We start from the raw sequence: 72,089 nt of genomic DNA, 5'->3' as shown, positions 1-72,089 counted from the left end.
ACAGACCCAGTCCCTCCTCAGGTATAGTTTCTAAACTAAAACCTTCCTCCTGTCCCACAGACCCAGTCCCTCCTCAGGTATAGTTTCTAAACTAAAACCTTCCTCCTGTCTCACAGACCCAGTCCCTCCTCAGGTATAGTTTCTAAACTAAAACCTCCTGTCTCACAGACCCAGTCCCTCCTCAGGTATAGTTTCTAAACTAAAACCTTCCTCCTGTCTCACAGACCCAGTCCCTCCTCAGGTATAGTTTCTAAACTAAAACCTTCCTCCTGTCTCACAGATCCAGTCCCTCCTCAGGTATAGTTTCTAAACTAAAACCTTCCTCCTGTCTCACAGACCCAGTCCCTCCTCAGGTATAGTTTCTAAACTAAAACCTTCCTCCTGTCTCACAGATCCAGTCCCTCCTCAGGTATAGTTTCTAAACTAAAACCTCCTGTCTCACAGACCCAGTCCCTCCTCGCTCTTTTAGTGCCCTCCTTTTGTAAGAAAGCTGTTGTAGAGCTTTTGATTAAAAAACCTGGCCTTGACCCTGCAGTTTTAGCAAACTACCTTCCAATCTCTAAATTACCTTTAGTGTCTAAAATTTTAGAGAAATGTGTTTTTGCACAGTTGCAACCTGTTTTAGATGCAAATGGCACCTTAGACCCGTTTCAGTCAGGTTACAAAGCTTTGCACAGTCCTGAATCTGCACTTTTAAAGGTTTTTAATGACCTGTTTTTAATGACTGATTCTGGAGGCTCTGCCATTTTAGTGCTTCTAGACCTCACGGCTGCTTTTGACACAGTCGACCACACGACTCTTTTAAACTGCCTAAGAGATTGCGTGGGTGTACCAGGGGGACCGCGTTGGAGTGGTTTAAGTCCTACCTGTCGGGGAGGTCCTTCTCCGTCAGGCTGGGGGACTCCACCTCTTCTTCTGCCCCGCTTCACTGTGGAGTCCCCCAGGGATCTATCCTGGGACCCATTCTTTTTGCTTTGTATCTCCTCCCACTTGGAGAGATTTTTAAAAAGCATGGCATGTCTTACCATTTTTATGCAGATGACTGCCAAATTTACATGCCCATTGCCAAGAATGAGCACAGCCCCCTGACACCCCTGCTCCACTGTCTAGGTGACATTAAGGCTTGGTTGGCCCAGAATCTTTTAAAACTGAATGAAAAACTGAAATGATGGTATTTGGATCAGCCCTCACGGACTTGGGATCACTCAAATTATTTGCATCCCAAAGTCACCAGCCTTGGCGTCACCATAGACAGAGATTTTAGATTTGATAAACAGATCAATGGCGTTTTAAAATCGGGCTTTTATCATCTTCGACTTTTATCTAAGGTTAAGCCGTTTTTATCTTTTAATCTTTTTGAGCAAGTCGTGCATGTTTTTATTTCTTCTCGTCTGTACTACTGCAACACACTTTATTCTGGCGTTAGCCACAAAGCACTTTATTCTGGCGTTAGCCACAACGCACTTTATTCTGGCGTTAGCCACAACGCACTTTATTCGGGCGTTAGCCACAAAGCACTTTATTCTGGCGTTAGCCACAACGCACTTTATTCTGGCGTTAGCCACAACGCACTTTATTCGGGCGTTAGCCACAAAGCACTTTATTCTGGCGTTAGCCACAACGCACTTTATTCTGGCGTTAGCCACAACGCACTTTATTCGGGCGTTAGCCACAAAGCACTTTATTCTGGCGTTAGCCACAACGCACTTTATTCGGGCGTTAGCCACAAAGCACTTTATTCTGGCGTTAGCCACAAAGCACTTTATTCTGGCGTTTGCCACAAAGCACTTTATTCTGGCGTTAGCCACAAAGCACTTTATTCTGGCGTTTGCCACAAAGCACTTTATTCTGGCGTTAGCCACATAGCACTTTATTCTGGCGTTAGCCTCAAAGCACTTTATTCTGGCGTTAGCCACAAAGCACTTTATTCTGGCGTTAGCCACAAAGCACTTTATTCTGGCGTTAGCCACAAAGCACTTTATTCTGGCGTTAGCCACAACGCACTTTATTCGGGCGTTAGCCACAAAGCACTTTATTCTGGCGTTAGCCACAAAGCACTTTATTCTGGCGTTAGCCACAAAGCACTTTATTCTGGCGTTAGCCACAAAGCACTTTCCCGCTTGACGTTAGTCCAGAACGCTGCGGCACGACTGTTAACAGGGACCAAAAAACCAGAACACATCACCCCTATCCTTGCATCGTTGCACTGGCTCCCTGTTCATTTTAGAATTGATTTTAAAATGTTGTTGTTTGTTTTTAAAGCTTTGAATGGACTGGCCCCTCAGTACATTACAGATCTCATCCAAATGTACCAACCCCCCCCCCCCCCCCCCCGCGCTCTGAGGTCTGAGGGCTCCAGCTCGTGGGTCCAAAGACCAAGTGTAAAACCAGAGGGGACAGAGCGTTCTCTCTTGTCGGCCTTAAGCTGTGGAACGCTCTGCCCCCCCACGTCCCAACAGCCCCCCCCTTTGGACTGTTTTAAATCACGTCTTAAAACCCACTTTTATTCTCAGGCTTTTAACGCCGCGTGAGTCGTGTGGTCCCCTGTGTCCTTTATTTATTTTATTGTTCTTATTTATTTTATTGCTTTTTAAGCTTTTTTATATTTCTATTTATTCTTTTAAATTGTTTTATTGTTCTTTGTAGTTTTTTAATGTGTTTGTAGTTTTTAATCTGTTTTTATTTTTATTTATGGTTTTATACTTATTTAGTGTTGGAGCTACTTTGCATTGTTTTAGTTTTATTGTTTTAATGTGCAGTCTCATGTGCAGCACTTTGGAAACGCTGTTTTTTAAATGTGCTATATAAATAAAGTGGATTGGATTGGATTGAACTTACGTGAGGGTTAGGGTTAGGGGTTAGGGTTAGGGGTTAGGGGTCATCTCTTTCTGGCTTCCAAAAGCTTATGGGATTTTTAGCTTAAACAAGCTAAAAGTCCAAATGTAAATGCACCGTAGTTTATTTGAAGCTCCAAAAATAAAAAGTTTAGAAGAATAAAATGTTTACACAAACAATAAATGTGCCTATAAATAAGAATTATATACAAACATGTCTATAATTTGGCTATGTTTTGGCTGCGTTTCAGCAGCGGTCTTCACCAGCGGACCAGTCAACGACCTTTAAAATAAATAACAAACAAAGTTTAAGTCCAAGGAAGTCACGGATTAAACTGAACCAACGGTAAAATAAACTGGAGGAGGCAGAAAACAAGCAGAATTAACAAAAATGTAACAAAACAAACAAAATGAAGAAGAGGACAACCAGGATGAGGCGAAATATGTGAACAAATAAACGCAATATGGTTTAAAAGAAAAACTGATTGCAGAGATGTACATTGACTAAAAAACAAAGTGAAATGATCAAAAATGAAATGTAAAAGACATAAAACAATCCAACTCAAGTCAAAAAAAGAAACTGAAACGAACAAAACAGACAAAAAATGAACCAAAAGACAAAAAAACTCAATCAAATTCAAAACAACAACAAGACAGAATATCCTCTTAGAAGTGATTACTGTACAAAATAAGATTAGCACATTCAACATGATTCATAGAAAGATTAAAAAACAACCAAGTTGAAGAAGTTCATCACACCACAAAAAGACCAGACCACAGAAAAACCAAAGAGGAGAACAAACTGGATCAAACAAGGTCCCAAACATTCCCAACATGTCAGTAAAGCTGGTTAAAACCACAAAAACATCAGAAACTGACCACAAAGAGACACAAATCCAAAAATATGAGGCAGAAAACAACCAAAATCAGACTCGAAAATAAGGTAAAACATTCAAAATGAGGAATAAGAATAGAGGCACAAAAATATAACTCTCAATACGAAGTCCAACCCAACACAAAAATACCACAGAATAACCAAAGACACGGTTAAACCATGTACCATTAGTCACAATATGCAATATAAGCAGATTAACAAGCAAAAAACAACAGAAACTGACTCAAGAATTACACAATACCAGGTTGAACATCGAGTAATAATTAAATCAATCGAAATGAGGCAAAGAGACACAAGTGATCAAGATGAGAAATAAACCAAGTAGAAAACTATGACGATGCTGGGCAGGGTGGTCGATATCAGAAGAGAAGTGAACCAAACCAACGCAAATAAATCTGAAAACAACATCACAGAGACTTAAACACACACAAAAAGGATGAAACACAGATTCAACATGAAGAGTGAAAACACATGGCCGAGGCATTAAAACCTGTCTTCTAGAGGAAACTTTCACATGTGGTTCAGAATGTGTGTGTGTGTGTGTGTGTGTGTGTGTGTGTGTGTGTGTGTGTGTGTGTGTGTGTGTGTGTGTGTGTGTGTGTGTGTGTGTGTGTGTGTGTGTGTGTGTGTGTGTGTGTGTGTGTGTGTGTGTGTGTGTGTGTGCGCATACAGGAGATGATTCAGCAGATCCTTCAGCTTGACGTGGGCCGCTTCACCACAACACACACTCGTTACTGATAGCAGTAACACACTCAAATAAACATGATACACCTCCGCATGAACACACACACACACACTCACACACACACACACACACACACACACACACACACACACACACACACACACACACACACACACACACACACACACACACACACACACACACACACAGCAACTCATCATGTTCCTGCAGCTGCTTCCTGCTCAGACTGACTGAAGTAGGTTTTATATGTGTTTAATACGATCAATGTCTCCTTCAGTTCATGAAGCAGTAAAACCAAGAGAGACACAACTCCCGTCTACCGGGGTGGATACTGGAAAAACCTGACAACTGCATCAACATAGTTTTTGCCAGAAATTGTTGTTTTAGGTTTCCATCCAAAACTCTACCTGTACCTGTACCTGTACCTGTACCTGTACCTGTACCTGTACCTGACTCCCCTGACTCTAAACTTCACTCCATGTACTTGTTTATGCCCTCTGTAGTTTCACATCTGCACCGTAAACTGAGCACCTGTAGACTCTGAAATAGTTCCTATGATCCTCTCATGAGGTTATAATATAACATTAGATGCCTTTTGGTTCCTGCAGGCCTCCTATAGCTTCGCTCCAAGGCCTCAGAATGTCACTGTTACAGATAGTTAAATTGGAGAGAGAACAAGTATAAATACTTATCAATCATTGATTGAATCATCAAAATCAACATTGTAACAGCAAAGAATCTTCTATTCGTTAATGAATAGCCTGAATGGTGAATAGCCTGAATGGTGAATAGCCTGAATGGTAGAATCAAACGTGTGTCAACATTTTGTAAGTGAAAAATTAGATCGATCATAGGTCCATAGATATTCTGCAGGTATAATTCCTCAGCATCTTGGAAATAACATTCCTCCAAATTCCTCCTCTCTACTTCAGCCTTTGAACGCATCACGATGAGTCAGATAATTACAAACCAATCAGAGGCCGCCTTTCAAAAGATTTAGACCACATGGTTTCAATTGACTCCTTACTGAGGTAATACAAAACTGGTCATCAGTTGCAAGTTGTTTACTTGAGCTGATAATTTGCTATAGTTTGGTGAAAAAACATTATTTTAGACTAAATGAGTCCCTGTCAATTAGTGATGGCCATTATTCACATATTTTAAAGGCTTTGGGCAACACCTACCCTATCTTTTTATTGTGTGTTTTATTTATTTTTTTATTCCTTTCCGAAACTTGACAAAACTCAACATTTGGTTCAGCTGGTATGTCTGCCCTGGTTTCCAGTGACGGAGCCCGAAGGAGCTGACGGTGAAGGTTTGATGGAAGCTCAGCTGTGGCTGTGATCCTGCAGCGCCAAACCATAGATATAAACCACTATCCACGGGAGAGAGCTTTCTCTCAGCTTTAAAATGAGTTACTACTTGTTGCTACGTGGATGAGCAAGCAAGCTACTGTAGGGATTTACTACCTCATATGGATCACTATTTATGTTGTGGTTGGCTATCGATAATGATTAATAATTATCAAAGATAGTTATTAATCATGTTAATGAAATTTAATCTGATGTGTATCAGAACCTCGAAGCTCCACTGTCTTAACAGGAAATGATAGTCAATTCAGTTATATCAGTCTCATAAGATATACTAAACAGTTAATCAGGAATTTGAATTAATAGTTAAATTAATTACAATTACTAGAATTAACAGTAAAGCTTGAAGGATTTTGGAGTTCTTGACACAGAAGAGGTCGACATTTCATTCTCCTTTGTGCTCATTAATAAAACAACAAGTATGATTCCAAACATTATATTTATTTACAATGAAAACAAATAAAACACAGATTCTAACTACCTATATACAGCTTGGTGTGTGTGTGTGTGTGTGTGTGGAGAGAAAAGAGAGAGAGAGAGAGTTGGAGGGAGTGTGTGTGTGAGACGTGTGATGGAACTACAAAACAAGATGGCGGATCACAAGAAACTACATTCCAAATGGAGGTTATCAGAGAACAGGAAGTCTGTCCTGGGTCTCCACCATGTGCTGATAGCAAAAGAACAATAGAAGCTAGCCGTAGCATCTGCTTCCTGTGTGTCTCTGCTAAAGGACCATTTCTAGAATGAGTTTATATGAATGCGATTTGTCTTGTAAAACGTCAGGAGTCGTCAGATGGTGTTCAGTTACTGTGTGATGTTGTCTTTGATGTGATATGTGTAGGATTGTGAGTTAACTAGTTAAAGCAGATTAGCATGCAGAACCTGTGTCTGTGGCAGAGCTAACGTTGGTTTACAGGTTGATCACTGCTCCTGATATCATTATCAATAGAACTCAATCACTGTAATAGAATCAACACATCTTCATAAAGTTAAACAGTTCTATCATAGCATCAGGTTTAACTAATCTCAGGTAAAGCCCAGTTGTTGTTACCACTTCCTTGAAGGAGTTCAGTTGTTGTCCTGCTGGAGGGAAGCTGGTGTCTTCTCCTGTAGTTAGCACCTCCTGCTAACTGTGGTTGCTGGTTCTGCAGGCTGAGGAGAAGAAGATGAAGTTGATGTTTCAGGAGTCCTTCTTTGCAGCTCCTGGTTGTTCCTTTTGTCCAGACTGAGGAGCTGGTCGCTCAGGTCTGTGATGGTTTTCCTGCTGGTTGAGGAAAACACAAAGAAGTTCTGTGAGGTGTCGTTTCCCTGGTCCGTCCTGGAGGAACTGGTTGGTTTCCCTGGAGAGCAGACTCTGGGTGCTGGTCTCTGGATCAGGGGAAGGTCTGACCCTCGTGGTTGGGTCAGCAGAGGAGTTGAGGAGTGGAGGCCTCTGGTTGCAAGAGCGTCTGGTGTTAGCTGTGTGCTAACGCTGGGTGAGTTGAGCTGCTGGGAGCTGGACCCACCTACTCAGGGTCCAGTCTAGCAAGAGAGCGATGGAGGCTGGCTGAAGCCTTTTGTTGAACGTGGGAATTCAGAGGTGTCAAAGCCTGAGAGCTTCAACCAATCAGTGACTGGCTGATTGCATGGGGGAAGATTCTTGTGAGCAGAAGGGGGGGGGGGGAAGGTCCTGTGGAAGCCCTCCACCCCCACTGGGTGTGATGGTCAATCACATTCCTGGGTCAGAATTCATGTCATGACTGCGTCTCATGACAAATTAATATTGTCTCTCCCCAGAAATGAACAAACTTTCTGTGGTCCTGCGAGATCCCAACACTACGAATGTTTTTCTGGATTTTCTAGCCTGAGATCGATATGTTTAGCACAAGTGGGAGACCTCTCCTCGGTGGCGGTGCTAAAGGCATGTCGCGTCAACAAGCGCTGGTAGGATGTGTGGCATCTAGTGTTTATATCTATGGACCAAACCACAACACAGCCAGAGCATGAGCACGAAGCTAACCAAGCTACCCACGCTAATCAATGAGCCCGGACCAGAGCCAGTTGATCAGGAAGTGTTTCCTGCAGGTGGGAGTTTAACCGCAGTGCCGTGTACTCATTCATACCTGCTCAGCATCAGTTTAAGCATTAACGTTTAGCCTCTTGGGTTCCAGCTCACCAGCTTCAACCTCACTTCTCCCACAATGTAGCACAGACTTTATAACCATAATTTATCCACATCTTACAGGTTACATATTCAGACCCGGGGAATCTTTAGAACTGGGAAAAACTTTAATGATGCTATAAGTTTGAACAAAAAATTCCTTCAAATGGTGATATATTAACCGAGAGCAACACTCGGTAGAGCACAAACCTTTGCTAACGCCACAATTGTTTGCAGAACTGAATTAGCATCGCTAGCATGTTATCTGTTAGCACATGTCGATGTTAACCTGGTGGGTCAGCTAGCAACATCGCTGTGTGAAACACTGAGCAGGGAGCGTCTCCATGGCAACAGACACTGATCTCCTTGATCTCCTCCGTGAGGTGCCTCTCTCATCTGCTTTGTAGGGCAAATTTTTTTCTCCATTTTTGGAGAGCCAGTAACATCCCAAAATGGAATCAACTGGTCCTTGGATGATGACAAATTATCCCCGAAACTTTTATACAATTCGGGTGAGGAGTTTTTGCCAAAAGTTGGTAAAATAATAATAATAATAAAACAAACCAATAAATAAATAAATACACGCAGACAAAAACATAATCTTCTCAGCCAACGTCCGTTGGCGAAGGTAAAAAGACAACACTGATAACTCAGAGAGACAAAGTGGACATCGACGTCAACACTTATCCTCATATGACAAAGAAATTCCCTCAATAAAATTTCCAGATAAGAAACTGAGACAGCGTCATGAAAATGGAGTCATGACATAACGTGTTGGTCATAATGTGATATAAGCAGAAAAACACAACAGTTTCAGGTATTCCTCTTTTTCAATATGGCTGCCAACATGGGACCACCAACTTCTGAGTTTCCCCAATTTCTTTTTTCTTTGTCTATTAGATAATATATAAATAATTATGGACAATGGATGCACTGATCTGGAAGACCTCGGTTCTCTCCTGTGATTGGTCAGACTTGGGACTTGGACAGGTTTATTGTTAAATGTTCATTTTAATGTTCCTTTTTTTTAAAGATTGAAAACACTGTAATTTCCGGACTATGGAGCGCACCTGAATATAAGCCACACCCACCAAATAAAAAAAAAGAATGGTCGTAGTTACGTGATGCACCTGAAGGCACAGCCTATGAATCTGCTGTTTGAAGCTCGATAACCAGTAAAAATCCATAAATTGGTCGTGTCGTTGTTTGTTCAAGCATGTGAAAACATCCGCAAAATTGTTCACATAACTCAGACACAGAACACAGAACTGTTCTCTGATTGGGGAATTCCTTCTTGTAGCCGACAGGTTTGATTAAAACTAAAGAAACATCGACACTTGTTTGGTTTTTGCCTGGAATCCTCATATCTCTTGGTTTTGGGTTATTTTCCTGGACGTACTTCTGCTCTACTGAGTCGGTGGCGCTCCGTCCTCGCTCACTAGACCCATGGAGGTTGAGGTCGTACAGGAGCCGCACAGCAGGGAATTCCACGGATATGAGCAGATTTTCTGCTCCGCGACCGTGAGCACCACCACCGTGGAAACACCTCCTGTTGGATTTCAGACCGCAAACATTTTACGAGTCCACAAAGTTTCTCCCCATTTCATGGCTGCTGGAGGAGCTCAAAGGGCCTTCCACGTTGTGACATCACGAGTTGAGGGGAAGCCACAAGGTCTCACTCGCAGGAACCACATGGCTGCTCAGGCCTCACTTCAAGGTTTCCATGTTGGGAAGCTATTTCTTTCTTTCTTTCTTTCTTTCTTTTTTGAGGGTTTAATAAAATACTTCAGCTCAAGGTTAGATAAGCAGCTTTCTCCTGCTGGGAGAAGTCTGAGCACAGGGTCTTTTAAAAACACAAGCGGTTACTGCAGCAAACCATCCAAGAAAGTCTAATAGACCAAACGACTGCATCAAACCAAGAACTGACGTTTCACTAAAAAAAAAGCACAGAAAATTCACTTAACGCTGCAAAAACATGTCCAACCTTTGAACTGACGATTAAACTAATTGAGTTTTGCTTTTCTTAAAAATTAAACTGTAACTTATACTTACTTTATGAACGTTAATGCCTGATAATTAAGAATTAAGTGTTTAGGACTTTTAGCTGAGTTTTTTAAGCTCAGTTCATTTTAGCTGATTTGACCTATTTAGGAATTACCATATATTCTGGACAATAAGTGACATCTGCAAAAACAAATCATCACAAAGAGGAAAAACAAACATAAATCAGATTTATTCTCCATGTCCAGACATCAGTGATTTTAATCCTGGTCCAGCAGCTGCTGTTCCAGAACCTTCTGTGGATTTGTTCCTCAACTCTGGGCGTCGTCCTTTTAATGCACAATGAGCCTTGAGAGGTTTACTATTGCAGCATTCTGGTGTTATACAGTGAAATCTACTGGTCCAACATGATATTTACCTGTATATTTTTATACATGTCACTTTTCATTGATATAACTCACATTGCAAGCCAAACTACTGAAAACGTTGTGATTTATAGCCTGGGAAATATGTTAAAAATGCTATTTAAATTCCCTAAGCAGTTGGAAAACAACTACCGTATTTCTCAGACTATAAGAGGCATCCATTAAAATGCAGCATGAGGAAGAAAATAACAAATATAAGTAACACTGATCTTTCTATGTCCAGATGTAAATGTTAAAAATCTCATTTGGCAGCTTTTGTTCCAGAACCTTCATTGAATTTGTTCCTGAGCTTTTAGCCCATGATTAGCCTTCTTAGTTTTCGTCATCACAGTACCAGTTTCTCTGCTTTTCTCCAGTCCCTTCAAGTTTCTTTCACACTAAACTCTCTAAGTTTTGTATTTGTTCTTTGAATTCTTCTGTGGACAGTTTTTCTTGCTCTGTCAATCAAATACAGAAATAGTTAAGGCTTTACTGTGGTATTGTAGCAGCTTTCTGTTGTCATATACTGACATCTAGTGGTCCAACATGGTAAGTAATCATATGTCTTAATATAGATGAGGTGCTTCTTAAAATCGTAATACCTCCAACAAAGTTGACTTATTGTCCAGAAAATACGTTAGCTATGCGGAGGCAGCAGTCTGAGCAGAGTTGCCCAGACTTCCCTCACCCCAGACACTTCCTCCAGCTCTTCCGGTGGCACCCCAAGGCGTTCCCAGGCCATAGAGAGACATAGTCCCTCCAGCGTGTCCTGGGTCTGCCCCGAGGCCTCCTACCGGAGGGACATGCCCGGAACACCTCCCTGGGGAGGCGTCCGGGGGGCATCCGAAATAGATGCCCGAGCCACCTCAGCTGGCTCCTCTCGATGTGGAGGAGCAGCGGCTCTACTCCGAGCTCCTCCCTGGTGGCTGAGCTCCTCACCCTATCTCTAAGGGTGACTGAGCTCCTCACCCTATCTCTAAGGTTGACTGAGCTCCTCACCCTATCTCTAAGGGTGACTGAGCTCCTCACCCTATCTCTAAGGGTACACCCAGCTACCCTACGGAGGAAGCTCATTTCAGCCGCTTGTATCCGGGATCTCGTTCTTTCGGTCATGACCCATAGTTCATGACCATAGGTGAGGGTAGGAACGAAGATCGACCGGTAAATCGAGAGCTTCGCTTTTTGGCTCAGCTCCTTCTTCACCACGACGAACCGATACAACGTCCGCATAACTGCAGACGCTGCACCGAGGGGCAAGCCACCTTTTTCCAGTCGAGAACCATGGCCTCGGATTTAGAGGTGCTGATCTTCATCCCAGCTGCTTCACACTCGGCTGTGAACCGTGTCAGTGCACGCTGAAGGTCCAGGCTTGATGGGGCCAACAGAACCACATCATCCGCAAATAGCAGAGATGAGATCCTGTGGTCCCCAAACTGGACCCCCTCCGGCCCCCGGCTGTGCCTAGAGATTCTGTCCATATAGGTAATGAACAGAACCGGTGATAAAGGACACCCCTGCCGGAGGCCAACGGGCACTGGGAACAGGTCCGACTTACTGCCGGCAATGCGAACCAGACTCCTGCTCCGGGAATACAAAGACCTGTATTCACACATGTGGACTGGTTGGGCGAACTCCCACGAACCCTCAAGCACCTGGTGGAGGGTATAGAGCTGGTCCAGTGTTCCACCATCAGGAGAACCTGGTGGAGGGTATAGAGCTGATCCAGTGTTCCACGACCAGGACGAAAACCGCATTGTTCCTCTTGGATCCGAGGTTCGACTAACGGCCGGACCCTCCTCTCCAGTACCCTGGAATAGACTTTCCCGGGGAGGCTGAGGAGGGTGATCCCTCCGTAGTTGGAACACACCCTCCGATCCCCCTTCTTGAAGAGAGGGACCACCACCCCGGTCTGCCAGTCCAGAGGTACTGTCCCCGCCCGCCACGCGATGTTGCAGAGACGTGTCAGCCACGACAGTCCCTGCACATCCAGAGACTTAAGGAACTCTGGGCGAATCTCATCCACTCCTGGTGCCTTGCCACCGAGGAGCTTCACAACAACCTCGGTGACTTCAGCTTGGGTAATGGACAAGTCCACCTCTGAGAACCCAGCCTCTGCTTCCTCAACGGAAGACGTGGTGGTGGGATTGAGGAGGTCCTCGAAGTGTTCCTTCCACTGCCCAACGATATCCCCAGTTGAGGTCAACAGCTCCCCACTTCCACTGTAAACAGTGTTGGTGGAGAACTGCTTCCCCCGCCTAAGGCGCCGGACGGTTTGCCAGAATTTCCTCAAGGCCGACCGAAAGTCCTCGTCCATGTCCTCTCCGAACTCCTCCCAGACCCGAGTTTTTGCCTCCACCACAGCCCGGGCTGCAGCTCGCTTGGCCTGCCGGTACCTGTCGATTGCCTCGGGAGTCCTATGAGCTAACAGTGCCCGGTAGGACTCCTTCTTCAGCTTGACGGCATCCCTTACTTCCGGTTGCCACCACCGGGTTCGGGGATTGCCGCGACAACAGGCGCCAGAGACCCTGCGGCCACAGCTCCGAGCAGCAGCTTCGACAATGGAAGTGGAGAACATGGTCCACTCGGACTCAATGTCTCCAACCTCCCTCGGGATCTGTGAGAAGCTCTCCCGGAGGTGGGAGTTGAAAACTGTGTGGACGGAGGGCTCGGCCAGATGTTCCCAGCAGACCTGCATAACATGTTTGGGCCTGCCGAGTCTATCCGGCCTCCTCCCAGTCCAGCGCATCCAACTCACCACCAGGTGGTGATCAGTTGACAGCTCTGCCCCTCTCTTTACCCGAGTGTCCAAGACACGCGGCCAGAGATCAGATGACACGACCACAAAGTCTATCATTGACCTCCGGCCTGACCTCCAATAACAGAACACCGCTCGGGTTCAGATCGGGGAGGCCGTTCCTCCCAATCACCCCCTTCCAAGTCTCGCTGTCATTGCCCACGTGGGCGTTGAAGTCCCCCAGGAGAACAATGGAGTCCCCAGTTGGAGCACTATCCAGCACCCCTCCCAGGGACTCCATTAAGGTTGGGTACTCTGAGCTGCTGTTCGGTGCATAGGCCGAGACAACAGTCAGAGACCTGTCCCCTACTCGAAGGCGTAGGGATGCGACCCTCTCGTTCACCGGGGTGAACTCCAACACATGGCGGCTGAGCTGTGGGGCAATAAGCAAGCCCACGCCAGCCCGCCGCCTTACACCGCGGGCAACTCCAGAAAAGTGGAGTATCCAGCCCCTGTCGAGGAGCTGGGTTCCAGAGTCCAAACTGTGAGTGGAGGTGAGCCCGACTATATCTAGACGGTATCTCTCAGCCTCCCTCACAAGCTCGGGCTCCTTCCCCCCCAGCGAGGTCACATTCCATGTCCCAAAAGCCAGAGTCTGTGTCCGGGGATCGGGTCGTCGAGGCCCCTGCCGTCGACTGCCACCCAATCCACACTGCACCCGACCCCTACGGCAGCCTCTGTAGGTGGTGGGCCCACAGGAGGATGAGGAGGAGGGTTAGGATGGAACCCCGGGGTGGACGTTCAGAAAAACATAATCTGAGGTTTTCCTGGGAGTTTAAACAAAGCCAGGTTGCCTCAGTTGTCCTGCGGTTGAGCGCTGTTTAAATAAAGTTTGAGTGAAAGTCCCGGAGTGCAGAGAAAAAAGGTATGTGAGGCGGAGATTAGTGGGATTAGGAGCTCAAAGCAGATGTTTGGACACACACCTGCAGTCAGCTCAGGTCATTTTTTCTTTGTCTTGGACTCCGACTCTGTCTCCTTGAAAATGGGGGGGGGGGGGACACACTTTTTGAAAACACTTCTACTGCACACTTGGAGCTTTCATCATTGAAATTCAGCCACAATCAAACTTTGTTGACTGTCAATAAAAATATCTGTGTACTTTCATTGTTTATAGAGGGTTGTATGTGTGTGTGTGGGTTTTATTGCAAAAACAACCAACAGCACCCACTAGAGGCCTGCCATGCTAACTACATATTTATCAGCATTTCTGATGTTTCTGTGTAAACGGATAACGTTTTGAAAACATTGAAATGTGAAACCTCTGAAAGAAAAATAGAAAAACGATGCATTTTCACTTGTAAAGTTGTAAACAGGGCCTCAGTTATGTGCAAGTTAGAGTAATTTAGTAATTATTGACCGTTTCTTTAAAAAGTAGCAGCGTTACCCAACTTGTTCTCCTAAAAAAAAGTTGCGTTGTTCTCACAGAGGAAGATAAATCGGAGTGTGAGTGTGTGTGCATCAGTGTGTGTGGAGGTTATGTAAAGCTCTCCAAACTCTTCACAGAGATAAAAAGTCAAACGTTAACACACACAAACACTCGCATCAGTCCTCAGGAGAGAGGATGATGCACGAGGAGAGTTAAAGGAAGGACGACGAGGAAAAAAAACAAAAAAAAAATACACATGACAACAGAAAAGGGCTTCAAAAACTTTGAGAAATCTGAAGAAATGCAAACAGCTCTGGCTTCATCCATCAGCGGAGATGAAGAAAGAAAGAAACAAAAGAAGGAAAGATCTGCTGGAGATGAAAGGATTGCAGGACACTTGAGAAGAAAGATAACAAAATCTGGGAGATATTTCAAGAGTAAGATCGAAGGATTTAAAAAGGAAAGAACTTGTAAGATGAGAAGAAAAGAAAATAGATGAGAGATTAAGAAAGACTGGAAGAAAGTTCAGATGTCAGATTGAAAGACTGAAAAATCAAATGTTGGAAAGATTGAAGGGAAGAGAAGAAGAAAGATCAGAAGATGGCAATACAAATTGAAAAAAGATGAAAAGATCAGAAGATTAAAACAATCAGAAAGTCTGAAAGATTGAAAGAGAAATAGAGAGATTGGTGAAAAGTTTGAAGGAAAATAGGAAGAATGGAGGAAAGATGAGAAGAATCATTGAAAGACTGAGAAAGATGGAAATGTAGAAGAAAGAAAGATTGAAAGAGATTTTGTCTATTTGTGGTTGTGTGTCAAGAAGAGAAAAAGAACAGAGATGGAGAGAATAATACTGGATAGATGGAGAAGGAGAAAGGGAAGAATAGAAGGACAAGAACACCTGTGAAGGAAAGAAAGAATATAGAACAGCTGAGAACAGCTGACGTGACTGAGTGGAGGAGGTGAAGATGGAGGAGGTGAAGATGGATATGTGTTTCAGAATCAGGTGGAGTCAACCAACAGTCACTGTGATGAAGCAAATACCAGGAAGAATATGAGGAGGTGAAAGTGGAAGGGAGAGGAGTGGAGAAGGGTGGATGAAGTGAATGTGAAAGTGTAGGAGGTGAAGGTGGAAGAGCGGGAGGTTGAAAAAGTGAAGATGGAGGAGGTGAAGGAAGAGTTGGAGGCAAAGGTTGTGGAGGAGGAGGAGGAGGAGGAGGAGGAAAGATAAAAGTGGCATTCGTCAAAGAGGAGGTGGAGGAGGAGGAGGTGAAAATGGAGGAAGCAATGATTGAGGAGATGGAGGAGGAGGTGAAGGTACAGGAGGAGGAGTAGGGGCTAAGGGTGGAGGAGATGGTGGGAGATAAGAAGTTGTTGAAGATGTTGACATCGATGTCCACTTCCCAGGTTTTCAGGTAAAAATGTTTCAGATGAAAAATGTTCTCAGTTTGATGCACAAACACAGAAAATCCTACATAATCAACTATTGTTTTAAAATGTTATGTATATATATATATATTAACAAAAATGTATAGAAACATTTTTAAAACAGTTTTTGATTTTGTAGGATTTTTTGTAGGATTTTTCCTCAAACTGAGAAAGTTTTCATCTGATACATTTTACCTGAAAACCTGGGAAGACATTTATTCTCCAAATAACCATATCAGTTTGTTTTGATTTAATGATAACTGATCTGGCCTTCAGGCCACACCCCCTGCCAGTCTGGCTCCGCCCCCAGGCACTGCCTCTTAAGCCCTCATGCTCATGCCTGTTCTGTTCCAGTTGTGTTGCTTCCCGCCTCCACCCCTCCTCCTCCTGGTTTCGTCTCTACGCCGGCATCAACGCCCTGAATCCCGACACTGGAAAAATATAAGCCCTTCTCTCAACAAGAAAATAAACTTATTTCACATTCCTTTTACGTTGAAATAATAATAACTATTACTAGTCCTTGTTTGTGAGTCTTTTCAGATTGAAATGTCTGGTTGTTGGCTTATTTGTGTCTTCAGATTTGTTTGTCTCTTTGTGTCTCATGGTCATTTTGTGTCTCTTTGTAGTTTGCATGTTGTGATCGTTGTATGTTTCTCTGTAGTTGTTTTATGTTTCTTTGTTTTCTGTCTCTTTGTAGTTGTTTTTGGTATTTTGTACCTTTTGTGTCTCTCTGGAGTTGTTTTGTGTTTCTTTGGAGTTGTTTTTTAAATTACTTATGGTTGTTTTGTGTCCCTCTGGAGTTGTTTATGTCTTTGAGTTGTTGTTTGCATCATGTGATCATTTTATGTTTCTCTGTAGTTCTTTTGTGTCTCTTTATGGTTTTTTTCTGCCTCTTTGAAGTTGTTTTTGTTTTTTTTTGGTAACTTTTGTGTCTCTTTGTATTTGTTTTGCATCCATTGTATTTATTGTGTTTTTGAACTTGTTCTGTGTTTCTTCGTATTTGTTTTTTTTCCTCTTTAAAGTTGTTTTTTGTCTCTTCTTAGCAGTTCTGTGTATATTTGTATTTTGTGTCTGCACCTTTTCGTCTTTTACTGGTTTGGGGTAATTATTTAATGATCTTCTCAGCATGCTTATTACTTTTTGCTTTATGTTCTGTGTATTTGCACAAAGTGAAAGTTTTCCTTCGTTCGCCTCGTTAATCCGTGACATATCGTTTCCTGGCGCACAGACGTCGCTGCCGATGCCGTTTAACGGGAACCTGAGTGAATCTTTCCTCGAACTTCCACCGCCTCGTTTTCAGGAGCAAAAAGGAGGCGTCAGTGTTTCCTCGCAGCGTGTGAACGTCCAGCTGTGGAGCCACATCATCATCCTCCTCCTCTTCCTCGCGGTAGTTTGTCTTTCCCTCCTCCACCCCCCACCGTCCCTCCTGCTCCTTGTCATGTTTGGACAGACTGCATATGGCGGTTTGGCCCTGAATCGGCCACTTTCCCAACCTCTGCGTTGTTGTTGAGAACTGCTTCAGCTGCGAGAGGAAGAGCACGCTCATGCTCATGACTATGATGATGACGATGATGATGACGATGATGATGCAGTGCAGCAAACTAATAAAAAAAACCAGACACAAGTTCTGCAGAGTCACGGTGGGCGTGAAGCAGCGTGAGTCTGCTGACCAGAACATCGAGGTGGGGACCTCAGTGAGAAAAGATGGAAACTTAACTGGCTGCTGAGAAGAGGAAGAGGACGAGCTGATGAAGATCTGAGCTGCTCCTCATTACGTCAGACTGAGACCTCACTTACACGGACCCTGAACAATCTTTATTGCCCCCGTTGGTGCTAAAAACTTTCTTGTCTTCATTGACATCAGTGCAAGAACAAAAAAGCATCCACAGGACACTATGGAAGTACTTATGCCAGGCCCATAGATGGCGCTGTAACACTGCCATAGGAACACTGTATTGGAGAAGAAGACATAGCGCATGCAAAGCGGAGAAATCCAACATCTGGCCTTAATAAAACTCCTGCTTCCAAAAAAGAGAAGCAGGTGTAACAACCGTGGGGTCAGGTCGATTCAGTGACAACATTTTTGAGAAAAATATCTGATTAATAACGAACTCATGTAAACTTATTGCCATTTGCAATGCTATTGCATTTACTACAATAAAAGTAAATATTGTAAGCTTTCTTATAAGCTCTATAATGTAGAAAATAAAACAAACAGAATATATAGCGGTGACTTTTAAAAGGTTACAGATTTAATGAGTTTACAAAATTAATATAAATTGGAAATACTGTGTTTACACTGTTGGCATATGTAGAGAATTTGAATTAAGTTATATTAATTTAATCTATACCACAGTAAAATTAAACCTATGCTATGCTGATCATGAAATATTTAAAATAAATTTATATCAAAATGTACTTTTATTTTTCCATTTATATTGCAGGTTTTGCGACCCTTCGTGGTCACATTACGATAAAGCTCCAATTAGCTGGTGTGCAAATGTTTTTTTTTCTGTTTAAAGTGGTAAAAAAAAACACAAGTAAATGTCTATATTTTATCTTTAGTTGCACTAGTTTACTTTCAGGCGCAGTGAACGTCTGTGTGAAGAGCTTAGTGAAGTCAGCAGGGGTGAAACCGTCACTGTTGTTCAGAGACAATAAGGAAGGTATCATCTGCAAAGAAGCTGATCCGTGCTGAAGTTTGTTTACATGCGGCTGTGTTTAGATTGTTATTAGTGTCAGAGACGCATTAAAACTTACAGCGAACAGCTTCTTGCCCTCGGGGGCTTGGACCCGCTGACTCTGCCGCCACGTGAATAAATGATGCTGCTGTAAAGTCACCGCCGGCTTTTCAACGTGTAGAAACAACGTCTTTACATTTATTTATTCATACTAAGTTCATACTCCCATGTGCTGCTTTTTTAAAAGGACAGATGAAAGTAAACTGAAGGGAAGGAAGGAGTCAAACAGTCCGATGGTGAATTACATCAGCAGAAAGCCTGTGGAATCCAGTAACTTATTCAGTGTCGTCGGGTTCTTTCCCCAGTATTTTACACTCAGCTTTGACGTTCAGTTAGTCACCAGCTCTCAGCAGGACTCTTCCCACAAGTTACAAATCCTAACCCGAGATATTCTTCAGATAAACAGTGATAGTCACAGGAAATAATCTGAGCAGTTTTGTGTCATTTCCACATTTTTTGCCCTTAAAAAGCCACAAAGTGAAGCTCTTACAGGATGTTGCTTCACATAATGGAAGCACTGATAGATTTATGCGAACATAACCGGCCCTCCTATCAACATTAATCACACTTTCAATGTGTGTGGCGTCCTTGATCGTCTGAGCCGGACCAGAGCTTCTTATGAAAATGCAGATTCATGGAGGTACTGTATGTCTCAGCAGGAGTCACCTGGATCGATCCTCAGTCCTCCAACTATATTATCTCCTGGTTTGGGCACATGTTATTGAATTGTGGAGAATCCTGTGTAGTTCATGAGGAGCATCAGGATTACGTGCACTGACAAGAGTCATGGTATCGAGTTGATTCTAAAAAGACGCTTGTCTGATGATTTGTGCTTAGTCGGTTGTTCTGGAAGATTTCGATGACCTAATACAGTGAGCGTACCAAAGAATTTAGGCCAAATGGACAAACTATCCAGAACTCAAAGGAAAAATTATGTTGTGGTCGGTAAACGCCTCGTAGCTTTAAGAGCGTCCCATGTTTCCATCTCAAATCATATATATTACTGTTGGACCTCAGTTTAAACTTCAAAATCTAGATTTTTTTCATTTGGGCTCTTTGTTCAAGCCAGAATCATCCACAAGGTGGCACACCCCAAAATGAGAAGTTTTGATTGCGCTCCTGTGTTGTCGTCAAGGCAGGAGTTACATTTAGCTACTAGTGGCTAACCGCTAGCTGCTAACGTGACCAGTATAAACCCTGTGATTTACAAATGAGCTGGTATTTCATTTTAAATCTCTAGGGTGAGTTGGACTGCAGTGTGGATGCTTGTAGCAGCATCTGTTTTTTGGGTTTTTTTTTTATTTTTGTGAATAAAACACTGCTATGCTATCGCTATGCTGTCGCCATGATTAACAGTTCCTGCGGCCAATCAACACATGCCCAACATCTGTAGCAGTCAGAATCTTGCATGTACTGTCGTGCTATAAAAAAAGGTTCAGAACAAGCTCTGCATTTGATATTTTTTCCTAATAAATTTTAAGAATTGATTTTAACACGATTTAAGAGCGACTGAATATGTGACACCAGTCAGTGGCTACTTCAACACGATGCAGGCCTTCGGACCAGAGTGGAGAAAATCAGCGTGAAAGTGAATCAAACTAATTACAATGTGTCAAATTTACATTTTTCTAAAAGCCCTTGTATCTTCAAAGCTATAAAGACAAACAGATACAGACGGAGTTTCTTCATTACTTTGTAATTAAGATTTCTTCCAGGCAGCATAGAGATGCTTAGCAAACCGAGTAATACCACCAATGACCTATGGTGCAGTGTTGTTAAAGTGCAGCTTCTGAGTGAACGCTTTCATGAAGACTTCACCTCGATTGGGTGTCACAATTTCACTGAAATTTGTTGCTGTTTCGTGAAACAATATTCAAATAAACATCATCCCTCATCCTGTATTCCTTGTCACTAAAGCAAAGGGAGACATTTAAAGTTGTTGATACAGTTTTACTAAAACAGCTCAAACTGGGGTCCATGTAATCTCAGAGGTAGAATTCCTTTGAAATCCCTGAGTCATGTACAATAACGGTGTGTTTGTACCTCATTACTGCTCTTTTCAAGCTTGTTTTTCAAAACATTCAATGGAAAGTCAATGGACAAACACCTGAAGACTCTTGTTTGTCTGTCAAGTGTTATTTCTCGATCTTGTGTCATGAACCTGGAAAGACGATTGTTTGGGCATTAACTGACACTCCTCGAACGCTCATTCACTTTTTCTTTGCCTCTGCAGAGAACGAGCAAATGAACAGATCAAACAAGCAAGACATGACGAATGATTTGGAACAAAGAAGCCGTGGATTAGTGAAGAACCAGCCCGACAAACACCTGCCAATGCTCTCAGAGGCTGACGCCTTGCCAAATATTTAGTCTGACACGGATGATGTTGCCAGGAATCATGGAGGAGCTGATGGCGAGAGATTCGGGGGGAAACATTGTGACGGGGAAGACGCCACTGAGTCAAACGGGGCCGGCGTCGAGGTGGGGTCCTGATTCACGGCTCGTTCACGCCGTCGCTCATCTTTGATCGTGGTGTGTTGAGATGTCAGGGGTCGGAGTCTGGAAAATGTCGGCGCTTGGCGAGCCTTGAAGACGAGGCGGAGGGAGAAGAGAACTGTGAGACCTGGACTGGCATTAGAACCTTTTAGTTCATTTTAAAGGTTTCTAAGAACTTTTGCTCCCTGGAGATTTGAGTGCAAATCAACAACGAATCGAATTCATAGAGATTTATTTTGATCAATTAAATTAGTTTTATTTGGGTCAAATACAATGCAGTCATCTGAAAGCACTTTTACAGGGAAAAATCAACAATTCCACTTGAGCAAGTAGAAAAAAGAAACAACCTCCCTTTTAACTTGAAACCTTCAAAACGAGACTCAGAGGTGGAGACTTCCTGTAGACAACCCTGGTTCAGTTATCAGTGCGATTGATATGGGGTGGTATCAACCAACTGAAGCTACTGGAGCCAGTACATTTCTAACGCCATCAAGCCTCGAGATTGATTAAAGGTGTTTTAAACTTTTATCGGACAAGGGAACACATCTGGTAACTTCAGCATTTCTTCCTGTTTCTTTGAAATGAATAATTGTACTTTGATGACTTAGGATTAAACGACTGTTAGAAGTCAAATTCATTGTAGTTTTCTTACAAAATAACCTCTGATACAGAAGGATGGTGGTGCTCAATAGAATTGTTTTAAAAACAGAAATCCAGTGACAAATTTCTCTAATTTAGAAATGTTTTAACTTGGAAATGACGAAATGTGTTTTTTCTAGGCTTTTCAACACATTTTGTTGTGTTAAATTATGCTAATTAAATTTTAATAAATGTCCGCCTCATTCTCCGCCTCCACACTATAAAGGGTAAAAATTGAACAAACACTGGATGGAGATGATCACCTCTAATGATGGCAGTGATTATGAAGCAGCAGTGTAATGTTGTGATTTCCCAGGTACTCTGAATGCAACATATACCTCAAGCAAGGGACTTTTGAGTGGTAGAATTTTTATAAAACAATTAAATGATAAAACAAACAAACCAAAAAAAACCCACAACAACAAACAACAACATAGTATTTATCAACTTCACTAGCATTATAAAGCTAGTCAAAAGCCAACCCATCATTCATCTGTGTTTATCAATGCTACCAAGCTAGCAGGTGAGCTACATACTGCTTTTACCAGAAAAATAATTATATCAGGCTCCAGTGCAATTTAGCCTCACAGTAGGTGGACCCTGGTTCAATTCCAGGCCGGGAGGCCTTCCTTTGTGGAGTTCATACCTTCTCCTTGTGCTGTTGTATTCTGAGTAATGAGGTTAATGTCCCCAGTCCAAAGACATGAGGCTGAAAGGCTTCTTTCATGGTCTCTGTAGTGGTTGGTGGTCTGGCTAATAGACTGGATGATAGACTGGCTGGTGGATGAGGTGGTGGACCATTCTAGGAGTCTGAGTTTGTTAAGTAGTTAGTGAAGATAGGTGGATGGATTAGCACAGATATAGCATTAATTGTCGCTAACACTAAATATCCTCCAGTGTTCAAGCCATCAGGCTCCGTTGACTGTTGGTAATGGCCGCAGGCTTGTCAGGAGATCAGACTACAGTCCTGCTCAAAGTCCAAAATCACGACCCAAAGGTTTGTTGATCAACCAATCAGCTGCTGAAGATGTCTTTGACCTGAAGGCCAAACCTTAAAAAAAAAAGTTCATTATTGAACCCTGATCCACTAGTTTAAAAAGGCAAATCCCTCCTTTAGCGTCAGGCATGCTTGATTATTGAAAGCAGCTGGAAGATTGCAGTTTCTATTTGAAAGTAGCCAACTGCAATGACACAAAGCTCAACGAAATGTAAAGTTTAACAGTTGGAGCTCTGGCTTGGTGGAGCTTTTTTAGCTCATTAAGACCCTCGTGAGCAGAACAACCACATGTTTATGAGTCGCTTTGAATGTTTGTCTCTGTTCATGCTTCAGGTGAGGAAGGTCCAGTGACAAAATCACGCTATCTGCAGGTGGAACCACATCACACATACAGAGAGAGAGAGAGAGAGAGAGAGAGAGAGAGAGAGAGAGAGAGAGAGAGAGAGAGAGAGAGAGAGAGAGAGAGAGAACCTTCAGAAAGCAAAGGAAAAGATTCACAAGATAACAAGATAAAGGTTATTGCGGGATCCCGAGATCGTTTTGTGAGATCCCGAGAAAGCTTTGCGAGATCTTGAGCTAGTTTTTTTTTTTCCTCTTCATTTTTTTTCCTCCATGTCCCTTCGGGGGCTCCGTAGTGAAGGAATGAGAAGGAAGGAGGAAATGAAGTCAGAAAATGAAGATGAGGAGGAGGAAGAAAGAGGAAAGATGTAAAGGAAGTCGGAAGAAAAGGGAAGAAGACGATAGAGAAGGACATTGAGGAACTGCACAGGAGGAAGAGGAGGAGAAAGAATGAGAAGGAAGAAGGAAGAGATGACAAAGAAGGAAGTGGAGGAGAGAGACGCGAGAGTCAGAAGGAAAGAGGAAGAACATGGAGAAGGAAGTAGAGGAAGGAGAAAGAATGATGAGTAGAAAGTTGGAAAGATGGAAACCTAAGAAAGAGGGGAAGGAAGTAGGAAGGAAAGGAGGAAGAAGAAGGAGGAAGACCAACAATAAGTGGATTGTGAAGAAATGAGGATGGGTGGAGCTGAGAAGATGAAGGGAGTGTCGGAGGAAGGTGTGGAGGTGTATAAAGATGAGGGGAGGAGAAATGAAGATGGAGGTGTCGAGCTGGAGGAGTGGAGGTCAGAGGGGGTGATGAAGGTGCTCCGAGGTCACAGAGGAGGAAGTGACAGCTGCCGACCACCAGAGGGAGCACTCCAATCTGCATTCAGCTGAGTGTGCTTCACCTGTTTATCACAAAATACACCAAAAACAAACACACCAACACGCACACTCTGCACACATGTGAGGAGGCAGGGTGCCTTTGAGTTCCACCCCAGAGTGCACCAACCCTCCACAGCCTGATTCCCAACGGAATTCTGTTTGAATTCAAGCCTTAAATACTCCCTAACTTTCCTTAGATGTGAATTCAGGTCAGTTTTCTTCGACATCAGACGACATCAGAAGTCCTCCTTCCTTTAGATCTACACTGGGAGATGTGACGGTGTGCAGGTCTTCGAACAATGATAGGGCATAATGAGGGGCTGGCAGGGTTGAGGCGGTTCTTCATACCAAGCGCTCCCTTTTCCAGCTGTTGTCTCCTGGATGTGGTTTTTCAGGCCCGGAGGCGACTCTAAAAACAAAGTGCATCAGCGTGCTGCCGGCGGTCCGACAGGTTCATGACTCACAGGTGGGGAGTTATTTAAAGAAGGCTCTGGTGCAGACATGTTAATGCACATAATACACACTGCAGCGAGCCACCTGTGAGCTCAACGCGTTTTTCACACGGAACGTTGAGGCGATCGACGACTCACACACACACACACACACACACACACACACACACACACACACACACACACACACACACACACACACACACACACACACACACACACTCACACAGTCACTTTCTCCCCACAGCGGTGATGTCAGAGCGGCAGAGGGAGAATCCCAGACGTGTGATTAAAGCAGCGTAACGCTGCGTCTTCGCTGCTTCCTCTACACTCACATTTGACTGTGTACTCCGGGTTCTCCAGCGCAGTCCACCACATGTTGAGGGGTGGCGGTGAAGGGGGGGGGGGGGGTTGATGTAATAGACTGAGTGACAGGATGATGCTCAAAGACAATGAGGAAAGGAAAACTACAGTTCAATAAGGGCTAAAAGGTCAGATTTGAGCTTTTACTGGTACTAGCACCGTTTTGCATGTTTCCACACAAAAAAACATTAAAAAAGTCTTTAAATCATAACCGAAGAGCCGTAAAGGGACTTTAACTTCCCTCAAATGCGTTTATTACTGTTCACCCATCTTTGATACCTACTTCAACCAAAAGTCACACATAAAGACTGACAATCAAACCCAATTCTAATCAGGCTTGGATGTGGTCGAGGGATCATCTTTAATTTGGAAGGTTGCAGGTCTGATTCCCATTTCCTTCTGTGAACACTGAAGCAAGACTTTGAACCCCAAATAACTCCCAGTGGATGGACTGAGCACCTTGTGATGAACAGTATCAAAAGCTCAAGCAGCGGGAAAGTGCAACACAAGTGAAACACATTAACCATTTCTCCTTGCGATGTGTTATCCATTAAACCACACTGCGGCCTTCCGACAATCCGTTACGTATCACAAGAATGTTTGTCAAACCACTTTGGATCTCATTCAGCCTTTGAATGTGGAGTTTTTGTCTTCTCAGACCCATTTTGTGCAACAACACATCATGTTTGCATTTTTGTTTTACAAAAGTTTTGCATTTGCACGACAACATTTTGAAAATGACGTGGTTTTCATGTTGGTTCACGGGGGGGTGCTGTTGGTTGTTTTGTACTGAAAACACCCACATGCACACTCTCTAAACATAACACTGGGAGAACACAGACATTCTAGTGGACAGACGACCAAGTTGGATTGTTATTACGGTGACTGGCAAAATAAAAGTACCAAGTCCAGGAATATATGAGCTGGGAGTCATGACACTCTGGTGGAAACTTTGTTCTGATTGTCCAGGTATTGAGCATGTGCAGAACAATGTGTTTTGTAAAAATCAACAAATGCAAAATCTAATAACTTGAACAGCAAACACATGTCAAGAACTACATTTGTTGAAACCCAAACTGAAAACCCATCGATTACCCTGAAAGCCTATGCTGAACATTCATAGAAGCTTCCCAAAGAGTTAAAAACCTTTAATCCAACCTTTTTATTATCCTACAACTATAAACCAAAGGTCGACAATTCTGTGCTTAAGTTAGAAAACATGCAAAATTATAGCCATTCTTTCTTCAATGGAAACCATTAGTGGTAAAACTATGACTGTTACCACTGCTGATGAGTTCAACGGAAGCACCGGGGATTATTTCACAACTGAAAGCTCCTGGTTGTAATTATAACTCATCGTCGTATTTGTGGCGTCTCCAGTGTGAAAACTGTGACGTGATGTAAATAAAGCAGAGACTATTAGGGTTTTGCAAGTCTCTGCTTGACACTGGTGGGGTTTGATGTGTTTACAATCCACCTCTGATTAAAGAGTTTTGTTGGCACCATTCAGGCAAACGAAGACGTTGCATTCTTCAGTAGACCTTGATTGGTTCTTTACTGGATTGTGCCGGTTCTGGGAGGGATTGACAGTTGGTTTTGTTCTGGGTCAAGACTGGTTTCACATTCTGGACTGTTTCAAACCAATTTCAGAGAAGTTTTGGTCTAATTTCCAAACTGCTTTGAAGACTTTTTGTATAGCGGGTGTTGAACTTCCTCAACCGGCTGATCTTGATCTTCTTGTACCGGATTCCAGATGATAGCGTTACTTATTGAGTATAGGAAATGCTGAACTGGAACAATTTGAACAGTTTTGCACACCTGATTTGATTTAGACTTTTTTTTTGGACATGGCTTGATGAACTCTGTTTGGAATTACCGTATTTTCCGCACTATAAGGCGCACCAGATTATAAGGCGCACCTACATTGATTGACATAATTTACAACTTTGTTCATATATAAGGCACACCGCCCTATAAGGCGCATGGAATAGACCAGTGGTCAGCAACATTTATAGCTCAAAGCCATTAGGTTACATTTTCCACTGATTCTAACACCCAGAGAGGTGCACACACTTTATTTTGATAGTCCTACCTGCAGCCTATGCCAGGAGGACACTACACACAAAACCTTCTTCACTGCTGGTTGACAACTTACAACTACCGCTAATAAACTAAACTACATGAACTAAGCAACAAAAACACAACACAACACAATTATTACCGACACCACAAACCAAATATAACCCCCAATAATTGCATTTAAAACACCACAAACAGAAACTCCCATAATTCATTGCAGCTATCGGCTGCACTGAGGAGCTCAGGATGCAAGGCATGATGGGAATTCATGTTTTGTGTTGTTGGAGGTTATTGTGGGTCGTTGTTGGGCTTGGTGTTGTGTTGATTGTGTTTATGTGTTTTTGTTCCCCAGTTTAGGGAGTCATTATTTCATCTAGTTTATTTTGGTTTGTTAGAATGTTGGTGTGCAACCATGAGTGATGAAGGTGTTGTGTGGAGTGTCGTCCGCTCTGAAGATCTGGTTGTCAAAATAAAAGCTTCTGGTTGTTCAGCTGTCAAATAGCAGTCTGGAGTAGAGCAATTCTTCCATATATAAGGCGCACTGGGTTATAAGGCGCACTGGCAGCTTGTGAGAACATTTGAGGTATTTAGGTGCCTTATAGTGCGGAAAATACGGTAGTTTAGTTTATCCTCTGCACTAAATCGACACTGATCCTGAATGGCTTCCAGACCACTTTCAGACTACTCCCTATCTGGTTTTGTGGGATTTGAGAACCTTGTGTTTGGCTGGTTGAGATTTTCATGGTATTATTTCCATTTGAGAGCCATCGGTTTGATTTACACAAGCTTAGAAAATAGCAATGGACAATTTCGGACTTGATTTTGTTGGTTTAGGTTTTGTTCTGTATTGGGTCTCGAACTGGTACAGCCTGGATTTAGACTATACTGGCACTGGTCTAACGGTTTTGATCGGCTGTTGACCCATCAGGTTTACGATGAAAAGATGTTTCAGTCCACTTGTTGAGTTTGAAAGAACGTTGTGATAGAAAGTGAAGCATACTCGCAAGTTATTGACCTTTTGTCCCTGCAGTCCTCTTGATTATCTCTAAGAAAATTGTGGACCCCCTCTATGAATCAAATACTGGGACCACACTGGTAACGACTGAATTACACCTGTGTTTTGATATTGGTGTTTGGTTAGCCCAACACCGAACTGGTCTTAAACTTCTCGCCTCGGTTAGTGGGGTTGGTTTTATCTCCCGTTTCATAGCGCCCTAAGACTCAGATGGCGGCGTTCACATCTCAACTGAAGCGCGCGGGTCCAGCAGAGTGCTAGTTTGTCCTAATCCTGTCTTAACCTGACGGGTGTGAGCGAAGCATCGGAGGCCTTAGGAAACCAACTGCAGGTTTGGGCCGGCGGAGTGAGACAGAGGTGTCACTGCTGTGACTGTGCGTTATTTTGCCCTCGCCACCCTGGGGCACCGCTGCCGCCAACACTGCCACGTGTGGAGAGAAAAAAGGCGAGACGGCACAGTCATGAACCGTGATGAGCGAGCAGACTCAACAGGAGTAGAGTGTCAGACAGACAGACTGACCGAGAGACGGCCAGGCAGATGGACGGGAGAGTCACCACGGGAGAAAAAACACACATCATCCAAGAAATTTCCCCCCTCGACACGTAACTCATTCACAGCCGACCGTGGGAGGAGGGGGGGGGCAGGAGGGGAGGAAGTGAGGAGGGGAGGAGGGAGGGATAAAGGAATCCCAGTTTTGCTCCATTAACAGCCAGGAGAGAGAGAAATAAAAGGAATAAAGAGAGCGAGAGAGGGAGGGAGAAGGTAAAAGTTGCTATGAGTCATGGAGCAAGATGGGAGGAGACTGGAGTGGAGGAGAGAGGGATGGAGGGAGGGAGGGAGGGAGAGAGGGAGGTATAATTACGGTAGGAGGCTACCAGGGCGAGGAGAGGAGAGAGAGAGAGAGAGAGAGAGAGAGAGAGTCCAGCCCACTCCGCTAAAAACCATTCAACTGGTGAGCGCATTCAACACACAGACAGAGAGAGAGAGGGAGGGAAAGAGGTAAAGAAAAGAGAAAGAGAGGGAGAGAGGAACTCCCTTGGTCTGGGATAACTTAGTCAAACTGACAGACTCTCTCTGAGCGCTGCGGCGACTTCACCCCGGGAACAAGGATCCTGCTGCACAATCCATTCATCACATCTGAGACTTTCTCCTCATCTTATTTCTCTTTCTTTTCTTTCTTGTGACGCCTCCACATTTTCCAGCCATCTGTCCCTGACAAAAAAGATAAGGATTACTCATTTTTCTCTCCCGGCGTTTTTTTTTCTCCTTTCTTCTTCTTTTTCTTCTTTTTTGTTGTTGTTAGTGTGTGTGTCCTTCTCTCTCTTTGCAGCTTTTTTTTTGCTCCGTTTCACAGGTGGACTGTGAGCGGCACTGAACTTTGCAGCTTCCAAACTTCTGAGGAGAGAAAGAAAGAAAAATAGAGACAGAGAGGGAGTGAAAGAGAGTGAAAGAGAAGACAGAGACAATAAGAAAGGCAGAAGAAGAAGAGGACTCTTTTCTTTCTTTAACCCAGGACAGAATTTTTTTCCCCCCTGCTCTAAAAAGTCGACTTTTGCCTTCGTTTGAGCATCCGTGTCTGACAGCATCACCAGAGTCCTTCCCGCCAGCCAATCAGGCGTCTCCTGCCGTCATGTCCGTGCTTCCTCTGCTCGGCTGGACCCTCCTGCTCCTGGTCCAAGTCCGGAGTGGCGCCGGCTCGTCCTCGGACCTGGAGTCTCGGCCGCTGTCGCTCACCGTGCACCCCCACCACCAGGACGCCACCTCCCACTGCCCGTCCTGCGCCCTGGCCAGGATGCGGAGGAACGATGGCGGGGTCACGGCGGCCGGCGATGAGGAGGGGGAGGAGACGGCGGCGGCCGTGACGGCGGCCCAGCAGGACGTGGTGGAGGCGGTCAAGAGGCACATCCTCAACATGCTGCATCTGCAGGAGCGGCCCAACATCACCCGGCCCGTGCCGCGCGCCGCCCTCCTCAACGCCCTGCGCAAGCTCCACGTGGGGCGAGTGGCGGAGGATGGCAGCGTGCAGATCGAGGGGGAGGAGGAGGTGCGAGGGCGGGGAGGCTGGGGAGGAGCGGCAGCAGCAGCAGGAGGAGGAGCGGCGGCAGCCAGGGCGGGAGACGACGGCGAGGTGCAGGAGACGACGGAGATCATCACCTTCGCCGAGGCTGGTGAGTACCAATCCGTACAATCCGTGTGTGTGTGTGTGTGTGTGTGTGTGTGCAGTGTGGCTCAGTTACCTATGCATGTGGTATAGTGTGTGTGTGTGTGTGTGTGGACAAAACACAAGTGCACAAGTTCATCAAGATGAATAAGTGTCAGACAAAGATTCATAATCACTGTTAACCGGCATGTATATGCATGTGCACATGGCGTGTATACGTGTGTGTGTATGTTTGTGTATGTATATGTGTGTATGTGGGTGGGTGTTGTACACATTAGTATGACAGTCATCACTGAGATTTAGTCATAGTGGCGTGTGTGCATGTGTGTGCGTGTGTGTCTGTGTGTGTGTCTGAGAATGATTCAGGTGTAAATCGGTGAGTGCATCTGTACTAAGGCGTGTAGTCAAGACCTGCCCACGTTTGCTTGATATAATTCTGTAGCTGTGTGTGTGTGTGTGCGCACGTTTTTGTGTATCTGTGTGTGTGATGAGCAGCCAAGACAAATCACATATTTGCATGTGTCACAGTTTTCTGTTTGCGTTGGAAATCAGCTTGTTGAAAAATGTGTGTGTGCGTCAGTCCACCTGCTTAATTCCACCTGCATAGTCATTCAGCTGACCCACACACACACGCATGCACGCACGCACACACACACACACACACACACACACACACACACACACACACACACACACACACACACACACACACACACACACACACACACACACACACACACACACACACACACACACACACACACACACACAGCTGTAATCGCCTCTGGCTTGTATCAAAGAATACTTCATGATCTACTTAAAGTCTGAGGAGATTCGTGTTTTGTATGTCACTGCCTGCTCTATGTGTGTGTGTGTGTGTGTGTGTGAGAGTGCGTGTGTGTGTGTGTGTGTGTGTGTCTTGGAGACTGCTGGAACGCTCTTCTGACAGACGGTAGCGACAAAGAGCGAGGGACTGCTTGAGCAGAGGGAGTAGGGTGAATGGGGGTGGGTCATCAGGTGCTAACCGGGCTCTTCCTGCGTCTGCTGACCTTTGACCCGCAGACCGCTGCAGGTCCCAGGCGGCTCGTCTGAAACATTTTAAGAGGCAGGTCACAGACGGGTCGAGCTGTTCTGCTGCTTCCTGCAGGAGGATCAGTGTCTCTCTGCTTCACACATCAGGGCCAGATTATCCGCCACTGTCCAGCCGCTCTCACACTGCCACACTGTAAACACACCTGATGAGACAGAATGAGAGAGAATGTTGACGGTTCTCTTCATTCTGCAGTTATCCACTTCATTGTCAACGGTTGTCATCTGCCTTTTCTTCTAACTTACAGTTTTTTCTCAGTATTTGTCAGGTACTCTTTATTGCTCAGTGTTTGTCAACGTTTCTCATCCTCATATTACAAAGTTTGACTTCGTTTTCAAGATTTCTCATCTTTGATCTTCATTCTGAATATTTCTATACTCCATCATAGAAACTACAACTATATATTTTCAACCTTTTTCGACTTTCTTTTCATTTCTTGTGCTGAACTTATTGATTTTATTCTAAAGTTTGATTCCATTTTCAACATTTCTCATCTTTATTCTCAACTTTTGACTTGGTTCTGAATGTTTCTTTTCAGTATTTTCCCTTTGTCTTTTGAACATTTATAAACTTTACTTTCAACTTTTTGACTTTATTATCATCTCTATTGTCAAATTTTAACTTGAACTCAAATCATTATTCTCATGATTCTCAAATTATTCTGGCTCAACTTTGTTGACAACTTTGCACTTCATTCTCAACATTTCCACACTTTATTTTTGGACTTTCAACTAAAGTCAACCAAATTTAGATTTTATCTTTGGAACATATCTCGATGCTGTTCTCAACTTTTCGACTTCATTCTCATCTCTGTGACTTTATTATCATCCCTGGTCTCAATTTTTTTCACCTTTGAGATCAACTTTTTGAGTTAATTCTCACACTGAAATACATTTTAGACATTTATCAACCTTATTCTCAACTTTCCACTTCAGTCTCGACATTTCTATATAGTGATATTATTGAACTTCCAGCGTTGATCTTGATATTTTGTAATTTCTTTTCAGTATTTTCACTGTATTTTTTAACATTTCTCAATCTCATTCTCAGCTTTTTGACTTAATTATCATCTCCATTCTCAACTTTGAGTGCTGTTCTATAACTATTCTATACTAACTGTTATATACTGTATAACTGTTCTCAACCTCCTCAATTCAGTCTCAACGTTTCTCATTTTCATTTTGACGTTTTAGATGTTTATCTCAACGTTAGATCATATTCTCAACATTTTATTCTCAACTTTGTCATCATCCCAATTTGAATCTCAATTTTCACTTTCTTCAGAATTGTCGAGCTGATTCTCAATATTTCTGTTCTTTATTCTCCATAATTTGACTTTACCCTTTAAACCTCGAGAATCATTTACTTTATAATTTACAGTAAAAACTGTCCTCAGTGAAAGTAGGTGTGTGTGTGTGTGTGTGTGTGTGTGTGTGTGTGTGTGTGTGTGTGTGTGTGTGTGTGTGTGTGTGTGTGTGTGTGTGTGTGTGTGTGTGCGTGTGTGTGTGTGTGTTCTAACCTGTCAGTCGAGCTGTGTGGGAGGGACCTGACGTCTTCTTCCTCCTCTGGACTCTCTGCTGCTGCAGCCTGAGCCTCTCTGGGCGTGAGAGTCTGGAACAGCAGATGGAAAAGATTTTTATGAACTAGATCTGTACAAACAGGTTGAGGGGAGCAGCTTTTATTGGAAGGAAAACACAGAATTTAATGGCAGGTTTTTTTTTTTGTTTGTGAAAATGTCACCTCCTGACCTTCTAAATGTGGTGTCAGAAACTGTCAGGGCTGAATGACTTTACATCAGATCTGGGCTTTGCTGCATTTCTGCTTCTTTTTGACATCCGGCAGTTTAAAACCAGGCCAGCAGAGGGAGGAGTGCCTGGTCTGGTTGGGTAAACTCACCACCACTCTGCTATTGACCTCCAATCTGCCTGTTTTACTCTTCTAATTCCTCCACCGTCTCTCCAGGACAACTGCAAACAGGCTCCAGTGTTGTGTGAAAGCCAGTGTCCCCATTAGTCCCCATTTCATGCCTGAGAACCGTTTCAGAAAGAATGACTTTCAGAAGTCATTAACATCTAGAGCAAATCTCACGAGATCCTCCTCAACAAGCAGCTGTTGGCAGAGATGTATTGTTCTTCTCTGAGGGTCTTCATGCAGCGAGGGCGCCTTTGATTCAGAGTGCTGTTTACTCCAGTCATCGTGTGTTGACTTTTTTCTTTTTCTTCTGAGGAATTTCATGGGAAAAATATAAATTTGGGTGAGGAAGAGGCAATGGGACGAGATAAAACTGAAACTTTTCTTAAATATGTCAAATTGAGTTGAGGTTAGCATCCATCCTTTGGATGGTCAGTAATTATTTGGCCAGCAGGTGGAGCTCTTACTTCAGTCCCTTCAATGGTGTAGTAATAGTGCAAATAATTCCCATAAAGTGTGGAAACATTAATCATGTTGTTCTTTTCCCAGCAAGGGGTTTACAATCTAACCCATGGCTCTACGGGTTAGATTGCTTAGATTGTATCAGTGAAAATATCCTGGCTTGAATCTTAGTCTTTTTTGTAGAATTTGCCCGTTTTCTCTCGTCCTCAGTTCCTAAACAAACCATGGAGGCTTAACAGGTGTCTGTGATTGATTGTAGTGTAAAACAAATTAATCTTCCGCAATTATATCTGCTAGCCTCATGCCATCCGATCCCGCAATACCACTTTTTACCACAAGATGGCATATTTCAGAATTATCTCCGTAGTGAAAAAGTAATGTGAAGCATAATCACCATATTTATGAAATCATTCCAGCTGAAAACAGTCCGCCCACACTGCGTAGGGCAAAGAGGAATCTGTACCAGCTGATGGCGGGCAAAAAATCAGTCCCCTGCTTCCTCACCAAGGTGTGTGTGTTTGTTATATGTTTGTTTTTTTTGGTATTCAAAACACTCGAAACAACCAAACATGTAGAACATCAATCCAGTGCTGGTCATCAGACTTGGAGTCTGTCGCTGCTAACATCCATACACACTTTACAGTTCAGCAGTACAAAACAAGAGGACTCAGTTCTAGTCTTGTCTGTCCGGAATTTGCACGTTCTCCATTCATTGGCATTGCCATTTGTTGGAGGAAGTAAAAGTAATTGTGGTAAACTTGATGCAGGAGGTGGAGAAAACGTGCAAATTCCAGCCCGTAATGAGAAACCTTCCTGGCCTGACGTGGCAGTGTTTAGCGCTGTCACGCCACACTAAGAAGGTTTAAACAAAAGTTGGTTGATGGAAAAAAACAAAATCTCCCAATTGCTTTGAGATACCGTAAATCCAAGCAAAATGGTGAAGCTTGTCAGGGAATCTCTAAGTTCCTGGCGTTTTAGATCCATTTCCAGATGTAAAAGCCACCGTACGCTAGCTCTAAACCCAGGAGTTCATCGAAACGTTGCAGAAGTACGGAGCGGCGCTTTTGTAGGAGCTGATAAAATCTTGTTGTTTGTCTAAGATGTAACACGACCCGCCATGAGAATACTTTGCACCCAGCTGGTCCTGTGCTTTGTTAGGAATAAGTGATGCGTTCAGGGACCTCGGTAATTATTTTAGGCGACAGAGATGGTGAGAAGCGGCAGCAAGGGTGGGGGGGGGGTAACGGGATTCTTGGCGAAGACGAAGTGTCAACCTGCGTTTGGAACCTCTGACACAATACGTATCTGTCCGCTAGTCTTTAAAGTCCTCCTCCTCCTGTTTATCTTTCCCTGCCCCCCCCCCCCCCCACACACACACACACACACAAACACAAAGGACAATTAGGCTAATTGAACTTAATTGAACACATCATTAGTGACATTCCACAATCTACTTTTATCCCCCTCCCCTCCCCCAGTTCCTCTGCTCTCCACCCCTTCCCACCTCGGCCGACAGAATAAGCCGCTCATTGTTGGCTCGATTCTGGTGGCCCGGTCCGTCTGGGTATTCAAACTGGCAACCCTGCAATGAGCTTGTGCGCTGAGCTCTGCTGACCTCTGACAAGTGAGAGAAGAGAGCAAACAAAAGCGGCGACGGAAAGACAAAAACTCGTGTCCAATGTGAAAATAAACCACAATTAGCAAATTTCCTTCCTCACATTTTTTTCCCTCCTGACACATTTTTTTTTTCCTTCGCCCTCGCCGACAGTTTATCCCATGTTCAGGCCTCACCTGTCCGTCACTGCTTTTTGTCCATGTTGGTTTGAGTCCCTGTCTGTCCTGTTTTTTTTTCCGGCTCTCCTTTGATGTGCGAGCAGGCCGTCCAAGATGAATCACCAGATAGTAAACAGCTACAGATTGTGTCCAGACCTGCTGCGCACAAACACTTGGAGCTCCTGAGAAGGATCAGAAAACAGTCAGATATCATCTGTCACACGCTCTTCCACCACATCCGAAGTAATCAGCACAGCATCGACTAAAAATAGTCCCTGGCACATGCATGGCTTCGTCCTGTTTGTTGGAACATTTCAGGAAGTTTTCAAATTAAACGGAACTGTATATTTTTAGAGTACATCTGGTGAAGCTCCCGTCTCGTTAGCTTTGACGTTAGCTGAACATTTTCTTGTTCCGTGCTATGATTAGCATTAGCAGCCTGGATAGACACTATCCAGTTACATGTAACTTGTAATTGTAGCTTCACTACATTTATCAGTAATGCATTAGTGCATGTGCACACCAACCCTGTTGGATCCAGACAATTTCAGGGACTTTCTGGGAAAGTTCACTTGGTTTGTTCAGGTGTGAACACCCTGATCTGAATCAAACAAGTGAACCGGTCCATGGTTCATCTTGCAGGGGAACTGATGTCCGGATCAGGACCAATGTGAACGTGTCGGGGACTACTAGTGTACTTTCCAGCAGATGTAGAGAGGACGTGACGTAGAGCACAGTGCATTCTGGGTAGTAAACAAACAAAGCTAATAGCATGAATCAGAAGAAGCAGATACAGAAAGAAGACAGTTGGAAAATATCTTGAGGGCAAACGTTGAGTAGTGAGGAAAAATATACTGAGAAAGACTCTCATTAATATCTGGTTTGAAGACTCGCAGTTGCTTGTGGCTACCCATTAGCTACGAGCTAATTAGCATCATTAACCATAACCAGCTAAAGGTCTGGATTTCTGCTTTCGGTCCGAACCAATCAATGAGCCGTGTTTCTTCTTTACTTCACTCTGGTCAGTGTTTATTTTGGACAATAGCACCCCCCAAACCAGCAGCTGTCGTATATATATATATATATATATATATATATATATATATATATATATATATATATATATATATATATATATATATATATATATATATATATATATATATACACACAGTGAAGATAATTGCCACATTTTCACTTCTGTTTATGACTGATGGAATGTGATTTTTAGTTTTATACATGAGAAATATTTGGCAAGACGTCGATGAGCACTTGAACGCTCCCCCTGGTCCTCTACCTCGTTTCGGTCCTGTCTTCACAGATGTTGTTGGAACTCATCAAATACCAAAGATGCTTTGGAGGTTACACTTTAATTTCAGAGTGTCGGGAAGAGTTCAGCTGCTCAGTCTCACTGGCAGTTTTGAGTGGGGAAGGTTTGACTGTCAGGTTCTACGGCTCCCCGTGAGCTCTTTATAAATAAACCCCGGCCTGGGAACCATGAGAGGACGAGGCCGCGCTATGAGATGCCACTTCGGCTTTAATTTAGCTCAAATTTTTATTGTCCCAAGAGGGGGAACTCTGGATTACAGACGGGTCTGAAAATGAAAAACATACCTCAAAATCACATTGTTAAAAGGAGGAGGGGAAAACATGACCAGGGACCGCGTAAGAAAAACAGAGTCGGTTTGATGTTGGGATACCCCTCCCCCTCTCCCATCTCCGTTATTGTCTTTGTGTTTGAGTCGGATTTCACTGCTGGAATCGTTTTACGGCGCGCTTTTATTTGGTACTAACAGCCGACGCACACGACAGAACAATTTTAGCGAGTTAACAACACAACGTGTCGCTGTGTTGCGAGCTCAGAAACGCCAGCTGGCTCGGTCTTGTTTTCTTCAAGTTTCACTTCATTTCATTTCACTTTATTGTCCATGTAAGTGAGAAAGCGCCTGGCATCTGCAGTAAACATACCACAGGCTCTACGCAGCGCACCGACACATGGCTACAGTATGGAAAATATATTAACGGGTTGGCAATTAACACCAACTTTTGGCACGTTTGTTTATGTGTTCATTCATTTCTCTTGGTGACTCCTAACCTGAAACATACCTGAGCTGCTGTGTGAGGATATTAGACACGAGTAACCCGGTTCTTACCCCGACTTCAGTCCTGGTCTTGATCACGTTGGGGTTCCAATGTTTATGCTAAGCAGAGAGATGTGCTGGTGCGTTGCTCCTTGTGCTGTTTTCCTGCTACCTTCAACTCCCTTCAGTTGTTCCAAACTTTCTCCATCAAAGCTTTGAGGAATTCCAATGTTTATGTGCGACGGGATCCTTGTTCATCTCACGTGTTTCTGATGTCAGGTAGCAAGAGAAACAACACCCATCAAAACCTCCATGAGATCCTCAGAGCCCCTCAAATGCTCTCAAAGCTTTGCACTCTGGCTTCTATTTGGCACGAGTCTGAATCGTCTTTATTGATAGAAATGTAACATGAATAGTTAATTTGTTTGAGCAGACTGTTGATTGACGCGACCGTTCAGTACTGTTAGCATTAGCATTAGCCACAGCCCCTCTGTGGCACAGACAAAAGCTTTGGCTAATTCAAAACAAACAGCTTAGCTTTAGCCAGAATTTGTCTTTAGTGTAGACAAAACATTTGGATAATGTTTCATGACTTGAATGTTCTCAAGTAGAAACGCAAACCTTTTGCGGCGTTTTGGGTGTCCGTCATACAACGGTGCTCGGAGCCACTGAAAATGCAACCGTTTGAAAACCCTCCCACTCGGTCTCCATGGAAACGGGAGGAAAAAGGAAACTTCTCTGAAACGATGCTACTGTCCATGCACACAACAGCGGCTGTAACCAGTAGCTGGACAATCAAACAATGTTTCCTCCAGAGTCTCATGACTCCCAGTCCCGAGTCTCCCAGACTTGATACTTTTATTTTGACAGTCACCATAATAACAATCCAACTTGGTCCACTAGAATGTTCTCCTGATGTTAATGTTTGGAGTGTATTGTTCTCTGTATGTGTCTGTTTGCATTAGAGAAACAATCAACAGCACCAACCTGTGGCCTGGCATACTAACTACATGTTTTTCAGTGTTTTTGCTGTTTTCATGGAAACAGATATTGTTTTCAAAATGTTGCTGTCCAAACCTGTTACATTTGTGAAACAAAAATGCCTAAACAATGAGTTTTCACTTGAAACATTGTAATTTAAGCAGGACTATAACTCACTATATTTAGATAGCAATATCAAGAAAACGAAGTCCACATCTTTTTGAATTCGGTCAGTAGTAATTGCAATCTATTACTAACGCCACATTTAGGCCAGAGAGTAATCACTTCTTTCAGTTTTTATTGTCTCGGTTTATCTGAGGACGTGCTTGTTGGTGATGCTGCATTCAGGCACCTGTACGGACAGGTCATCTGGTGTCAGCAGGTGGATTGAGGTGTTCCAGTGAACGTATCCTCATATGACGTCTCGCTCACGCAGAGCTTTTTCTCATGTCTGTGTTCCCGCTTTGATCCACCCGGACATAAAAGTCTTTATTGAAGCTGCATGTTTTGGCTCAGACGCGACCCCAGTTTGCCATCCGAGACGTTCCTCTCATCAGATGGTCAAAGCCTCACCGCCCCGACAGCAGGTTCGGGTTCTTCAATTGGAGTTGCTCTGCTGCGCGTTTACAACCGCACATGTGGCGCCAATAAGGCAGAGTGCGGCGTCCCCTCCCGCCTCCTCCTTGCGGCTGCCTGGCAGTCAATGTTGAGGGCTTTGTAAACCCACGTATACTTACACCTCAACTCCATTAATGCTGTCTATGTTTATATAAACTGTTTCATCTGTTTCGGGAGGCGCAAATGTCATGTGACATGTGTAACTTTCCCCAAAATCCCAAACAGATTGTTCTTTTGATGTCATTTCAATATTTTAACGCAGATATGCACAGATTTACAGTTTTTGACAGACAAAAACCTCTAAAGTCCTCTATATGACTCTATCCTGTGTACTTTTCATATTCATGCACAAACACTTTGTCTTAAGTTTTCAAGCTATTTTCTGGTCAGCTTTCTGGAAGTAGCTGCAAAATTACGGGAAAGAAACCCCATGTGAGTAGATGTAGCTGCAGCTCTTTAAACAGTTTATTTGAACCTAAACTCCTGGCTCCTCCAACGCTTTCCCCTCACATAGTTTTAGTCTGAGCGTATTTAAAGTGCTTCAGGTAAACATGAGGGCCGACTGTGGCCGACCCAGCCCGCCGATCCTTCTGTATGTAAACTGAAAAGACAGAAGAAAGGGCGGACTCCCATTCGTCAAAAAGTCAACGAGAACCAAGGAGAAAATCTCTTATCAAAACAGTGTTGAGCTCACGACGCAGAATCGTCCTTGCTTGTAGAAGGAGACGAGGAAACACACTGTGGGAACAGAGTTGGTGTGATCAGTTATAAAAGCTATGGAGTTACTGAAAATAGGTGCTCTCTAATCTGGATGTTAGAGGAGGAAGATGTTCTGTAATCTAGATATTAGTGGAGGAGGATGCTCTATAATCTGGATGATAGAGGGGGAAGATGTTCTGTAATCTGGATGTTAGTGGAGGAAGATGCTCTATAATCTAGATGTTAGAGGAGGAAGATGCTCTATAATCTGGATGTTAGAGGAGGAAGATGCTCTATAATCTGGATGTTAGAGGAGGAAGATGCTCTATAATCTGGATGTTAGAGGAGGAAGATGCTCTCTAATCTGGATGTTAGAGGAGGAAGATGCTCTATAATCTGGATGTTAGAGGAGGAAGATGCTCTATAATCTGGATATTAGTAGAGGAGGATGCTCTATAATCTGGATGATAGAGGGGGAAGATGTTCTGTAATCTGGATGTTAGTGGAGGAAGATGCTCTATAATCTAGATGTTAGAGGAGGAAGATGCTCTATAATCTGGATGTTAGAGGAGGAAGATGCTCTATAATCTGGATGTTAGAGGAGGAAGATGCTCTATAATCTGGATGTTAGAGGAGGAAGATGCTCTCTAATCTGGATGTTAGAGGAGGAAGATGCTCTATAATCTGGATGTTAGAGGAGGAAGATGCTCTATAATCTGGATATTAGTAGAGGAGGATGCTCTATAATCTGGATGATAGAGGGGGAAGATGTTCTGTAATCTGGATGTTAGTGGAGGAAGATGCTCTATAATCTAGATGTTAGAGGAGGAAGATGCTCTATAATCTGGATGTTAGAGGAGGAAGATGCTCTATAATCTGGATGTTAGAGGAGGAAGATGCTCTATAATCTGGATGATAGAGGGGGAAGATGTTCTGTAATCTGGATGTTAGAGGAGGAAGATGCTCTATAATCTGGATGTTAGAGGTGGAAGATGCTCTCTAATCTGGATGTTAGAGGAGGAAGATGCTCTATTATCTGGATGTTAGAGGAGGAAGATGCTCTATTATCTGGATGTTAGAGGAGGAAGATGCTCTCTAATCTGGATGTTAGAGGAGGAAGATGCTCTATTATCTGGATGTTAGAGGAGGAAGATGCTCTCTAATCTGGATGTTAGAGGAGGAAGATGCTCTATAATCTGGATGATAGAGGGGGAAGATGTTCTATAATCTGGATGTTAGTGGAGGAAGATGCTCTATAATCTAGATGTTAGAGGAGGATGATGCTCTATAATCTGGATGTTAGAGGAGGAAGATGCTCTATAATCTAGATGTTAGAGGAGGAAGATGCTCTATAATCTGGATGTTAGAGGAGGAAGATGCTCTATAATCTGGATGTTAGAGGAGGAAGATGCTCTATAATCTGTATATTATCTCTTCTTAAAAAAACAGCTTTTTGAAGCAATGACAAGCATCATATCAGCTATTGAAAATGTAGCTCCTGTGGCTAAATGCTAATGCTAATGTTGCTGTCAGTGGGACTTTAAAGAGGAGTTTAGTAGAATAGTAAATGCTTGGACGACGTTTTGTGCTAATGCTAGTGATCTCTTGTTTGACACTGCCAGTAGCTTGGTGTAGCATTATAGTAAAGTAACCGCCACGTCTTTTCCTGGCGCGCTGAAGCAGAACAATGAAGACGCCGCGACGCCTCTGAACGTAAACCTGAAGGCAGATCGGGCCCCTGATTATCATGCCATTAGGCCGACATGGTGTCTCTCCATATGCTGATGTCTCACATCTGTCAGATCCTCCCTGGCGCTGGGATGTCATCCCCTCCCCCTCCTGCCACTCGTCCGCCACCTCCACCACCCACTCCATCACCTGCTCCACCACTTCAGGGATGAAAGTGCTGCTCGCCGCTCGGGGAGGCGGCGGGAGCAGAGGGCAGCTGTGCAAACTGTGAATCCCAACAGAGGCTTTGAACAGTTAATGTCCACGGAGAAAGAAGCTCCAGTGTGTTGGGGTTGGGAAGGGGGGGTTAAATAATAACATGAAAACACACACACATACAAAGAAACACAATCACGACAGAGGGCGTTACGGAGACTTTCTGCAGACTCATTCTGACTTCAAACCCTGCAGAGTCAACAGATTTATGTGCCCGCAACACACACACGCACACACACACACACACACACACACGCACGCACGCACGCACGCACGCACGCACGCACGCACGCACGCACGCACACACACACACACACACACACACACACACACACACACACACACGCACGCACGCATGCATTCATACACTTTGCTGACCCTCACTTCAACCCAACTGGAGCCCTGGTTTAACAGGTATCATCAGTATAAACCTCGAACCCCCACGATGTGGACAATTGTGAACATTTTCTGGCTCACAAAGTGAGAAAAACAAGAAGAAATACACACAAAGATATTCACTCATTTTATTACACACAGCTCATTAAGTAAACCAGGCATCATATTGGATAATTCACAAACGCACTCACACGCATACACACACACACACACACACACACACACACACACACACACACACACACACACACACACACACACACACACACACACACACACACACACACACACACACACACACACACACGCCCTATTGAACGTAGCTCGTTAACTGAAGGAGGGATTATGATGGACAATGTACATACAAAACGCATTGTACAGAGTGTGTTTGCACAGATGGGTATTTCAGTGTGTGTGTGTGTGTGTGTGTGTGTGTGTGTGTGTGTGTGTGTGTGTGTGTGTGTGTGTGTGTGTGTGTGTGTGTGTGTAACAGCTGGATGAAGGGTGTGTTAACTGGCCAAAGTCAAATTCTGAATTAGCGGTGTTGTGATTTAGGCTCCGTCCACTTTTCTCCCACCTGGCCTCCAGTTCGGTTTCTTTCAAACGTTTAACTCCAGTGGATTGTCTAAAGATTCTATTTTAAATGTTTAAAGTGTTCGTTTTCTTGTCGTTCTTCATTTAAACATGCAGTTTCATTGTCTGGTCTTAACTTTACCTTTCAGTATATAGAGACCATTTTTGATGGTGACAGCAGGGAATTGTGTTGTTTAACACAAAGTTTTCTGGGGGTCTTATAAGGTTTCATGGCTTTTAACTCATTGATAGATTTTTTGACTTTAGTTTCAAGATTTTTGACCATAGATTGAGTTTCTTGGTTATTGTACATCTTTTTCATGGTCTGACCTGGTGTTTTTTGGTCGTGTAGAATAAGGATTAGTTGGTATTTTGATGTCGTCTTATACGTTGTTGACCTCTGTTGGAGATTAGATTGGACATTAGCTGGTATTAACTGTAAGAAATTGAAGAACTATCTCTGTTCACCTGGAGAAAAGCCAAACTCAAGGAAAAAGCCAGAATCTAGCAAAATCTCATTCGATACCGTTTCCCATTATACCTATGTAGAAACCAACATTGACATGCTGAGAGAATAATGAATAAATATGTGAAGGGTTAGACTTGAAGAAGTCCGACACCTTTAGTCTGTTGAACGTCTGCTCCACAGATGAGTGCGTGTGTGTGTGTGTGTGGGGGGGGGGGGGGGGGGGGGGGGGGGGGGGGGATTAGTAAGGATTTAATAAGATTGATCATAAACCAGCAATCCTTTTAACAACATCGCCGGTGGTGTTTGTGTCCTGTCACTGGCAGCTCGTCTTGTTTAGCTTTTGTTCACTGCTTCGTCTGATAAATCAAATCAAAGTCATAATACGGCGCTGGGGTGCCGGGGGGGGGGGGGGGGGGGAGGGGGGGGGGGGGAGGGGTTTGGTGACGATCACCATGTTTGACTCAAGTGTCGGTCTAGTATTTCCAGATTTCTGCAAATGTGGATGAGACAACAGAGACCAAAGACGTGTTGAGTGGTCCCACAGGTGCCGTGACTCGTCTCAGTAGTCCAATCTGGTCCCACAGGCGCCGTGACTCGTCTCAGTAGTCCAATCTAGTCCCACAGGCGCCGTGACTCGTCTCAGTAGTCCAATCTAGTCCCACAGGCGCCGTGACTCGTCTCAGTAGTCCAATCTGGTCCCACAGGCACCGTGACTCGTCTCAGTAGTCCAATCTGGTCCCACAGGCGCCGTGACTCGTCTCAGTAGTCCAATCTAGTCCCACAGGCGCCGTGACTCGTCTCAGTAGTCCAATCTAGTCCCACAGGCACCGTGACTCGTCTCAGTAGTCCAATCTAGTCCCACAGGCGCCGTGACTCGTCTCAGTAGTCCAATCTAGTCCCACAGGCGCCGTGACTCGTCTCAGTAGTCCAATCTGGTCCCACAGGTGCCGTGACTCGTCTCAGTAGTCCAATCTGGTCCCACAGGCGCCGTGACTCGTCTCAGTAGTCTAATCTGGTCCCACAGGTGCCGTGACTCGTCTCAGTAGTCCAATCTGGTCCGTCTCCGCTCCGCTGCTGAAGGCCTCTGCTGGACGCTTCGGTGCTTTTCCAAATGTGTCACAACACAAACTGTATTCAACTGTTCAGACTTACTGTTTGTTTTGGAAAATTGACCTTTCAGTTGTTTAAATTTGTTTTCTTAAGGTTTAAAGTGTGTTTTTGATGGTGTAAATAGGCGTTTTTCAGTGTTTACACTTGACGTTTTGGAGTCTAAATGGATTCTAAAGACCTAAACTGTGATTTGATTGTGTAAACATGGCGTTTGATGCTTGCAGTGCCGCATTTAAACAGCGTTCTTTTGACATGTTGCATTGTTTTGACGGCCTCAGCTGTTTTTTGGATCACTCCAGCCGAGGCTTGGCTGGATTAAACTGCCTCTTCCATCTTCTTAATAAGGTATTTTGGGTGTCACGGTCTCCAGTTTTTGATGGTTCAAATGGGAGTTTTGAGGGTTTATTGCGGTTTTCGGGTGTCTTACAACATAATCTCAACTGTGATTGTCATGGTTGAAATAGTAGTAGCTTGTTATTTTTTTTGTGAGTTTCAACCGTGTGAACAATGTTTTTGGGGGAGATTTTGGTGGATTAAACTGGGATTTTGAACTTCTTTTTCCATTTCAAACGAGGGTTTCATGGATTAAATTGGATTTTTGGTGCATTTTTATACTGACTCATGTTTATGATGGTTTAAATATGGTTTTTAATGACCTTTAACAGGACATATTGTTGTTTACCTTGAGTTCTGACTGTCTGAACAGGGTTTTGGGACCTTTTATATATTTTTTTTTACTTTCTCACCCAGATAAACATGGTTGTTTATTTTTTCAGGATACCTCATGTTGCTGTTTCATGTTGCCCCAGGAACACCATTTGACCATTTTGGCATGTTAAATGATTTAAATAGCCCAGGAAACAACAATGTGGCCCGCCCTGACGCTTCCCCACGGAGATGAGAATGTTTGTCTGGATCTTGGCCATTGGTAGTCGAATGCTATTGGTTCCTTTATGTTTGGGGGCGGGGCTTAGACAAAGGTCAATTGACAGTTTAAACTTGAGGTTTCACTGCGTCAATCGCTTTTTTGTGGTATCAGTTGTTTTTAATGGTTTCTTCTTGGTTTTTGAGTAAGAGTTTAATTTCACTGTGTGATTCCTGACACTGAACGGGGCTTTTAGACTTCGAAGGCTGTGTTCTTCGTTATTTACATTTTTTTTTGGATGTCCCATATTGTTTTGATGGCACCGCATTTTGTAATTTATTGTTTAAACTCGAGTTTTCACAATCTCAATGTCTTTTTCGTATGTTGGCTTTGGTTTTTATGGTCTGTTCTGATCGTGAAAACAGGCTTTTTGATTGTCTATGCAGTGGATCTGATTGTTTAACCTCGCAGTGTTTGGGATGTCTTTTGTCATATATCCCTGGTGTGAACTGTGTTATTGCTTGTTTAAAACTAAGTTTTCATGGTTTGGAGTTTAAGTGGATTCTTGTCGGTTGATGCAGGGTTTTTATGTATATTACGGCATTGTCTCGGTCTGGACTGTGTTTTTCTTTGTTTAAACATTGGTTTTGATGGTCATTGCAGGATATTTGATTATTTAAACAAAGGTTTTCAAAGTTTAAACAGGGTTTTGTGGGTATCTGATGTCATTTATATGGACTGAACTGCAATTTTGCTGGAGTTCTTTGACCGTATTGATCATCAGCATTGTGTTTTTGAATGTGTCACTGTTTTTTGATGATTTAAATGTAGAAACTGTTGATCAGAATTGGTTATTCAGTTGCCTTAAAATAAAACATTTAATGGTGTTTTGAATCTTTCTTGGTCATCTGAATATTTTGGAATAGTTTGAACTAAGTTTTTAGCTTTTAAAGGTCCTAAATTACATATGTTTAATGATTGTCGATTAAAACTTGGTGTGTCTGTCTTTGTTCTAAACTTGGCAAATGATGGCCTCAAATTCTATTTTCATTCAGATTTGACCAGTCTTGTTATCACCTGCTCTGCTCTTTTGCAAAAGCTGAGGCTCCGGTTCGCTCCCCGACCTCTTCCCTCTCAGCTGATCATGACATCACCACGCTTTTCCAACTTTACGTCGGGGCTCACCCCACACCCCCGCCGCCGGACCCGGACGCCGTCCAGAAGCTGCACGTGACTCATGTTCACAGTAACAATCGTCACAATCTGGAGCCGCTTACAAAAAAAAAAAAAAAACTCCCTGTGACGGACAGTCGTGTGACGCATGTTTTTGCAGACTGTTTTTCCCTCCAGTCAGAGCAGTAGTTCATGAGAAAACACAGCAAAAATGTTCGGGGACACTCCTCTGTCACACTGCATTAGCCTTCCTTACATTTGGGAGACGATCTGTTTTGAGCAAGGCAAACAGGGTTCAGCATCCATCAGGAGCACATCTTTATGGAAATGTCAGTGTTGACTTTGTTTTATTTGCATGTCACTGAGCCCCGCTGGCAACATGTCACCGTGCAGCTGTTTGCATTTACAGACCGGCCCGAGGATTAAATACTTCAACTTGTTTTTCTCCACAAAATGTAAAAAAAAAAGAAAAAAGAAGAACCAAACAGATGGACTTCAGACAAAAAGCACCTTGTAAAACAAAGATTAACTCCAGTGTTTCCAACACACATGTAATGTTACTAGTTACTGGAACAGTTAGTGCACGAAGAGGTTACAACAACTGGAATGAATGACATTGTTTCAGACTTTCTAAGAAAAACCATCATCCAGATTATAGAGCATCTTCCTCCTCTAACATCAGATTATAGAGCATCTTCCTCCCCTAAAATAGAGATTATAGAGCATTGTATCTCCTCTAACATCCAGATTATCCAGATTATAGGAGCTAGGGGGTCTAGGTTCTGTTCTGATGCGTTCACTGATTTAAAATAGAAGTAAAATGATCCAAACAGTTTTTGATGTCATAAATTGGCCTTTAATAAGATGCATTGATTCAAAGTTGTTTCTGATGGTTCTGATTGGTTGATTTTTATCTAATCTGAATGTTACTTTGAGTTTTGTGAAGGCCTACCTGGATGTATGTTAGTGGAATGTGACATGTGGAAGGTTCTTATTGGTGAAAGCAGCTCAGTTGCATTCAGGGACACATCACTGTTAAACAGCCAAGAGAAAGTCAGTTCTGTGTGAAATAGATTACAAATATTCAGTTAACTTGCTGCATGTGTGTCCTCCTGTGTGTCAGCAGACACCTTCTTTGAAGAATTTTACCTGATGATTCTATTGTTTCTGTTGGTTTGGTAGATAAATAGATGGAGACAAACGATGTCAGCATCTGACTGAAGATGTCAGGATTTCAACTGTGGTCTATGAAACAGAAGAGCTTCACAATGTTACACGAGCCATGGTGTCAAAGAGGTCCTGGTATTCTGTATCAGGTGTTTGTTGATCTAAACGTCTTTTATGAAGGTTTAAATTTGAGTTTTGAGAACCTCGACTCTTCAATTATCTTTCTCAAGCAAAATGACCTGTGTGGATGTTTTGACAGTCAAACTGAACTTTTGTTGGCATTAAGTTTGTTTTTGACTACAATTTGTGTTAAATAGATATATACTGGTTGTAATTTCATTTTCTTTGAGCTTGTATTGATGTTTCATGGTCCATAATGAATGTTTGTGAGCTTAGAAGTGCTATTCTTTGATTATGTAAAGGATATCTGAAGATCATAACTGCATAGGAACTTCGTTTTGATGGTCTGAATGTGGTTTTGACACTGGACCGGAAATCTCACAGCCTAAACTGCATTAGGAGCAGCAGAAATTATATTTTTCATGTCTATATGTGATTTTCATGGTGTAAAAATGTTTTCCATGACCTCAAATCAATGTGGTTTTACGGGATAGACTTGACATTTAATTGTAAAAATAAGAAATCTAAAGGCCTAAAGTGGAAACTTGGGGACAGAAAGTTGATTTTTGATGGTTTAAATGTTTTTTCATGGTCCTAACAGGGTTTTCCAAAAACATCTATTTAGTTGTTGAGAGTGTTGCTTGAGTATTTGTATGGACTGGATTCAGTTTTCGATGGACTTGCTGCAAATTGAGTAAATCTGATGGTTTTAATGACGTGAATTGGACACTTGAAGCTTCAACTGCATCGGAAGTGTCACGGGTAGTGGACAGGACCCAATTGCAGGACTCTGAGGCAGGCTGAGTTCAATCAAGTCTTTATTTACAATGACAGTACAGACCGACGTGAGATGCAGGTTTCTCCTCAACCTGAGGTGCAGCAGACCTGGACTCCAAACAGCGAACAGGACGGACAAGACATCAATGACTAACAGACCAACAGAGAACACACACACACACACACACACACACACACACACACACACACACACACACACACACACACACACACACACACACACACACACACACACACACACACACACACACACACACACAGACAGGACATATATAGCTGGCATGGTGATGACAGAATCTGGCTGCAGGTGTGGAACAGGAGCGCCCAGACATGTGGCCGGCCCACTCTTAAAGGGAGATCCTCGGCCGAGTCCCTGACAGGAAGGAACCCAAACTTGACCTTTGATAGTCTGACTTGAACAGAGTGGCTTTTCTGATGCTTTTACTGGAGCGAATCACCAAAATATGAGGGTCTAAATTTGTGAGGCTGAACTGAATCGGTCTGTATAATGTGTTTGAAGGCCTTACTGTAATTGTCAAAGCTGAGTATTTGGAGGCTTAATGTACATGTTGAGGACCTTAAGATAGCCTAAGTTCAGCATAACCATCTGAAGTTGGATGATAATCACCTAAACTGGGTGTGGAATGACCGTAACTCGTTTGATTTTAAAGGGCATTTTTCATGGTATAAATTCAATGATTGGTGATATTGAAAATGTTTCTTTCCCCACAGGCTATAATTGATGGTCTAGTCTGTTGTTGTAACCCTCACTTCAGTTGTTTAAGCTCATTTAGATTGAATATTCACCTTATGTTTGCTTCTAAAAGGATTTTTTTGTTTTTGGGGGGGGGTTAATGAAGGGTTTGATTTAATGAAGAGTTTGATTTAATGAAGAGTTTGATTCTTGATTGTCTAATTGGAGCACATGAGTGTAGAAATTCTTTTGTTTATCGTCTGAGGTTGCTTTTAATAGAGATAAACGATTTTCTTTAGGGTCTAAACTTGATCTTTAATGGTCCAGCCGGTTTCTGGTTGGAGAAATTGTGGGGAAAAAAATTATTCATATGTGATTTTTAATGGTTTAAATTTGGAATGTGCTTTCGTTAGTGCGGTATTCAAAGTCTTAAAGTGGATGTTTGAATACTTAATGATCGGCTGGGTTTTTGAAGTTCTACACTGGATGTTTTGAAATCCTAATTGGGTATTTAATGATTTTAAAGTGGGATTTTGATGGCTTTTGTCAGGAAGCAAAGCCGCCTGCGTTTCTCTCTCATGCGGAACTGAACTGGAAACATCTGATGACTTTGATACCCTCTTGTTGTGCATGGAATACTTCTTTTTGACATTTGACGAAAGTGGAATTAATTGCATAAGAAAACAAGTTTTTCCTGTTTTACTTGAATTTAAAGCTTCGACCAAAAGTAATTAAAGGCTTAGTAGTTTCCTGAAACAGCTGTCTGCTGCAGTTTGCAGTCACGCAAAACTAAGGAAACAGTGCCTGTGTTGTTTTTTCGGGGGACTGTTTTCCACTGCAGGATGTTTTCGCTGAAGCTCAACGTGGCGGCGTTTAAACAAAAGAGATGGCAGCTTCAAAACAAAAGATGCTGATGGTCGTCGCAGCGACATGGAGGCCGTCTCAAAGAGGATGAATGGATGGGGCTTTTGTATTTTGTCAGTCCTCCTGAGGGGATGGTGATGTAAGTGAGATAATCGCCTCTGAATCCTCGCTTAAACGGTGCTAATGGACTCGCTAAAGTGCCGCCCGCCTCCACATACACACAACAGTCCGCCCATTCATACCGTTTAACGGAGCGTCGCGGACATTCTTAACTTTCCCTCCTACAAAAAAAAGAATCGTGACTTTGACTTCCTGCGATGCCCACCGGTGAGAGACATCCAGCGAGAGAAAAGGTGATGCGGGGGTCTTATGTAACGGTGGTTGAGAGTATAATTGGGCCTGTAGACTGGTGATTAGCCGGCCGGCGGCCCGAGGCTAACAGGGAATAAAGGCTGAGAGAGACGGTTCATGTGAGGCTGGACATACATAATGTGTGCATCGCGGGGCAAATTAAAACCAGCTCCTGCCGTAATTGGAAGAGCTTCAGACACTCGCCTCAATGCTAAATGCCAAGCGGATCAAATTAAGCAGAATAAATGAAACACACATTGAAGGATCGTTCTGCTTCATTTTGCTCTGAATTGAGTTTGATGGGTTTCGTTAGCGCCAACGTCCCAGGTTCAGGTCCGGGGCAGGCCTTTCTGTGTTTCCAACCTTTAAATATTTAATTTATGGTGCTGAGAAGCTAGGATCTGAGCCGTTGTGGACAAACACACCAACCGCGTTCCAAAACGTAATCAAGTTCTTCCAAGCAGCTTCGGCTTTGTCGGCGTTGCCATAAATCTGGGTAAAGCTACAGATGAGGGTGGCTCGGCATTTGTTCAGCATTCAGACAAGCTGCAGCAGTAAATTCATGCATCCCGGGCTGCAGTAATGACAGCGGAGCTCCTGGTGGGAACCATTAGCTGCTTTAAACGCTGCCCGACTCCAAAACCTCCAACCGCGACTGCTGCGTCAGCAGGAAGAGTCAAAATCAGCAGCGCGCGAGTGTGTGATGCTAGCATAATGATGAGTGTGTGTGCAGATGAGCTCACACACACACACACACACACACACACACACACACACACACACACACACACACACACACACACACACACACACACACACACACACACACACACACACACACACACACACACACACACACACACACACACACACACAGGATGAGCATGGGTTTGTGTGCCAGACTGGATTCACTCCTGTGTGTTTGAGGTGTTCAAGGTCCTCTGGTCGCTACACATGACATATTTTATTGTCGTCATTGTCACCTTCTTCGTTTACTGAGGCGTCACTACTGTTTCCATGGTAACCTCTGGTTCAGGTGTGAGTTTCTAACAATCTGAGACTTTAACTAATTAATAAACGACTGTTTTTTTCTTTATCAAGTAGTGAAGTTCGATGGATGGATGGATGGATGGATGGATGGATGGATGGATGGGTGGATGGATGGATGGATGGATGGGTGGGTAGTAGATGTGTGGCTGATCAGTAGTTCTCATCGTCTGACTGGTCTGTCTCTGTGTGTGTCCAGGAGAGTCCCCGGGCCTGGTGAACTTCATCCTCTCTAAAGAAGGAGGCGATGTGTCCCTGGTGGAGCAGGCTAACGTCTGGCTCTTCCTCCGTCTTGCCAAGACCAACCGCAGCCGGGCCAAAGTCACCATACGCCTCTTCCAGCAGCGCCGGCTGCCCAATGGACGGCAGTCTACGGCACAGGATGAGCCGCTGCTGGCGGAGAAGACGGTGGACACCCGTCGGAGTGGCTGGCACACCTTCCCGGTGTCAGCGGCGGTGCAGGCGCTGCTGGAGAGCGGCGAGAGCACGACACTGAGCCTGCGGGCGTCCTGCCCGCTCTGCGCCGACACCGGCGCCACGCTCGTCCTGGTCTCCAGCAAGTCGGAGCGCAACAGCCAGCGGGAGCAGTCCCACCGGCCCTTCCTCATGGCAGTGGTGCGGCAGGGCGATGGTAGCGACTCGCGGCGGCGCCGGAAGCGCGGGCTGGAGTGCGATGGGAAGGTGCGGGTCTGCTGCAAGCGGCAGTTCTACGTCAACTTCAAGGACATCGGCTGGAACGACTGGATTATCGCACCGACCGGGTACCACGCCAACTACTGCGAGGGCGACTGCCCCTCCCACGTGGCGAGTATCACGGGCTCCATGCTGTCCTTCCACTCCTCCATCCTCAGCCACTACCGCATGCGGGGCTACAGCCCCTTCCAGAACCTGCGCTCCTGCTGCGTGCCCACGAGGCTACGAGCCATGTCCATGCTCTACCACGGCGAGGAGCAGAAGATCATCAAGAAGGACATCCAGAACATGATCGTGGAGGAGTGCGGCTGCTCGTAAAGGATGGAATGAACGGCGGAGGAGCAGGAGGAGGAGGAGAAAGACGAAGGTCGTACCGCCTTCTGTCGCTCCGGGTTGCTCTCCGAAAATGAAAAAGAAAAAAATAAATAATTAAATAACAAACTCTCTTTTGTCTCCACGGCACTTTCAGAAAGAAAAAAAAACATAAAAGAGAAAAAAAAGATAGAAAAAAAAGAAGAATATCTAATATATTTTTGTTACAAACGGAGGGAGCGCACTTATTTATGTGGCTGAGACGTTCGCACGCCGCTCGACCAGTCGGACCTCGGCGAGATGAGGTACCCAAAAAGAAAAAAAAAAACAAAACACAAAAACAAAACAAAAAAAAAACTACGAACAAAAACAATGACGGGAAAAAAAAATCTCAAAACTATGCAACTTGTTTCTCGTATTACGACCTTATTGTATTTACTTGTTTTTGTTTGTTTTCAACTGTTTACTTTGTCAAAATGTTTGAGGAAGAAAGATGAGGATCTTTTTTTTTTTTTTTTTGCATTATGTGTTATTTTGGAAGTATACATTTGCGTATGTGTGTGTCTGTGTGTGTGTGTGTGTGTGTGTGTCTGTGTGTGTGTGTGGTGTGTGTGTGTGTGTGTGTGTGTGTGTGTGTGTGTGTGTGTGTGTGTGTGTCGAGAGATACTTGAAAGAAACAAGTTGGCCCGGCTGCTGGAACCAAACACTTCTTTATGTTACCATGTTGTTGATATAATTATTATTGTCAGTAAGTATATTAATAATTATTGTTGTTAATGATATTTTTTTGGTGTAATTATGTCGACTTTTCTTTCTTTTTATTTGTTTTTTCAAACAAAACGTTATAAACGTTTTATGTTTTGCACTATAGCGACACTCATGTTCAGATTAGCCACATGAACAGGCCGTTCCAGGTCTGAAAGGTCACAGGTTTGAATCCCACGCTGAGCAGGGTGTCGGCTGAGGCAGTCGCAGAAAACAAAAAGAATTGTAAAGAATATATACGGACGACCCTAAACATGCCACCAAACGTGTCACTTCCGGGTTTCTGAAGCCTGAAGTCGGCGTTTAACGCTCGTAAAGTCGGTCCTGGACACGGCCGTCTGTGATTGGTTGAGTCAGTCAAGCTGCATATCAGGGTCACAAAATGAGGGAGTCTTTGTTTTCTGGGGCTTCAGTTGAAATGTCCAGTCACTTTGTTTCTGTGCATTTGTTTTCAGCATGTTGGTCTTAAAGCTGCTCCAAACTGCCATGAAATAAAAATCTGATTGTAGTGTGAATATCTGCAGCCCTCTTCTGTCTGTTTTGTCCCATTCTGAAAATAATTCGATCCGGTCGAGGCTCAAATGTTCTCCACGTGTTGTAACCCTGCTTTACAAACTCAATACCATAGAATGTTTGCTAAAATCTCCACCAAGGCTGACTTCTGGAGCAGTGAAACCAATTCTGAGAGGAAATATACATCAATTGTTCCATTTGTATTAACAAAGTTGCAGTTTTATGTCCCCTAGTGGCCATTTTGGGAACTGAAGTTCAGCAGATGGGTTTTGATTGGATAAATCTATATGTAGCAACGCTAGCTGGTCAGGAAGTAAGAATATGTGACTCAATTAATGTAAAACCAAGAGTTTCTTGAGCTAGCAGTAGCATTGTTAGCATGCTAATGAGATGAGAGAACTTAGTAGATATCAGTTTCAATGCTAGCGCGAATGGAAGTGGAAAACAAAGCATTTTTTCCTGCCTATAAAAAAGATGATCTGTTAGCTTCGCAAGCAGTTAGCATTAGCGTCAACAGCTTGCTCATGTGAAGAAAGAAACTGAATAACTTGAATAGCATTTGATCAGCTGAAGTTCAAGCTCTAAAAAGTGGTAAAATCTAATTTTAAACCATTACAAGAAAGATGCATGAATATTAAAAATGAAAACAATAAATTCGAGAAAATTGAGCTCTATTAGAGTTACTAAATCGAGCAGGGAAATTCATTTGCAAGAATTGCTGATGCTAACGTCGAGGGTAAATCCTTGGTCCTTTTTTTTATAAACATTTGTTAAAAATGTATTTAAATCCCTTTAAGATGAAATGCCAACAAATGGGAACTTGCACAGTCTTTTAAATATAATTTAAATGACGATTCAATGAAAATTTGAGGTGTTTGTTTTCTCCAAGAATGAAGAATCCTTTCTTGACTTTCTTGAAAGCACTTTGAATACATCATCTACAACAAAAACATAACTTAAATCGTTTTATCTAAATACCAGGGACATAAAAGTAAGATATTTCTATAGGTTGAATTGAAAAAATGGTCTACTTCCTGTTCCACTCTTTTATTCTGGAATTTCAGAGGTTGACGATTGGAATGCTCCCCTTCAGTTTTATTTTGCTTTCGGACCAAAGACTCCAGTTTGTGGGCTTTTTGTTTGTTTGTTTGTTTGTTTGGAGCTCTGCTGAGAAGAAAATCTATCTAGTGTAAGAAAAACGACGAAATTTAGCTGGTACATTTTTTTTTTTTTACCAATGTTTAATTGTTGCTGCATAGACTTTATTTCAATTTTTTTGCTTCTTTAAAGTGTGTTGTTTTGTCTCCCGGCACACAAAAAACTTCATTTCTCACAATGCTTTACTCTCTCATTGTGTTTGAAGAGAAAAAGACAATCCACAGTCACTTCTTTTTTATTTTATTTTTTTATTTTTTTGTCATTTAGTTTTTAGGAGAAAACAAATGTCGTCCAATCAGATTGTGCCATTTTCTGGAAGTGTTACTGTGCCGTACCTGTTTATAAATCAGTATTGTCGATTTGTTCACCAAAAGTCTTGGCGTATCGCTATGCTATTTTGATGAAGTCACACGTTTCTCTTTGGATTTCTGTTAGTTTTTTTTGTTTTTAATGTTATTGTTTGGGAGGAGGGCGGAGCCTCTTCTCCTGGACTCTGTGGGACAACCTGAGGAGTCTTTCCTGTGTGTGTACATGGACGCAAAACTAAAATGTCAGTGCAGAATTTACAAAAAGAAAAAAACTGATGTGGTTGTATTTGTTGAGGTATTTTGTTCTTTTTATCAAGATGAAAGGAAAGAAAAAAACTTACTGACACTGAACAAAGTGGACAAAGAATAAAAAGTTTATTTTTTATTCTGTATATATGGAAATCCAGACTCCAGTATGTTGCATTGCTTTGTTGTACAAATCAAATGTGCTTGTGGCATTTTTCTAATCTAATTTATTTTACAGTATTTTTCTTTTTTGTTTTTGTTTTCTGCTTCACCATTAAAGATTAAACTATGTACACAAAGGCAAAGGCAATGTGTCTTTTTATGATAAAATAAAATTTTAAAAAATACAATATGGGGGGGGGGGGGGGGGCACAGACAAGCCACAAAGCCACCTCGCCAGACAGACTGCAGAGGAGACCACCCCAGTCCCCTCCACCACCATACTAACCCCTGACACGACCCAGGACAGAGGGCAGAAGATCCCCTCGCCAAGCACTTGATTTTAGACTTGGCTTTATTCTCGTACTAGACTTGGTTTAGTCTAGTTTTAGACTTGGTTTTAGTCAAGTTCTGGACTTGGTTTTAGTCTAGTTCTATACTTGGTTTTAGTCCATTTCTAGACTTGGTTTTAGTCTACTTCCTGACTGGTTTTAGTCTAGTTCTAGACTTGACTTATGTCCAGTTTTAGACTTAGTTTCAGTCCAGTTCCAGATTTGGCTTTAGTCTAGTTCTCGACTTGACTTATGTCCAGTTTTAGACTTAGTTTCAGTCTAGTTCTAGACTTGGCTTTCGTCTAGTTCTAGACTTGGTTTTAGTCTAGTTCTGGACTTGGTTTTAGTCCAATTCTAGACTTGGATTTTGGTTACTTCCTGACTGGTTTTAGTCTACTTCTGGACTTGGCTTTAGTCTACTTCTTGACTTGGTTTCTGTCTAGTTCTGAACTTGGTTTTGGTCTAGCTATAAACTTGATTTTAGTTTAGTTGTAGACTTGGCTTGAGTCGAGTTCCGGACTTGGTTTTAGTCTAGTGCTGGCCTTGGCTTTAGTCTAGTTCTTGACTTGGTTTCAGTCTAGTTCCTGACTTGTTTTAGTCTAGTTCTATATTTGGCTTTAGTCTAGTTCTAGACTTGGTTTTAGTTTACTTCCTGACTGGTTTTAGTCTTGTTCAGGACTTAGCTTTAGTTCTTGACTTGGTTTCTGTCTAGTTCTTTACTATGTTTTGGTCTAGTTCTAGACTTGGTTTTAGTCTAGTTCTGGACTTGGTTTTAGTCTAGTGCTGGACTTAGTTTTACTCTCATTCTAGACTTGGTTTTAGTCTAGTTTTGGACTTGGTTTTAGACTAGCTATAGACTTGGTTTTAGTTTAGTTCTAGACTTGGTTTGAGTCTAGTTCTGGACTTGGTTTTAGTCCAATTCTAGACTTGGTTTTTGTCTAATTCCTGACAGGTTTTAGTCGAGTTCTAAAGTTGGCTTGAGGCTAGTTTTAGACTTGGCTTGAGGCTAGTTTTAGACTTGGCTTTAGTCCAGTTTTTGACTTGGTTTCAGTCTAGTTTTGGACTTGGTTTTAGTCTAGTGCTGGACCGGTTTTACTCTCATTTTAGATTTGGTTTTAGTCTAGTTCTAGACTTGGTTTTAGTCTAGTTCTGGACTTGGTTTTAATCCAATTCTAGACTTGGTTTTAGTTTACTTCCTGACTAGTTTTAGTCTCATTCTAAACTTGGCTTTAGTCTAGTTCTAGACTTGGCTTTAGTCTAGTTCTTGACTTGGTTTCAGTCTAGTTCTGGACTTGGATTTAGTCTATTGCTGGACTTGGTTTTACTCTCATTCTAGACTTGGTTTTAGTCTAGTTCAAGACTTAGTTTTAGTCCAGTTCTAGACTTAGCTTTAGTCTAGTTCTAGACTTGGCTTTAGTCTAGTTCTGGACTTGGCTTTAGTCTAGTTCTTGACTTGGTTTCTGTCTAGTTCTGAACTTGGTTTTGGTCCGGTTCTAGACTTGGTTTCAGTCTAGTTCTGGACTTGGTTTTAGTCTAGTGCTGGACTTGGCTTTAGTCTAGATTTGGACTTGGTTTTAGTCTAGCTATAGACTTGGTTTTAGTTTAGTTTTAGACGTGGTTTTTGTCTAGCTATAGACTTGGTTTTAGTTTAGTTTTAGATGTGGTTTTAGTCTAGCTATAGACTTGGTTTTAGTTTAGTTCTAAAGTTGGCCTGAGTCTAGTTTTAGACTTGGCTTTAGTCAAGTTCTTGACTTGGTTTCAGTCTAGTTCTGAAATTGGTTTTAGTCTAGATCTAGACTTGGTTTCAGTCTAGTTTTGGACTTGGTTTTAGTCTAGTGCTGGACCCGGTTTTACTCTCATTTTAGACTTGGTTTTAGTCTAGTTCTAGACTTGGTTTTAGTTCAGTTCTAGACATGGTTTTAGTCTAGTTGTGGACTTGGTTATAGTCTAGTTCTAGACTTGACAGTAGTCCAGTTATAGACTTAGTTTTCATCTAGTTTCTGACTGGTTTTAGTCTATTTCTAGACTTGGCTTTAGTCTAGTTCTAGATTTGGCCTTAGTCTCATTCTTGACTTGGTTTCAGTCTAGTTCTAAACTTGGATTTAGTCCAGTTCTAGACTTGGTTTTAGTCTAGTTCTAGACTTGGTTTTAGTTCAGTTCTAGACTTGGTTTTAGTCTAGTTCTCAACTTGGTTTTAGTCTAGTTCTAAACTTGGTTTAGAATAGTTCTAGACTTGGCTTTAGTCTAGTTTAAGACTTGGTTTTAGTCCAGTTCTAGACTTGGCTTTAGTCTAGTTCTAGACTTGGCTTTAGTCTAGTTCTAGACTTGGTTTTAGTTTAGTACCTGACTGGTTTTAGTCTCGTTCTAGACTTGGCATTAGTCATTTCTAGACTTGGTTTTAGTCTAGTTCTGGACTTGCCTTTAGTCATTTCTAGACTTGGTTTTAGTCTAGTTGTGGACTTGGCTTTAGTCTAGCTATAGACTTGGTTTTAGTCTAGTTGTGGACTTGGTTTTAGTCTAGTTGTGGACTTGGCTTTAGTCTAGCTATAGACTTGGTTTTAGTCTAGTTGTGGACTTGGCTTTAGTCTAGCTATAGACTTGGTTTTAGTCTAGTTGTGGACTTGGCTTTAGTCTAGCTATAGACTTGGCTTTAGTCTAGTTCTAGACTTGGCTTTAGTCTAGCTATAGACTTGGTTTTAGTCTAGTTGTGGACTTGGCTTTAGTCTAGCTATAGACTTGGTTTAAGTCTAGTTGTGGACTTGGTTTTAGTCTAGTTGTGGACTTGGCTTTAGTCATTTCTAGATTTGGTTTTAGTCTAGTTCTGGACTTGGCTTTAGTCATTTCTAGATTTGGTTTTAGTCTAGTTGTGGACTTGGCTTTAGTCTAGCTATAGACTTGGTTTTAGTCTAGTTGTGGACTTGGCTTTAGTCTAGCTATAGACTTGGTTTTAGTCTAGTTGTGGACTTGGCTTTAGTCTAGCTATAGACTTGGTTTTAGTCTAGTTGTGGACTTGGCTTTAGTCTAGCTATAGACTTGGTTTTAGTCTAGTTGTGGACTTGGTTTTAGTCTAGTTGTGGACTTGGCTTTAGTCTAGCTATAGACTTGGTTTTAGTCTAGTTGTGGACTTGGCTTTAGTCTAGCTATAGACTTGGTTTTAGTCTAGTTGTGGACTTGGCTTTAGTCTAGCTATAGACTTGGCTTTAGTCTAGTTCTAGACTTGGCTTTAGTCTAGCTATAGACTTGGTTTTAGTCTAGTTGTGGACTTGGCTTTAGTCTAGCTATAGACTTGGTTTTAGTCTAGTTGTGGACTTGGCTTTAGTCTAGCTATAGACTTGGTTTTAGTCTAGTTGTGGACTTGGCTTTAGTCTAGCTATAGACTTGGTTTTAGTCTAGTTGTGGACTTGGTTTTAGTCTAGTTGTGGACTTGGCTTTAGTCTAGCTATAGACTTGGTTTTAGTCTAGTTGTGGACTTGGCTTTAGTCTAGCTATAGACTTGGTTTTAGTCTAGTTGTGGACTTGGCTTTAGTCTAGCTATAGACTTGGCTTTAGTCTAGTTCTAGACTTGGCTTTAGTCTAGCTATAGACTTGGTTTTAGTCTAGTTGTGGACTTGGCTTTAGTCTAGCTATAGACTTGGTTTTAGTCTAGTTGTGGACTTGGTTTTAGTCTAGTTGTGGACTTGGCTTTAGTCATTTCTAGATTTGGTTTTAGTCTAGTTCTGGACTTGGCTTTAGTCATTTCTAGATTTGGTTTTAGTCTAGTTGTGGACTTGGCTTTAGTCTAGCTATAGACTTGGTTTTAGTCTAGTTCTAGACTTGGCTTTAGTCTAGCTATAGACTTGGTTTTAGTCTAGTTGTGGACTTGGCTTTAGTCTAGCTATAGACTTGGTTTTAGTCTAGTTGTGGACTTGGTTTTAGTCTAGTTGTGGACTTGGCTTTAGTCATTTCTAGATTTGGTTTTAGTCTAGTTCTGGACTTGGCTTTAGTCATTTCTAGATTTGGTTTTAGTCTAGTTGTGGACTTGGCTTTAGTCTAGCTATAGACTTGGTTTTAGTCTAGTTGTGGACTTGGCTTTAGTCTAGCTATAGACTTGGTTTTAGTCTAGTTGTGGACTTGGCTTTAGTCTAGCTATAGACTTGGTTTTAGTCTAGTTGTGGACTTGGCTTTAGTCTAGCTATAGACTTGGTTTTAGTCTAGTTGTGGACTTGGCTTTAGTCTAGCTATAGACTTGGTTTTAGTCTAGTTGTGGACTTGGCTTTAGTCTAGCTATAGACTTGGTTTTAGTCTAGTTGTGGACTTGGCTTTAGTCTAGCTATAGACTTGGTTTTAGTCTAGTTGTGGACTTGGCTTTAGTCTAGCTATAGACTTGGTTTTAGTCTAGTTGTGGACTTGGCTTTAGTCTAGCTATAGACTTGGTTTTAGTCTAGTTGTGGACTTGGCTTTATTGTCATTCTGGACTTGTTTCAGCCTGGTTTCATTCTAGGTTCTGTCCTGATCCAAACCAGCTCTGATTGTCTTGTTGATGAATGAACTTTAAAAAGTGCAGTAAATAATCAATAAGTCAATCAATAAGTGTAAACACTGAGTCTTCCCTGTCGACTGCACCGGGTTGTTGTGTCTTCTGGAGGTTTGTCACTCGACCAGCCGTCTGGCAGCAGCGCTCACAGTGAAACATGGCATTACAGTTCAACAGGTAGCAGAAGAGAAGCTGCAGTCCAGAGTCGACCTCTTGACCTCCTCCTCCGTCCATCACTTGTTTAATGGAGCCAGTGTTTTCCCCCTGCTGGCGGCGCAGGGAAATGAAAACCCTCCTCCCGCTCCGACTGGAGCCGCTCCAGCAGCCTCCACCTCCCAGCCTTCACTCTCTGAAGCTGGGAAAACTCTGCATTGGGTTTTCTAATCACATGCTTAATATGTGTATTTAACAAGCCGGGCTTTAAATCCTTACAAATGTCAGAGTGACCCCCGGCTAAATGCTTTCCTAAACTTTACTACCTGAGGGAAGGTGGCAACAAATTGTAGCAGCCATCGGTCTTTTTCTATTGGAGGGGCTCAGAAGATCACCTTCTGATGGGATTAAAATAAAGTGTCATGACTTTAACTTTAACAATGACAGTGACAACAGGCACCTTCACTTTTGAATATATCGAGAAAAAAGAAAAATATTTCACAAGAATGCCAGTCAAAAGGAAAGCTACAGGAAGAGGTGAGAGAGAGAGAGAGAGAGAGAGAGAGAGAGAGAGAGAGAGAGAGAGAGAGAGAGAGAGAGAGAGAGAGAGAGAGAGAGAGAGAGAGAGAGAGAGAGAGAGAACAGTCACTATCAATAAGTAAAAAAAATCAAAGCTATTTCCCCACTGTGTTACTGTGCAAACACAATGTCAACAACCCACGCACACGCACACGCACACACACACGCACACACACACATGCACACACACACACACACACACACACACACACACACACACACACACACACACACACACACACACACACACACACACACACACACACACACACACACACACACACACATTTTCCTGTCCTGGTAGTTCACTTGGAATATGAAGAGAAGGAAAGTGTGTGTTGTGCTGTTGAGACATAAATAAGGGAACTCACTTTATTTGGTTTCCAGGGAGAAAAAGCGACCAGGGGTCCGTTTCACGAAGCAGGTTTAAGAAGCCCTGAGCTTAACCCCGAGCTCTGAGTTGAGTTACACTGAGACAGAAAACGCGGAGTTTTCGGTTTCACAACACTGGATTTTGATCAGTTTGATGAACTCAGAGTAGTTTCACCTGGAGTTAAGCGCGTGCACCACGACTCTAAAAAGACCGCATCAATGGAGACCCGATTCAACGAGTCACCATGACAACTGAGACGCGGAGGGCGGAGTCTTTTACGCCAGTGGAGCAGGAAGTATTGATCCCATCATATGGCGAATATGAACATATTAAAAAAAAAAAAAATGCAACGTTGCAGCGGCTGTTAAAGAGAGGGAGGCGGCGTGGAAGAAGATTGCTGCTCAAGTGAATGTGTAAGTTCAAACGTCTTTGTCATCGCGATATTATTGCAAGGGAATACTGCTTGATGGGAGCTTATTAATTTATTTCTTTTAGGTGCAATTCCTCGGGGGAGAAGCCTCTTGGCAGCAGCTGAAAGTGAAATATAAAAACATTGTCCAATCGGGTAAGACCGCTGCTAATTTAATTGTTAATCAATACATTTCTTAACGTAATGTCGATCATGTGTGACATTGTACAGTAAATATCAAGTGGCCATTTGACTGTGAGGTGTTTTATTCCAACATAATGCTGTTTTCAAACACATACATGTCTTCTCACCCATATCATGTGCTGTCAAATAATTAAGGCTAAACTAACGCAGACTTTACTCAGCCAACAGAAAGAAGGCAGATGTAAAACGGGTGGTGGCCCAGCACCTCCACCTTTAATAGAGGCAGAATGTTGGGAGGCCAGTGGCTGAGGGAATCCCTGGAGGAGCTCCTCTTCAGAGCTCACCCCTCAAGATACCACTTCCTTCATAATATATAATATGCCGAGGCCTATATATCTCTTTAAGCCTATTTCTCTTCATCTTTATTTCCCCATCATGTCTTTTTTTGTCACCCAACAGATTGTGATGGTGCTCTCTGCCTGCTGGACCCCCTCATGCCACAACAGACCTTGTAAGTAGGCAACACTCCAGAGATCTTGCTAGTTGGTAGTTTAAATATACTGAAACATATTCATGTAGGATGAAGAGTACAGGAAACCCTGTCTGCTGCCTTTACAGAGGAGGATCCACAAAGGCCTATAGAGGTATGATAGTTCTCATCCCGTTTACATTTCTGAAACATTGTGGTGGAATAAAGAGTGATATTTTGTCTACACTGAAGTATTGACACATTATTTTTAACAGGGCCTGGCTGGGCAGCAGCAGGAGGGTCCCTCAACATCCACTGCAAGGACTGACAGTGAGACAGATGTTCAGTAAACACCAGAGGTTCATTCTGGGGAATTCATGTCCAACTGTAATAATTGAATGTCCTCCTTATGTCTTCCCAGTTATCTGTAAAACACATCTATAGACTCCACCTGCTCCAGAAGATGGAAACAACTGGAGCACAAGTTAAGGGTGGGTGTACAGTCCCAGGTGAATTATGCTAACTACTAACTACATTAACCAAACTAGCTCTTGTATTTGTAGGAAATAAAAAAGACCAAATGAATTGTGCATCATGTCTTTATTTGGTGGTGGTGGTGGTGATCAGACCCCGAAGTGATGATGTCATATGGTGTCTCTGACAGCTCTGCCATTTGCGAGGAAACGCAGCACAACACACAATATCTGCTATGACGTCAGGGCAAGGCTCAGCTGGTGATGTTGCTAATGTACAGAGCGATTAAACTGTGGATGTACATAATGGTCTCTGCAGTAAAACGGTACCGCTCAAAAAGGAAGGTGTCTGCAAATGCCAGTACATCTATGGTCTGATGATGATCTGTGTGCCAATATTAAATTCTTGGCGAAGTAATGCTGCGCCTTCATCAATCGGATCATTATCAAAAGCACATTCCATATTGAGGGAATAAAGTTGACGTCTAATTTGCCTCTGGAATAAGGCACTGCAGAACTGTTTCACCAAAACTCCCCCGCTGAATGAGGAAATGAAATCCTGTGTCCGTCTGAAAGGGGGCGGAGCCAGAGCAAAACTCCAGGTTCACTGACAAAAACCTGCTCCCGACCAGGTTAGTTCTAGAGTGTCTGTTGCCCCGGTAACTGACCGGGAGTTGACGTTACACCGACTCGTGAAACAGGTTTGAGTTACCCCGCTTCCTCCGGTTTGAGTTACCTCCCTTTGTGAAACGGAAAACCCCGCATTTCCCTCAACTCGGTGTTCAATAACCTGGGGTAATCCTTAAACCTGCTTCGTGAAACGGACCTCTGGTGAGGTCGAGTACATTAAATAAATAAACAAACAAATAAATAAAAACCTCAGGATGAAGACCTGGAAAGAAGCAGAAGCGTAAAAGATGATGCCACAGAGGGAAGCTGCTGTTACTAATCTCTACACTTTGGAAAGGACAGACTGTCAACTGGACTGAAACATAAACGTGTTTGAATTTGTTTATTTTAACAACATATGTTAAACAAAACTAGATAAAAGAATGTTTGAAAAGTAGCAGCTTTTCAAACTTTGAATTTTAGACGATGTATGGATGTATGTATGTATGTATGTATGGATGTATGGATGTATGGATGTATGGATGGATGGATGGATGGATGGATGGATGGATGACATGGCCACTCACTACAAGCTTCACACTCTTCACTCCTCTTACAGGACTAAAATGGACCCTGTAGTGACATTCAGTGTGATCTTTGATTTCCACACCGTCTCAGTCTCACCAAGCAATGGCAGATTTGTCCAGTGAGGCCATCAGCAACATGGATGAGGTGTTGCCAGGTTGGGCAGTTTTACGTCCAATTGGGCCACTTTTGTTTGCATCTGGTGGGGAAAAAAATACTTTGGGCTGGTCATTAAAATGTGGCTTTTGTCCACAATTGGTGAGTTTTTAATATTGTGAAAACAGCTCTCTCTCATAAATATAGTGAATATAGCCTAAATAAATAGTTGTATTAAATCAGTTTCCAATGACTGTAAATTGTCGTTGAAGTACTCAACAGAGGCTTCTATTTTGACAAACTCACACACCCAACAGGAACTTTAAGGCAGGAGGACACTACCAAACTAAACTAAATCAACTAATTAACTATATTTACTAAGGAACAAAAACACAACACAACACACACTACAAACCTAATATAACCCATAATAACCTCGAGAACAGTGGTTCTCAATCCTTTTGAGGTCCTGGACCCCCTGCAAATTTAAGATCAACCCTGAGCTAAGGTGCATTTTTACTCATCAGCACGATGAGTTCCTGAGTTCATTCCTGACATTCGTAATGTGACCTAATGCATCTGAATATAGTTCTTAACCCTCTGGGGCCTGAAGCATTTTGTGCCGTTTTTCACTACAATTGATTTTTCCTTTATATCTCAGATATAAAATTCTTAAACCTTGCCTTTTTTGGTGTCATTTTGTTCAGGACAACCTCATAAATCCATTTCTGAAGTATTTTCATCACTTTGGCATACTGTATTAAAACAGTGGATCTAAAAACACCATAAAATTACAAATTCGGGTGGTAAAAACATAGATTTATTGACTATAAAATTCACAGACATGGTTAACGAATCATTTTGTTTACTTGTAAAGTAAATCTAAACTATAATTAACTAAAATGTATCAAAACAGGACTGAAAAAACAATTATATACAGATATTTACAGTGAAATAGAAGCACTGCCTCAGGCGTTTTTGTAAAACTATTTGCAAAAGGTCACACATATAATGTCAGGTGAAGACAAATGATTTGTGCCACTCAAAAAAACAGATTGTGTCCAACACAACACAGAGGGACACATCACACATGGCATTTCCATGAAGTGTTTTTCCTTTTCTTGTGTTCCTGCAGGCAATGTTTACATTTTAGCCTTTGGCTGTTGTGGTGGAGCTGGAATGAAGGGGACAGCTGTCCTGGTCTGGGGGACACCTGTCTCCTCTCTAACAAAAATAAGCTGAGGTCTTCAATATTGCCATCAGAATCACTCTCAAACTCAGTGTCAGACTCGATGCTCTTCTCCTTCAAAAAAAAAAAAAAAGTCGGAGCGCCTGATTGACGTTCATAAGGCGTCATTGTTTTGATAGAAAAAAAAAAGAGTTCACTTGAAACTAAAAAACACTCTAATCTCACTCACTACACACTCACTACACACTCACTACACACTCACTACACACTAACTACACACTAACTACACACTCACTACACACTCACTACACACTCACTACACACTCACTACACACTCACTACACACTCACTACACACTCACTACATGGTCAAATCATGATTATAGTCGCTTTTTCTCTGATATAAATCTCACCTCACTCTCGCTGTCTCCGTCTCTCTGTTTACTTTTTCACGGGTGAACTAAACAAAATGACACCTCCCACTATGGAAACTTTTGATTGGACATGGGCTCTTCTTCTCAACCAATGAGTGAAAGGTATACTGGCACATTACAAGTGTTGTTTTTTTTTGCTGCTCCGTTACTTTCACTTTCACTCCTGACCGTCTTCTGCACCTGACGCACTAAAACGTCGCGGAAAAACACGGACACAGTTTTCCTCATATCTCCGCTTTTATTTGGGCTATCAACATAATTTAAAAACGAGCTTGTAGTTTTATATCTGCACTTTCGACACGGATTGAAACATTGGACCAGATGACGCTGTGCTGTGACGCTACTGCCTTTTCAAACGGTCATATGATTTTGACGCTGCAGAGCGTCAATCGGCCCCAGAGGGTTAAATTGGCCTGACATTCCTGATATTCCTGGAACACCTTTTTGGGCAATAAATCTTCCACGAATATCAAGAATCATCTGTATTGGTGAAGTTTGTAACGGAACATGTGGATTAGTTGTGATGTGTGTTGATGTATAACAATACAGCGTGACAGCATTCGCTCCCTGCAGCATGCTCCTCTCTGATCAACTCCATGGAATTTCTCTAAACGCTGAGTGATCTGGAGTGTGTGAACTGTTCAGTAGCTGTTAGTAGAATAACTAGGGTGTGTGGAGTCATTTCTTTTTAAAAAGAAACCTGACTGGTTTTACACCATAGGTGAACACCTGCCTCCACCAGACGCACCTGAGACAGTGATTTCCTGTGCATGGTGCACCCTGGACACGTCTCTCAGAGAAAAATCAACAACTGAATATTCTCAAACTCTCCCAATTCGCCACATTTCTGACACATTAATGACAGAGAGTGACGATACACAATGGCACAGGGCAGCCCGCCGCAGCTTTGTGCATATTAATTTGCAACACGGCAGAACAATAATGCTGATGGTGCGTAATGACTCGTGATCAGTAGTGTGCGGTGGTGTTTCAGTCAGGGCCAGCACCTCCCCCCCCCCCCACATTCCAACACAATCCAAATCCAATGTAAGTCCACTACTATGCATCAGTACTTCATCCACACCAACAAAACAGCTGATCAACAACACAACACGTCAAGACACCACTATGCAGCTTCGCCATCACATCATCTTCCAGTGTTTCCAACAGATTTGCACGGTGGGGGGGTGCGAGTCTCATCGTGCATGCGTGTTTGTCTGTCTGTGTGCATGACTGCATGGGAAACACCACTTTACAACAAAAAACAGCCCCAAATGCCAAAGCAGGGCCTATCGAATCCAGAGAAAGTAAAAAAATAAATAAAACAAAATAAAAAAAACTAGCATCACCATCATTTGAAGATTAAATCCATCCTGCTGTAAAATGCTGCACAAAGCCTTTGTTGGTCTGACTTGGCTCATCCATTTCTGGTGGCGGTCTTCTTCTACTCACAATTTAAATTTCTTCTGCGATCTTGCTGTTAAATTAGCCGCCATCATCACTCCAGATAATAACAGAGCGTCATCACCACCTGCCCATGGACCAATCAGACAAGCTCATTTCAATGACGACAGCAAGACCAGCAGTAGAAACTCTGCGGGCCCTAAGGCGGTCCGTCAATAACACATCAAAATCTGATTGGCTGATGATCCTGTCACTCAACATTTTAACCCAATAGCAATGTCCAGCTGCCCTCTGGCAGCGTTGAAGTTACTGCTGGCCCCCAGCAGAGGAAAGGAGCTGTGATGCATTTAGAGGACATGGGAGATTTGAGCGCCACTAAATGGAACCAGTTGTCTTCTGGATAAAGTTGCTAAACTCTAATTGATTCAAGACACAGATTTGAGAATCAGTTTTTAATAAAAAAAAAAAAAATCCTAATAATAATTTTTGACAGGCCCAGCAGTGATCGCCCTGCTGCCCCTGGCTGCACACCACTGCCCGTGATGATCCGCCACATTTCCTGCTCTTCCTTCTTAAAAGTGGCGGCTGTCCATGGCGGCGTGACGCCTCGACCATGAATCATAGAATTCAGGTCAAAATCTTGATCCATGGTCAGGAATTAAAACTTCATCAACCATATTAATTGCACTTTAAAAAATTTTTTTTTTTTTTTAAATCAGCATCAGCAAATGTTTCTTAGCTTTGTCGAGGTTGCAGGAAACAAGCGATGATGCTACTGTTGCTCTCTGGTACCAATGCCGACATACCGTAGACATGGAGGGCTTGTATCACATTATGTCTTCTGTTTAGCGGCTGTGGGATCTTGGAGGGTCGTTGGCATTAAAGCTGGCTGCAGGCAGAACGTTAAAGTGAGGATCCACTTTGCGCACAGCTCCAGTCTGCGTTCACATCAAGCATGAGGCTGCCAATAGAAAACTAAACTGTAGAGATGGGAAAATGAAGCTTCAAAGCAGATTCATGAACCACTTTCTATATTTTCTGACTCCACCAGGTGGCACTCTTGGTTTGAAGATAGAGGCTGAAAGACTGTCAATGAAGTGTGTTTTCAAACATTTATTGAACAGACAGTGCCATCTAGTGGCTTCAAAACATATAGAAAGTGCTTCATGAATCTGCTTTGAAGCTTCATTTGCCCATCTCTACTAAACTGTTCAGTCCAGTCAGAGTTCAACTGATGCTTTTCCTGCTCCACTTTTTCACGCTGCAGGTCAAGTTGTTTCTTTGTTTAATTTTGACTGTATGACGTGTTGTTTCGCCAGTTGTGAAATTTTAATCTGTGGGGGTGAACTGTACGAGCGGAGCAGCATTGATGTTATTATGTCAGATGCACTCAGGCTCTGGGTCCGACTACGGTGTGGAATGAGGAGTAAAAAGGTAGAGCAGTACATTTTTTTACCCACAAATTCTCCTTTATTTCACATTGATGTGCAGCTCAAGGGCCGCCGCAGGCCAAACACGTGGCTCCACCTATTAAGCACCCCTGTCATAGGATCTCTGTTTAAGAGATATTTGATTTTCACGGACCCCTTGCACCACAGACCACTAGGTGTCGGCGGACCCCCGGTTGAGAACCACTGGTCGAGAACACGACAAACAGAACTCCATCATACACTGCAGCGAACAGTTCCGTGATCGCTGTGAATGTTTATGTCACATGAGCTTATTTGCACTGGGACTGACTTTCACTGTCACTCACTGATTCTCTGGCATTTGCTGGTTGAATTAAAAACTCTCAAATCAACTGCTGGTGCGGCCAGGTCATTGTGCATCTTTCAGCACCACAGGTGTGGATAGCGGTGAGGAGAAAAAAAGAGAGAAGGAAGAGAGAGAGGGAGTGAGGTGCGCTCTGTATGTGCCTAATTTAGTTTTGTTTTAAATAGTTTTGCATGTAGTCCTCATACAACTCAACTCAACTCAACTTTATTTATAAAGCGCTGTAAGTAGCCGTAGCTGAGACAAAGTGCTGTGCATTGAAATATAAATATAAGAGGCAAAATAAAAACATTTAAAACAATAAAAAAGTTAAAACAATAAAAACAATCAGATGGTAAAACAATAAACAAAACATAAAAAGTTAAAACAATTAAAAAAAAAAAAAACGAACGCACTAAATCCAGAGCAGACTCTCCTGTTTGTGGACTTCAGCTCCGCCTTCAATACCATCCTCCCTGGACTGCTACGAGACAAGCTCTACCAGCTCAACGTGCCCGACTCCCTCTGCAGGTGGATCACCGACTTCCTGACGGACCGGAGACAGCACGTGCGGCTGGGGAAGATCGTCTCGGACACTCGGACTACAAACACTGGGACTCCTCAGGGCTGTGTACTTTCCCCCTGGCTCTTCTCCCTGTATACAAACTGCTGCACCTCCAGTCACCAGTCCGTTAAACTGATCAAGTTTGCGGACGACACCACCCTCATCGGGCTCATCTCTGACGGTGATGAGTCCACCTACAGGAGAGAGGTGGACCGGCTGGCGTCCTGGTGCCGCCACAACTACCTGGAGCTGAATGCCCAGAAGACAGTGGAGATGATCGTGGACTTCAGGAAAGACACAGCCCCTCCGTCCCCCCTCACCCTGACAGACTCCCCCACCCCCATCTCCATTGTGGACTCCTTCCGTTTCCTGGGTACCACCATCACCCAGGACCTCAAATGGGAGCCAACCATCAGCTCCCTCATCAAGAAGGCCCAGCAGAGGATGTTCTTCCTGCGGCAGCTGAGGAAACTTAAGCTGCCGACCAAGATGCTGGTGCAGTTCTACACGGCCATCATCGAGTCCATCCTCACCTCCTCCGTCACAGTGTGGTGCCCCGGAGCCACAGACCGGGACAAGTACCGACTGCAGCGCATTGTGCGTGCTGCTGAGAAGGTGATTGGCTGTCAGCTCCCATCTCTCCAAGTCCTGTTGATCTCCAGGACCCGGAGGCGTGTGGGTCGGATCACTGCTGACCCTTCTCACCCTGGACACGGACTATTCACCCCTCTCCCCTCAGGCAGGAGGCTGCGGTCTATCAAGACCCAGAGATCCCGCCACTTGAACAGTTTTTTCCCCACCGCCGTCAGACTCATGAACAATACAGAGACTTAATGACTCTAAGATCCACTGCACCACTTATCACTGTATCACTTTTTATCACTCCATCACCTTATGCACCGTAAGTAATTCCATCCTGTTGTTCCTGCTGTTCTATGTCCATTGTTGCCGTGTACCATATTTTATATTTTACCTATTTTTAGCTTATTTATATTTATATTCCTAAGCCTTATAGCTTAAAGTTTTTAGCTTTTCTTTTATCTAAACCAAGTGTATGTTTTTATGTTTAATGCACATCCCACCAAGGAAAATTCCTAGTTTGTAAACCTGTTTACAAACAATGGCAATAAAAAAAAAAAAAAAAAAAAAAAAAAAAAAGGATTCTGATTCACGCTGAGATAAAAGCCAAAGAATAAAAATGGGTTTTAAGACGAGTTTTAAAAAATGGGCAGTGAGGGGGCTTGTCTAACAGGGAGGGGGGGGGGGGGGGGGGCATTCCAGAGGTTAGGACCAGCAATCGAAAAGGCTCTTTCCCCTCTGAGCTTCCGTTTGGACCTCGGTTCCTCCAGGAGCAGCCGGTCAGCTGACCTGAGGCACCGAGCAGGAGCGTATGAATGAAGAAGCTCAGAGAGGTAAGGCGGAGCGAGACCATTTAAAGATTTAAAAATAAATAAAAGAAACTTAAAACGGACTCTGAAAAGCACAGGCGGCTGCCTGGAGAGAAGCCAGAATGGGGGTGATGTGTTCGCTCTTACGTGCCCCAGTTAAGAGGCGAGCAGCAGCGTTCTGCACCGACTGGAGGGTGAGGGAAGACTGGTGACTCCAAAGTAAAGTGAGTTGGTGAGGGAAGACTGGTGACTCCAAAGTAAAGTGAGTTGCAATAATCCAGCCGAGATGTAATAAAAGCGTGGATTACTGCTTCCAGGTGCTTCTGTGTCAGAAAGGGCTTTACTTTCACCAGCTGCCTCAGGTGAAAGAAGCTGGACTTCACTATAGCCCCAATCTGCCGGTCCAATTTAAAATCACTGTCTATTTTAAAACCCAATTTGGAGACTAATGGCTTTATATATTTTGTCAGAGGGCCGAAATCGGTAGAGGGCGGTTCACTAGTGGCGCTCGGGCCGAACACCATCACTTCTGTCTTTTTTTCATTAAATTTTAAAAAGTTCAGCGACATCCAGGTTTTGATGTCTTCAAGACAAGACAGAAGTAATTTCAATGAGGCATTGTCCTTTTTCAGTGGCACATAAATCTGGCTGTCGTCTGCATAAAGGTGAAAAGAGATGCCATGCTTTCTCAGAATGGCGCCCAGGGGAAGCAGGTACAAGGAGAAAAGCAGTGGCCCTAAAATAGAACCCTGTGGAACCCCATATAACAGTGGCGCAGTGTGGGACTCAGAGCCACGAAGGAGTACACTCATGGATCTTCCCCCAAGATAAGATCTGACCCAATTTAGGGCAGTACCACTAATGCCCACTAGGTGCTGCAGACGAGATACTAAAATATTGTGGTCCACAGTGTCCACCACGAGGATATCATTAAAAACTCTTAAAAGGGCTGACTTAGTACTATGCAATGTTTTAAAACCAGACTGGAAAACCTCCAGGATATCATGCTCATCTAGGAATGATTTTAACTGAGCATGGACAATTTTCTCCAGGATTTTCGCTATAAAAGGCAGCTTGGAGCTAGGTCTATAGTTGGCTAGCATACCACGATCAAGACCAGGTTTCTTAAGCAGGGGTTGCACCACAGCATGTTTAAAACTTTGGGGGACAACACCAGAAGACAAACTGCTGTTAACAA

General features: G+C 43.1%; 2 protein-coding genes across 2 annotated transcripts in view; both read left to right on the top strand.

Moving 5' to 3' along the window:
* Positions 1–16,383, top strand: part of LOC308144154 (galactose-3-O-sulfotransferase 2-like) — a gene marked incomplete at both ends in the record, with an annotated part of 58,854 nt that extends 42,471 nt beyond the window's left edge. The window contains one exon of the mRNA XM_080515213.1: positions 16,293–16,383. Coding sequence (XP_080371339.1) covers positions 16,293–16,383 — 91 coding nt within the window. The remainder of the gene's footprint in view (positions 1–16,292) is intronic.
* A 12,535-nt stretch (positions 16,384–28,918) lies between these two features.
* Positions 28,919–55,571, top strand: LOC308144052 (inhibin beta A chain-like). Its single transcript, XM_080515064.1, has 2 exons — positions 28,919–30,092; positions 51,471–55,571. Exons 1-2 carry the CDS (start codon positions 29,555–29,557, stop codon positions 52,280–52,282), a joined length of 1,350 nt encoding a protein of 449 aa, XP_080371190.1. The 5' UTR covers positions 28,919–29,554; the 3' UTR covers positions 52,283–55,571.
* Positions 55,572–72,089: the final 16,518 nt, after the last annotated feature.

Source organism: Blennius ocellaris, assembly GCF_963422515.1.
Source record: "Blennius ocellaris genome assembly, chromosome: 19".
NCBI lineage: Eukaryota > Metazoa > Chordata > Actinopteri > Blenniiformes > Blenniidae > Blennius > Blennius ocellaris.
Note: the sequence above shows the minus strand (reverse complement) of the source record. Positions and strands in the feature narration are given on the sequence as shown.

Coding starts and splice junctions, on each gene's coding strand:
- LOC308144052 (XM_080515064.1), top strand. CDS start 29,555: ATGTCCGTGCTTCCTCTGCTCGGCTGGACCCTCCTGCTCCTGGTCCAA. Junction 30,093..51,470: donor CATCACCTTCGCCGAGGCTG/GTGAGTACCAAT, acceptor GTGTGTGTCCAG/GAGAGTCCCCGGGCCTGGTG.